We start from the raw sequence: 66,955 nt of genomic DNA, 5'->3' as shown, positions 1-66,955 counted from the left end.
GGGACCCTGGGGCTGTGTGCTCAGTCTCCACGCAGGATCCTCGGGGCGGGGACCCTGGGGCTGTGTGCTCAGTCTCCACGCAGGATCCTCGGGGCGGGGACCCTGGGGCTGTGTGCTCAGTCTCCATGCAGGATCCTCAGCGTGGTGACCCTGGGGCTGTGTGCTCAGTCTCCACGCAGGATCCTCAGCGTGGGGACCCTGGGGCTGTGTGCTCAGTCTCCATGCAGGATCCTCAGCGTGGTGACCCTGGGGCTGTGTGCTCAGTCTCCACGCAGGATCCTCAGCGTGGGGACCCTGGGGCTGTGTGCTCAGTCTCCACGCGGGATCTCAGTGTGGTGACCCTGGGGCTGTGTGCTCAGTCTCCACGCAGGATCCTCGGGGCGGGGACCCTGGGGCTGTGTGCTCAGTCTCCACGCAGGATCCTCGGCACAGGGCGTGGGGACCCTGGGGCTGTGTGCTCAGTCTCCACACAGGATCCTCAGTGTGGGGACCCTGGGGCTGTGTGCTCAGTCTCCACGCAGGATCCTCAGCGTGGGGACCCTGGGGCTGTGTGCTCAGTCTCCACGCAGGATCCTCAGTGTGGGGACCCTGGGGCTGTGTGCTCAGTCTCCACACCGGCTCCTCAGTGTGGGGTTCCACAGACACCACCCCTGCCCCATCTGAGAGCCTGCAGGAGGGGGCCCCATCTCCCGCATCCCTCCCACGCTGTAAGAGTCAGAATCTTGGGGGAGCTCAGCTACTTCCCTGGTCCCCGCCGTCTGAAGGGCAAGACCCCCACAGAGCTGCGGTGCCTGCCCAGCCTCGCCGGGAGCCCCTCCTCCTCTCCCTGACGTCATCCACGGACTCCTGGCTTTTCCCTGTGCAGGTGGAAAGGCTGCAGGGCCGGGGCTTTGAGCAACATCCTATCCTTGGCTTAAAATAGCTTCACCTTGAGGACCAGGGCTCCCGGAGTGTTTGGGCAGTGAGTGCACCTGTGTGTATACCGATGTGCAGGTGTAGACTCGTACGCACGTGTACACACGTGCATGTGCCCTGTGCATGCGTGTATGTATGCATGCACATGCGTGTGCATGCAGCTGCGCTCCTGTTGGTGCAGTTCGTGTGTGCGTGTGTATTCGTACACGTTGAGAAGCCCCCGGGCGTGTTGGCCGCTCCCTGCGGGACAGGTGCAGCAGGATGGAGGGTGTGCAGGACTTTCTAACATCACTTGCCAGCTGGTGTGCAAACCAAAGCTGAGTTCCACGTCTGCGCGGGGGCTGGCGGGTGCATGCTCACCAACCCGGGCCTCCCCCTGCTCTGTCGGGGGCCAGGTGGGGTCTGCAAGGCTGAGGGAAGTGAGATCACCTGGAAACAGAGCAGAACCAGGATTGGGCGAGCTGGCAGTGAGGGCGGAGCTGGCGTGGAGGGAGGCCGCGGGCCTCCCCGGGCCTGGGGAGCAGAGCCGCACCCAGGCTCCGGCCCTGTGAGCACTGCCCACGTGAGTCCCGTACAAGTGGCCTGTGTAATTCCAAGGGACGCCGGGGGTGTGCGCCCGCCGTGCCCTGGCCGGGACGGGCACACAGGCAGCCTTGTCTGCAGAGTGGCTGTGGGCCGGCCGGCAGGCTGCACCTCTGCCCGCATTAGCACCCCAAGCCAGAGACGCGGCAGGGGTGCCCGGGCCAGGCCTCCACCCGCGTTAGCTCCCGGAGCCAGAGACGCGGCAGGGGTGCCCGGGCCAGGCCTCCACCCGCGTTAGCTCCTGGAGCCAGAGGTACGGTGGGGGTGCCCGGCCAGGCCTCCACCCGCGTTAGCTCCCGGAGCCAGAGACGCGGCAGGGGTGCCCGGCCAGGCCTCCACCCGTGTTAGCTCCCGGAGCTGGAGACGCGGTGGGGGTGCCCGGGCCAGGCCTCCACCCGCGTTAGCTCCCGGAGCCGGAGACGCGGCGGAGGTGCCCGGCCAGGCCTCCACCCGCGTTAGCTCCCGGAGCCAGAGACGCGGCAGGGGTGCCCGGCCAGGCCTCCACCCGCGTTAGCTCCCGGAGCTGGAGATGCGGTGGGGGTGCCCGGGCCAGGCCTCCACCCGCGTTAGCTCCCGGAGCTGGAGGTGCGGCAGGGGTGCCCGGCCAGGCCTCCACCCGCGTTAGCTCCCGGAGCCAGAGGTACGGCAGGGGTGCCCGGCCAGGCCTCCACCCGCGTTAGCTCCCAGAGCCGGAGGTACGCAGGGGTGCCCGGCCAGGCCTCCACCCGCGTTAGCTCCCGGAGCCGGAGGTACGGCGGAGGTGCCCAGCCAGGCCTCCACCCGCGTTAGCTCCCGGAGCTGGAGGTACGGCGGAGGTGCCTGGGCCAGGCCTCCGCTGCCAGTGCATCAGACCACGAGGGCCTGGCGGGTGAGGGCAGACGTGTGGGTGCTCGGTGGAGCCAGATGGGTTGGCTCTCGGAGGGACCGGGGGCGCCGACCGCAGGATGCGACGGGCCGGGACACAGGCCAGCACACCCCTCCCCCCACCCCGTGTATGCAGGTCGCTATTCTCACAGGTGAACGTGCCACAGAATCACCCGGAAGGCTCGTGAATCACCTGGGAGCCCGCCCCTGTCTGGAGATCTGCGCCGGGGCCCACGTTTTTGTCTTTGTTGTTTTCTAACAGGTGCAGTTGCTGCTCCTGGCCAGAGAACCACTGAGTTGCCCGCTGAGCCGGCTCCCAGAGCCGGGAAGTGGACGGGGCACAGCGGTCCTGGGCTTTACGGGCAAACGGGGCTCCATAGTGTTGGGAGGCTCGGTTCCTTGCTAGCTGTGTGGCCTTGGGGAGGTTGCTTGGTTTTGCTGATCCAATCTGCAACTCTAGGACATGAAGCATATAGGAAGTAGGTGCTCACTGAACTCGAGTGGTGACTTTCTCAGCCTGGATCACTGGCAGGATTTGAGCAATGACAACGTTCCGTTCATTTTGTGGTACTGGGAACTGAATGCAGAGTTCCCCCCCCCCCCCCCCGCCCCACAGGTAACCGCTGCTCCACTGGAGCCACACCCCAGCCCTTTTCTGTTTTGTGTTGAGACAGTCTGGCTAAGTTGCCCAGGCTGGCCTTGAACTTGTGATCCTCCTACGTCAGTCTCCTGGATGTGCCTTCGGCTCTCTTGACCACTGTGTGCTTCCCAGGGAAGGAGGGCAGGCCTGGGCTGGGCCGGAGCCTGGCAGGGTCTGTGGCAGGGAAGGGCTCAGCCTCCTGGGTGTCCCCGAGGCCCAGCAGATGGTGGCTTGTGCTCAGCCGGGCTCGGGGCCCTGGCAGTCCTTCTTGGACCAGGCCCTGCACACGGCTTAGTCAGATGGCCCCGGTTGGGAGTCTGCTGGCAAATCTGCGCAGGCTGGGCGCACCGGCCAGTCCTGGCCCAGGGAGGTGGGAGGCGGTGCTGCAGGGCAGCACCTGTCATCAGAGCAGGTGACTGGAGAAAGAGCGTCCATCGCGCTCCTCTGCTGACCCAGCCCCGGCCCGGGCTCCTGTGCCAGGCTGCGGGCAGCACTGGAGAGAGAAGGTGGGCAGCTGGGCGTCCTGGGGCTGGGAAGGGAACACCGATGGGCGCGGGTGAGCGAGTGACCTTCGGGCTGCTGTTTGGCCCAGTGGTGGCTACCTGGGCCTCCTGTACCTCAGTGGGAGGTTCTCGGTGGCCAGAACCTCCCCCCTCCCATAGAGTGCCCCCCCGGGCACTTGGCACACACCCCTGTGCGGCCACACTGTGTGGTGGGGTGCAGGAGGAGGCAGCGTGGAGGTCGGGTGGGCAGCTGGGCTCTGCAGGGCTGAGCTGGTCACCAGTTGGGTGGGCAGTGGCGATCAGCAGGGCTGAGCTGGTCCCTGGTCGGGTGGGCAGTGGCCATCAGCAGGGCTGAGCTGGTCACTAGTCGGGTGGGCAGTGGCGATCAGCAGGGCTGAGCTGGTCCCTGGTCGGGTGGGCAGTGGCCATCAGCAGGGCTGAGCTGGTCACTAGTCGGGTGGGCAGTGGCGATCAGCAGGGCTGAGCTGGTCCCTGGTCGGGTGGGCAGTGGCGATCAGCAGGGCTGAGCTGGTCGCTAGTCGGGTGGGCAGTGGCGATCAGCAGGGCTGAGCTGGTCCCTGGTCGGGTGGGCAGTGGCCATCAGCAGGGCTGAGCTGGTCCCTGGTCGGGTGGGCAGTGGCCATCAGCAGGGCTGAGCTGGTCCCTGGTCGGGTGGGCAGTGGCCATCAGCAGGGCTGAGCTGGTCACTGGTCGGGTGGGCAGTGGCGATCAGCAGGGCTGAGCTGGTCGCTGGTCGGGTGGGCAGCGGGGCTCTGCAGGGATGTGGAAGGAGGAGGGAAAGAAAGGGGGGGAGGTGGAGGGGCAGAGGGCACACAAGGACTCACAAGGTGGCGGTCCTGCTGCCCGGCCAGGCCCTTCCTCTCCCAGGGGGCATCGTTTTTGATCCCTCAGCCTGGCAGCGCCCCACCCGCATACGCTAGGGTCCTGGGACTAATGCCTCCAAGAATTAAATAGGAGATAATGCATGCGGAATAAACAAAGAGCTCCGGAACTCTTTGAGTTCTGGATCTCTGTTGAATTAAAGCACGGCTATGTCAAACTTGACCAGGTTGCCACGGTGTCTGCCAGCAGCAGGGGGGAGGCTCCGGGCGGATGGGCGCTGTGTGCCCGGTGCAGGGGAGGCTCAGCCACAGGCTGGTGGCACAGGTGGACGCAGCTCACGGGTCTCCAGAGCCCCATCCAGCTCGGTGCCCTGAGCGACGCCATGACGGGGTCACGGGGCTTTCCGTGCCCGTCCCGCGTGCCCCGGGAGGCCCGCCCCAGCGCTTCGCGGTTGCTCTTCCTTCCGGACACTCTCTGCCCTCACGGGGTGCGTTTTGCTGAGGCAGGGCAGGGCTCCCCTCCGCCCTGGTGCACGTGGCCCACTTGCTCATGGGAGCCAGCTGTGGAAGCGGCCGCTCCCTCCAGGGTCTTGTTCCTGAAACTTGTCTGCACGCGGGGAATGGCAGGACTCCTCTTCCCCCTGGCTTCTCCAGCCGGGGAGGCGCAGCCCGGTGTCCTGCCTGCGGGGCCTTGGGTCTGCCCTGCGGCCACCGCTGTACCGTGTCCCGGCCGCTTTCCTCGCAGGACCAGTGACGGAGGGCGGGACAGGAAGTGGGCGCTGTGGTTCATGACCTCGGGAGACCGCAGCACGGCTTAGCAGTCGGGTAGGAGAGCTAGCACAGCGCAGAGGGACGGCTCAAACGCAACCGGGCGCGGAGGCTGCCCTGGACGTGGCACGGGATGAGAGCCAGATGGGATCCCCTGGGTCTCTGGAAGCCATTGTGCCCCATGCCTTGTGCCAGCAGCGCCAGGGTGGAGAGCCATTATGCAGGGAGGAGTGTTTTGTGATCTACTGGTTCGTATCACAGGATAGAAATCGCTAGAAACATCATCAAGCATGGCTGCGTCCAGCTGCAAGTGTGCAGCCCCTGGACTCAGCCCCCGGGTCTCTCTCTTCCTTCCTTGCACATCCCCCTCCCCGGCTAGCTTGCTCCCAGGCAGCCATTTTCACAAAGTGATGAGCAACAGCTCCAGGACCGAGGCTGGAGGGGGAGGAGGCCGGCTCTGGGGGGCAAAGGGAGGGGACAGGGAGAGAGAGGAGGAGTGCCGAGGAAGACGTGAGGAGAAGCGAGTGCGTTCCCAGCTAATGATAAAGAGAGCCAGGGGTCAGGGGTGAGAGGCCAGATGCCCAGCCGTGTACAGCTGCCCTCCAGGGCCTGGGTTCCGGACTCGGCCTGCACTGAGTCTACCTGTGTGGCCTTGGGAAACGAACTTAACCCCTCGGGACCTCACTGGTGTCTTCTGTAAGACCAGCAGTTGGGTGGAGTCTGACAGTAGAGGTTCAGAGGCTTCGACCCTCTGCTCCTCTGTTCTTGGTGGCTGGCGGCCGGCCATAGGCTGCTGGTGAGTGAATTGTTGGTAGAAGTGAGAGCAGATGCAGACATCGATGGAGGCGGCAGTGCAGGGGTGAGGGGAGGGGCTCTCCCCACCCTCCATGTTTATCCACGGCCTGGCCTGGCCTGGCTGCCCAGAGCAGTCCGCCCTGTGGATCTGGAAGCGGCTTCGTGCTGTGGCTTGGGCCCCAGTCAAAACTTCTCTAGAGGCTGCCACCTGCCTCATGGTGCCGCCAGAGGTGTCTCATGGGGAGGCCGGGCCGGGGACCAGGCTGGGCCGGGTGTGGGGAGGCCAGGGACCAGGCTGGGCCGGGTGTGGGGAGGCCGGGGACCAGGCTGGGCCGGGTGTAGGGCTGGGCTGAGGTCTGGGATGGAGGCCGGTGGGGGTGGGGGTGGGTCTGGGCTGGGGTCTGGGATGGAGGCCGGTGGGGTGGGTGTGGGTCTGGGCTGGGGTCTGGGATGGAGGCCGGTGGTGGTGGGGTTGGGGCTGGGCTGGGGTCTGGGATGGAGGCCAGTGGGGGTGGGTGTGGGTCTGGGCTGGGGTCTGGGATGGAGGCCGGTGGTGGTGGGGTTGGGGCTGGGCTGGGGTCTGGGATGGAGGCCGGTGGGGGTGGCTGTGGGGCTGGGCTGGGGTCTGGGATGGAGGCCAGTGGGGGTTGGGGTGGGTGTGGGGCTGGGGTCTGGGATGGAGGCCAGTGGGGGTTGGGGTGGGTGTGGGGCTGGGGTCTGGGATGGAGGCCGGTGGGGGTGGCTGTGGGTCTGGGCTGGGGTCTGGGATGGAGGCCAGTGGGGGTGGGGGTGGGTCTGGGCTGGGGTCTGGGATGGAGGCCGGTGGGGGTGGGTCTGGGCTGGGGTCTGGGATGGAGGCCGGTGGGGGTGGGGCTGGGGTCTGGGATGGAGGCCGGTGGGGGTGGGTCTGGGCTGGGGTCTGGGTGGGGGTGGGGGTGGGGGTGGGGCTGGGGTCTGGGCTGGGGTCTGGGTGGGGGTGGGGCTGGGCTGGGGTCTGGGATGGAGGCCGGTGGGGGTGGGGGTGGGTGTGGGGCTGGGGTCTGGGCTGGGGTCTGGGTGGGGGTGGGGGTGGGGGTGGGTCTGGGCTGGGGTCTGGGATGGAGGCCAGTGGGGGTGGGGGTGGCTGTGGGGCTGGGGTCTGGGATGGAGGCCGGTGGGGGTGGGTCTGGGCTGGGGTCTGGGTGGGGGTGGGGGTGGGGCTGGGGTCTGGGCTGGGGTCTGGGTGGGGGTGGAGCTGGGCTGGGGTCTGGGATGGAGGCCGGTGGGGGTGGGTGTGGGGCTGGGGTCTGGGATGGAGGCCGGTGGGGGTGGGGGTGGGTGTGGGGCTGGGGTCTGGGATGGAGGCCGGTGGGGGTGGGTGTGGGGCTGGGGTCTGGGATGGAGGCCGGTGGGGGTGGGGGTGGGGCTGGGCTGGGGTCTGGGATGGAGGCCGGTGGGGGTGGCTGTGGGGCTGGGCCCGGATGGAGGCTTCGGGTGTGAAAGCTCACGGCTCTGGTCCGCACGGTGCCCGCTCTCTCCTGACCGCCTTTGGCTCTTCTGCCTGCGGGTTGGAGCCTGGGACTGGGTCTCCGAGCCCGGAGGGGAGGTGTCCCACCGGACCGCGGCCCCTGCCGGGCCAGTGCCCCGGGTCAGCGAGGCCCGTTTCCTCCTCCCTGCAGCGCCGCGTGCTGGGGCTGCGAAGCGAGGCGCGGCCGCCTCCCTGAGGATGGAGCCCCGCGGCGGCCCTGGGAAGAGCCGCCCGTCCCTGAAGCTGCGGTCCATCTCCCGCTCCCTGCTGCTCTGCCACGGGAGGGCCAGCGAGGACGGCTCCGGCCCCGAGGAGAGGTTCCCCGACGCCGCCCCGGGGCCCCAGCCCTCGGCCACCCCGCTGGACGACACGGCGGAGCCCGGGCCTCCCGGCCTCGCGGCCCTCGCGCCGGCCCCGGAGGCCGCGGGAAGCGCGCACGGCCGGAGGACGTTCTTCCTGAAGGTAGGCCGGGCGCCGGGGGGCCTCGGCCACCACCGGAACCGCGCGCCCCACGGCAGCGAGGGTGACGCTTGGCAGAGACCCGGGGACGGGGTGTGGGTGCCAGAGCCCCAGCGCGGAGCCCCGCGTGACGGGGCCGTGCTCCTGCGGCGCCTGCGCGGCCCCCTCCTGCGGCGCGTGCGCGGCCCCCTCCTGCGGCGCGTGCGCGTCCCCCTCCTGCGGCGCGTGCGCGTCCCCCTCCTGCGGCGCGTGCGCGTCCCCCTCCTGCGGCGCGCGTCCCCCTCCTGCGGCGCGCGGCCCCCTCCTGCGGCCCCCTCCTGCGGCGCGCGGCCCCCTCCTGCGGCGCGCGGCCCCCTCCTGCGGCGCGCGGCCCCCTCCTGCGGCCCCCTCCTGCGGCGCGCATCCCCCTCCTGCGGCGCGTGCGCGTCCCCCTCCTGCGGCGCGTGCGCGTCCCCCTCCTGCGGCGCGTGCGCGGCCCCCTCCTGCGGCGCGTGCGCGTCCCCCTCCTGCGGCGCGTGCGCGGCCCCCTCCTGCGGCGCGTGCGCGGCCCCCTCCTGCGGCGCGTGCGCGGCCCCCTCCTGCGGCGCGTGCGCGGCCCCCTCCTGCGGCGCGTGCGCGGCCCCCTCCTGCGGCGCGCGTCCCCGAGGTCGGAGGAGGTTCCGTGGCAGGTGGTTCTGCAGACGTACAGAACAGACTCAGGCGCTGTCCTGGGGGCGGGTGCGGGCAGCCGGTGAGAACCTGAGTGCGTCATGCAGCGGGTAGCTGGGTGTGAGGGGCGGGGCCGGGGCGGAGGGGGCGGGGCGGAGGGGTGGGGCGGGGCCGGGGCGGAGGGGGCGGGGCGGAGGGGTGGGGCGGGGCCGGGGCGGAGGGGTGGGGCCGGGGGGCGGGGCGGAGGGGTGGGGCGGAGGGGGCGGGGCGGAGGGGGCGGGGCGGGGCGGATGGGCAGGGCCATGGCGGAGGGGCGGGGCCATGGCGGAGGGGCGTGGCGGAGGGGCGGTGCTGGGGGCGGGGCGGAGGGGCGGGGCCTGGCCTCCGGCCTCTGCCATTCTGAGGAGCTGCGCAGCCGCCCGCTCCGGGTCTCCCTCCAGCCCTCGGCGGAGGGCAGTGGCGGTCTGTCCTCACGGCCGCGGTCCCGGGGTGCGGGCCGGGGCGTCACCGTCACACGCGGTCTGTGCCAGCCCGGGCGGCTAACGTGGCCCCTGCGCATCCGTTGTGCGTCAGCGACGGCCTCTGGCTCAGGGTGAGGCGGCGCCGGTGCCAGAGAACTGACCGTGCCCGGGCCCGGCGGGTATGACGTCACGGCGTGGCCTGACGGGTATGACGTCACTTGTGCGTGCGGCAACGTTCATGGCGCGGCCTGGGTGCCCGGCCGAGCGGGAGCGGCTCCCCGGTGGAGGCGGGAGCTCCGCTGTCCGGTCTGTGTGGAAGTGTGGGGTGTGTGCGCGTGCGTGTATGTGTGCATGTGTATATGTGTATGCATGCGTGTGTGTATGTGCGTGTGTGTATGTGCGTGTGTGTATGTGTATGTGTGCATGTATATATATATGTGTGTGTGCATGTGTGTGGATGCATGTGTGTATGTGCGTGTGTGTATGTGTGCATGGTGCATGTGTATATATATGTGTGTGCATGTGTGTGCATGCATACATGTGTGTATGTGTGGTGCATATGTATATATGTGCGTGCATGCATGCGTGTGCATGCATGTGTATGCATGTGCATGTGTGTGCATGCATGTTTATGTGCATGTATGTGTATGTGCATGTGTGTGTGTGTGTGTGTGTGTGTTGTCCACCTCCAGATGGAGGTGTAAGTAGCCTCCCACCGCGCGCTGGGTGCTGGGGAGCGTGGGCAGGAGAGGGGGGGTCTGCACAGACCGGTCAAGTCTTGGTCCAGGACGAGTCGGGCCGGCAGGGAGGGGCAGAGCCCGGCTCAGACCTGGGGCCTCACATTCGTCCCGAGGAGCCCAGGCGATACTGTTAGTCTGAGGAGCCGGCCTCCGCGGTCTGTGTGGGGCTCTCAGTCAGGAGCCGGTGGCAGAAGCCAAGGGACGCGGCATCCCTATCCTCTCTGGAGGTGCCCCGAGGACTGCACAGCACCTCTGCTCCTCCCCAGGGCCACTGCGGTCCCTGCCCTCCCCTGCCCTCCCCTGCCCTCCCCTGCCCTCCCCTCCCGGCACAGCCCTGCTCGGGGGTGACTCAGTTGGCCTGCACAGCCTCCAGCAATGCCATGGCTACAGGGATTTCAAAACAGCATCTGGAGGGCCCTCCACAGTCACGCTGACAGAAAAGCCTCCTCAGAGGGGTGGAGATGCACGCGGCCCAGGGCCCGCCAGCTCCCCCCGAGGCTGTGCGGGGTGTGGGGTCCAAAGCCGGCCCTGGAGCCCAGGACGCCCAGCGGCACCCGGGCCGGGGTCCGGTGGCAGAATGCTATGCGGTGCCAGGCTCCAGGGGCTGGAGGAGCCCAGGACGCCCAGCGGCACCCGGGCCGGGGTCCGGTGGCAGAATGCTATGCGGTGCCAGGCTCCAGGGGCCGGCGGGAGAAGCAGGGTGAAGACAGCGTCTGTCCCGAGCCCATCCCCCCAACACATGCCACGGCCTGCAGCATTCTCTCTTCTTTTCTTTTTGTGCTGGTCTTAGGGCTTGAGCTCAGGCTCTGGGTGCTGTCCTTGAACCTTCTTTGCTCAAAGCTAGCACTCTACCACCTGAGACACAGCTGCACGTCCAGCTTTTTGCTGATTGATTGGACATAAGAGCTTCACAGACTTTCCTGCCCTAGCTGGTTTCCAAACCGTGATCTTTAGATCTCAGTCCAGGAAAGCTGGGATTGCAGGCATGAGCACCCAGGCCCGGCTTCTGGTTTTGCTGTGTTAGGGGAAGGCCCCGTGCTGAGCACAAGTTCCAAGCCGTCCAGTCAGGCTTGCGCTGCTGTAGCGATGCCCCAGCCAGGGGACCAAGTGCGCAGGAGCTGGGCCTGCGGTGCTTACCAACTCAGGCCTCCCCCGAGCTGGATGTGCAGACTGAAGCAGGAGGCACACACCTGCAGTCAAATAGATGGGAGGAGAGAAGGAAGGAAGCAAGCTTGCACAGAGACCAGGCACACTCACACAGGACTTTTCTGTGAAGTGTTTGTGTATCAGTTTCCCCTTTTCCTCTCCTTTTACCTCCAATCTGTGTTCACCTACTCCAAGTATAGCTTATGTAAGTTCTTCTTCTTCCATCTTAACAACTTATTTGGTAGTTATGGGTTTGGCACGATACTTCATGTGGTTTCCGAAGCGTTTGGATCTGTATGCAGGTTCTTATTTGCGCTTGTGAATTATCCCAAGTACTCTATATGCTGTCTTCCTGCCTCCATCAGGCTAACGCACCCTTTACAAGTCCACTGCTCTTTCTGTTATCTCGTTAGGCATATGTCTTCTTTGATTTTGTTATCATTAAAATATAAACATACTTTCTGGATACATCCGTCTCCTACAACCTCTGCTAAGAGCAGAGAATTCCACAAGGTGGCAGAGGTGGGCTGGCTGCCGGGCTCGCGGATGTCCAGGCGTGGTGCTGGATCTGCTGTCCCCTCCTGTGCGTCTTCACCAGGCCCTACATGCCAGCCCGTGGACGCCTGCAACGTCCAGCCACAGGCCGAGGTGACAGGCACCGCCCTTCCGAGGCCATCTTCCACCCCCATCTGCACGCGTGCCTTGGCGTCACCCGGCTGTGCTCACTCGCCGGGCCGGGCCTCCGCGTGGCTCACAGCGCGGGTCCCTGCAAATCCTTGCAGGGAGGGATTTGCATGGGGGTCGTCCATACAGACATGGCCCAGGCTGGTGTCCATTCTCCTGAGACAACCCGGGTTTATGGAGCTCGGGTCTGGCCGCGGTCTGGAGCCCCGGGGATTACAGAGCTCGGGTCCAGCCGGGGTCCAGAGCCCCTGGGGTTTATGGGAGCTGGGGTCTGGCCGGGCTCCAGAGCCCTGAGGTTTACGGAGCTCGGGTCTGGCCGCGGTCTGGAGCCCCGGGGATTACAGAGCTCGGGTCCGGCCGGAGTCCGGAGCCCCTGCCCTCCGCCAGCTCAGGCAGCGTTGCCAAGCATAGAGGCGGCTTGGGTGGTGAGTTCGGGTCAGCTGTCGCATCTCTGTGTGTGCCATGTGTGGACACTTGTCTCCCTGCCGGTGGGCGGCTCGGCCTGCGGCGTGGTGGCCTAGGCTTCCCTGGCGAGTGGGAAATCAAGTCCCTGGGCCGCAGACCTCTTCCTGCCACAGAGGAGCAGCTGTGGGTGCTGACCACAGCCGGGGGGGGGGGGAATACAGGACTCCCGTGGAGCTGCCGTGTCCCTGTGTGTGTGCACACGCGTGTGCACACGTGTGTGCATGCGTGCGTACGGGAGGCGAGGAGGGCCCCCGAGGAGTGAGTGTGTGACTTCCAGTCCGTGTGCAGGCGCCTGGGCTCCTCTAGGAGCTGCTGTTGGTCTTGGTATTTTGAGAGCGTGGTGGGAAGGGGGAAGAAAGCGTGGGAGAAGGTAAAGCGTCCATCTTCCCGTCTGCTCTCGAAGCTGCCCCTCCTACAGCGCGGCCCAGCCCGGCCTCCCCCCTGATCGCCTGGCCACGGGCCTCCGCCGGTGGGCCTCTGCCCCACCCCGCCATGCCGCCGCCTCCACCCGAAGCCCCATCCCCACCCTCTATGCAGACAAACCCTGGCCCTCCCGATCCTCAGGCCCGGCGGGTACCAGAGATAATCAACTCAGAGGAGAGAAGGCTTGGTTTGGCTATGACAGAGAGATTGGGGGGATTGAAATTGGCTCATTCTCCCCCTCACATGAAAGCCGAGTCCTTTGCTGCCTTGCAGGAATCTTCCACGGCCCCCTCCAGAGAAAAGCCGGGTGGAGCCGAGGCCCAGCGTGGTCACTTCCTGTTTCCTAAGGCCTGCCACCAGCGGACACGCAGCAACTCCACCAGTAAGTGTGTCCTCCATGCCTGGACGTGCCGGGGCCGGGGCCGGGGCCTGGGCAGGGCCGGGGCAGGGCCAGCCGGCCTCATCCAAACTCAATCTCCTTCCTGCCCATTTGGACTACACCCAGCGGGTGTGGCCGGCCTCGCCCGGGCACTCTTCAGGGCCTCCACCCCCGGCCGGCCTCCTGTACCGGGCTCCACACACCGTCCCGGGTTTCCTCAGCCCTGCACGCCCCACAGCCGTCTGCACAGGCCTCTCCTGGCCTCCGGCTGCAGGGGTGCGAGGAGACACCCGTCCCTCTGAGGGTTTGAACCGGGCGCCCCCCGGTGGAGAAGGTGGGAGGTGCGGAAGCTGCGGCTCTGAAGCCGGTGCTGGGTGGTGGGAAGGACAGGGGTCGCTAATACACGCTTTCCGGAGCCTCACTGGTTTTACCTCGCGTTGCCCGTGTGGCTGGCGTGGTGTGTCAGCGGCTTGAGCTGGAGGATGCTGTATAAGTTGCTTTCTGAGACGCTGAGGGCTGTCCCTGTGGGAGTGGCTCCTGCGGGGGTCTGCGGGGTCTCCCCGAGGGGCCCTGCTCAGTTCTGCCGGCTGGGGATGGGGGAGAGGCGTCTGTGGGGTCTGCAGGGTCTCCCCGATGGGGCCCTGCTCGGTTCTGCCGGCTGGGGATGGGGGCGTCTGTGGGGTCTGCGGGGTCACCCTGATGGGGCCCTCGCTTGGTTCTGCCGGGTGGGGATGGGGGCGTCTGTGGGGTCTGCCGGGGTCTCCCCGACGGGGCCCTGCTGGGTTCTGCCGGGTGGGGATGGGGGAGGGGCGTCTGTGGGGTCTGCGGGGTCTGCGGGGTCTCCCTGACGGGGCCCTCGCTCGGTTCTGCCGGCTGGGGATGGGGGGGGGTCTGTGGGGTCTGCGGGGTCTCCCTGACGGGGCCCTGGCTTGGTTCTGCCGGCTGGGGATGGGGGCGTCTGTGGGGTCTGCCGGGGTCTCCCCGACGGGGCCCTGCTTGGTTCTGCCGGCTGGGGATGGGGGCGTCTGTGGGGTCTGCCGGGGTCTCCCCGACGGGGCCCTGGCTTGGTTCTGCCGGCTGGGGATGGGGGCGTCTGTGGGGTCTGCCGGGGTCTCCCCGACGGGGCCCTGGCTTGGTTCTGCCGGGTGGGGATGGGGGCGTCTGTGGGGTCTGCGGGGTCTGCGGGGTCTCCCTGATGGGGCCCTGCTGGGTTCTGCTGGCTGGGGATGGGGGCGTCTGCGGGGTCTGCGGGGTCACCCTGATGGGGTCCTCGCTTGGTTCTGCCGGGTGGGGATGGGGGGTGTCCTCTGCTTCCACCCCCTTCTTGTTGAGACTGGAACGTGCTGGCAGGTGGACGGGCTGGATGTGGTTGTGGTTTCCCGGGGCCTCGCGCTGGGGTTGGCGTGTGGAGATGTCTGCCGTCAGCCTGCCAGCCTGAGGAAGGGCCGCCTGCCCCCCAGGGCAGGGCTGGTGCATGGGAGGGACGCTCTGCCCGCGCCTGTGCCGGTGCCCCTCCCCCCGTGCCTGGCTCGGGCACCGCGCGAACCCCAGCTGGTGAGGATCCGGCAGGGGCAGAGGCTGGCCCGCCCTCCTCCAGCTGTGGTTTCCCCCTCCCCACCCAGGTGTTAATCCATACTGCTCGGGAGATGACTTCCCAGTGACAAAGAAGCCTGCGGCCGCTGCTGACCCGCAGCCGCACCCTCTCTGCAGCACCAGGAAGTCGCTCTCTCAGCAGCTGGACTGTCCAGGAGCACAGACTGCGGTGAGGGCGGAGGGAGGGCGGGCGGGCGGGCGGAGGGCAGCCTCAGCCGGGCTGACCACAGACCAGCGGTGCTGGACTCACAGGCAAAACAGAGAGCAGATTTAGAAATCCCTGCGGGAGGAGCCGTCTGCTGAGCTCCACGCGCACCAGGCACGGCAGCAGCCGGGCTGCCTCTCTCCTGCCCGGGTCTGAGGACGCAGGCCTGGCGTGGGCTCCACCAGGCCCACGAAACCCTGGTTCTCCTCACAGGGACCCTGGAGGCCCACGCGGTCGCTGAGCACGGTGCAGCTGGGGCAGCCCTGGGGGCCACAGGCCTCCGTCATCTCCAACATCGTGCTCATGAAGGGCCAGGCCAAGGTAAGCGGGGCCATGGCCACCGGCTCCTCTCCCCACGTGCTCTCGGCCAGCCTGGGGCCCCGCCAGGCGGCATTGAACCCTTGGAGCTGGCTCCCTCTTTCCTTCCTGGAATCCAAGCCCACATCGTTGGCAGAGATGTAGGGGAAGACACGTTACCTCTCCTCTCCAGAGGATGGGAGACGAACGCTAGATACACAGATGGGTGAGCTCTGTGTTACCTGCTCCACCGGGGTGACTCAAGGATGTGTGGGTTCGGCCATCAGCTGCAGCGTCCTCCAATTCCTGGGGATGACAGGGCCTCGGGCCGACCTCTGTGTCCAACTGGAGTCTGTGTCCAGGCTGCAGTGCAGTGCATCAACCTGGCCTGCAGTATGATGCAGGTCACCGGTTGTGGTATGATGCAGGTCACGGGCTGTGGTATGATGCAGGTCACGGGCTGTGGTATGGTGCGGGTGACGGGCTGTGGTATGGGGCAGGTCACGGGCTGTGGTATGATGCAGGTCACGGGCTGTGGTATGATGCAGGTCACGGGCTGTGGTATGGGGCAGGTCACGGGCTGTGGTATGGGGCAGGTCACGGGCTGTAGTATGGGGCAGGTCACGGGCTGTGGTATGATGCAGGTCACGGGCTGTGGTATGGGGCAGGTCACGGGCTGTGGTATGGGGCAGGTCACGGGCTGTGGTATGGGGCAGGTCACGGGCTGTGGTATGGGGCAGGTCACGGGCTGTGGTATGGGGCAGGTCACGGGCTGTGGTATGATGCAGGTCACGGGCTGTGGTATGGGGCAGGTCACGGGCTGTGGTATGGGGCAGGTCACGGGCTGTGGTATGGGGCAGGTCACGGGCTGTGGTATGATGCAGGTCACGGGCTGTGGTATGATGCAGGTCACGGGCTGTGGTATGGGGCAGGTCACGGGCTGTGGTATGATGCAGGTCACGGGCTGTGGTATGATGCAGGTCACGGGCTGTGGTATGGGGCAGGTCACGGGCTGTGGTATGGGGCAGGTCACGGGCTGTGGTATGATGCAGGTCACGGGCTGTGGTATGGGGCAGGTCACGGGCTGTGGTATGATGCAGGTCACGGGCTGTGGTATGGGGCAGGTCACGGGCTGTGGTATGATGCAGTCACGGGCTGTGGTATGATGCAGGTCACGGGCTGTGGTATGGGGCAGGTCACGGGCTGCGGTATGATGCAGGTCACGGGCTGTGGTATGGGGCAGGTCACGGGCTGTGGTATGATGCAGGTCACGGGCTGTGGTATGGGGCAGGTCACGGGCTGTGGTATGGTGCAGGTCACGGGCTGTGGTATGATGCAGGTCATGGGCTGTGGTATGATGCAGGTCACGGGCTGTGGTATGGTGCAGGTCACGGGCTGTGGTATGATGCAGGTCACAGGCTGTGGTATGGTGCAGGTCACGGGCTGTGGTATGGTGCAGGTCACGGGCTGTGGTATGATGCAGGTCACGGGCTGTGGTATGATGCAGGTCACGGGCTGTGGTATGATGCAGGTCACGGGCTGTGGTATGATGCAGGTCACGGGCTGTGGTATGGGGCAGGTCACGGGCTGTGGTTTGATGCAGGTCACGGGCTGTGGTATGATGCAGGTCACGGGCTGTGGTATGGGGCAGGTCACAGGCTGTGGTATGGGGCAGGTCACAGGCTGTGGTATGGGGCAGGTCACGGGCTGTGGTATGATGCAGGTCACGGGCTGTGGTTTGATGCAGGTCACAGGCTGTGGTATGGTGCTGCAACCCTAGTTGCAGAACATGCAGCACCCATCTTCAGTATAATTCAACAGCCCAGGCTGTGTGCTTCTGCTCCTCCCATCCCCGTGTGTGCCCCTGTGGCCCAGTCCCTCTGATTCCGTGTTCTGTGGCCGTGTCCCTGTCATCCCGTGTGATCCCCTGTGGCCGTGTCCCTGTCATCCCGTGTGATCCCCTGTGGCCGTTTCCCTCTCATCCCGTGTGATCCCCTGTGGCCGTGTCCCTCTCATCCCGTGTGATCCCCTGTGGCCGTGTCCCTCTCATCCCGTGTTCTGTGGCCGTGTCCCTCTCATCCCGTGTGATCCCCTGTGGCCGTGTCCCTCTCATCCCGTGTGATCCCCTGTGGCCGTGTCCCTGTCATCCCGTGTGATCCCCTGTGGCCGTGTCCCTCTCATCCCGTGTGATCCCCTGTGGCCGTGTCCCTGTCATCCCGTGTGATCCCCTGTGGCCGTGTTCCTCTCATCCCGTGTTCTGTGGCCGTGTCCCTGTCATCCCGTGTGATCCCCTGTGGCCGTGTCCCTCTCATCCCGTGTGATCCCCTGTGGCCGTGTCCCTGTCATCCCGTGTGATCCCCTGTGGCCGTTTCCCTCTCATCCCGTGTGATCCCCTGTGGCCGTGTCCCTCTCATCCCGTGTGATCCCCTGTGGCCGTGTCCCTGTCATCCCGTGTGATCCCCTGTGGCCGTGTCCCTCTCATCCCGTGTTCTGTGGCCGTGTCCCTCTCATCCCGTGTGATCCCCTGTGGCCGTGTCCCTGTCATCCCGTGTGATCCCCTGTGGCCGTGTCCCTGTCATCCCGTGTGATCCCCTGTGGCCGTGTCCCTGTCATCCCGTGTGATCCCCTGTGGCCGTGTCCCTGTCATCCCGTGTGATCCCCTGTGGCCGTGTCCCTGTCATCCCGTGTGATCCCCTGTGGCCGTGTCCCTGTCATCCCGTGTGATCCCCTGTGGCCGTGTCCCTGTCATCCCGTGTGATCCCCTGTGGCCGTGTCCCTGTCATCCCGTGTGATCCCCTGTGGCCGTGTCCCTGTCATCCCGTGTGATCCCCTGTGGCCGTGTCCCTGTCATCCCGTGTGATCCCCTGTGGCCGTGTCCCTGTCATCCCGTGTGATCCCCTGTGGCCGTGTCCCTCGGGCCCTGCCCCCTCCCTCGTCCAGGGGTCAGGCGGGTGCTCAGGAGGTGCACTTCTACCCCAGCCTCTCTCCCTCCCAGGGCCTGGGCTTCAGCATCGTCGGGGGAGAGGACAGCATTTATGGCCCCATTGGGATTTACGTCAAAACCATCTTTGCAGGGGGAGCTGCGGCGGCGGACGGAAGGCTGCAAGAAGGTAGGCTGTCCGCCCCTTGCCAGGGAGTAGCCGAGAAACCAAAGGCAGGGCCCAGGATCATTTGGCCATACACAACCTGGGGTCTGCAGGTGTGTGTGAGGGGTCTTCTCCCTGAGCTCCCCACCATCGCTGGTCCAGGGGCCTTCACCAGCCTGGACTGTCCCTCCCCCCGCCCCTCCCCTCCCTCCCAGTGCTCCGGCCAGGGCCAGCGTTCCCTGAGGCCCGCTCTCCTCCCCACCCCTGCCCACCTTCACCCGGCCATGGGAACCAAGCCCAGTGGTTTCAGCAGAGGAGGGAGAAGCCATTCTTTGAAGGCCCTAGGAACATAGAGAAGAGTCAGAGGCCACCCATCTGCTGGACTCGCGCCCCGCGGCCCCTCCCCAGCTCCGTCCTCTCAGCGCTTGGGGTCTCCGTAGAATGGAAGCCCCGAGACCTCCTGGGAAACGGAGGCACTTCCTGTGGGTGCTAGGGGTCAGGGCCCCACCTTCAAGTCTACCCTGACGTTAGGTTAGATTGTCGGGCGGCCGCTTGGTCTGCAGAGGTCTCTGGAGTTGAGCGGGGCGGCCAAGTTCACGGGCAGGTTGCAGGAGTCAGGCAGGCTGAGGGTGGGTATGGAGAGTTCACGCACGCTGCCGACTGGCCGGTAGAGATGACGTTTGCCAAACCGGCACAGCGCCCCCCGGCGGCTGGCTTCGACGTGGGCAGCCCACGGGCCAGCTCCGGGCCAGCACACCTGGGTTTATACTGCTCACGAATAAAGCCAGGCTCGCTCCTCTCAGGGGCTGGAACTTCCACACCGTTCTTTTATTAGTGACGTGGGAATCGGCATGAAGGTCTGCTTCCGGCGCCACAGGGGAGGGCCAGGCTGCCCCTGGGCGCGCTGCGGGCGGCCTCCTTGGCTTTGACGCGGGCGCTGGGCGGTGAGATGGCCTGGCTCCACGGGAACTGGGGCGTTCGGCTCTTACAGGAAGCTTGCTAGCTCTCACGAGCACGCGGCGGTATCCCGTGGCTGGGAGGCGGCCGCTGCAGACAGAGAGTGGGGGTGTGGAGGGCTGGGGGGCTGGTGAGCCGGGGTGCCCGCTACCAGGAGCTGCGCCCGCAGGGGCACGAAAGACGGAGCCAGAGCCCAGACAAGGAGGCCGGGCGGGCGGGGCAGGCCGGAGGTGGAGGGAGAGGGGGAGGCGGGAAGGAAGAAGGGACGCTGGGGTGGACGGACGGCCGAGGGGAGGCCATGGGTCCCGGCGGACACCAGGGGCCGCTGTTCACCAGCCAGCAGTGACCAGGCAGCCGTGGCGGAGTGCAGACTCCAGGGCCCTCAGCACTGGGGAAAGAAGGGGGGGAGGACAGTGCGGGGGGGGGGGGGGGAGGGGAGGGCAGTGTGGGGGAGGGGAGGGCAGTGCGGAGGGAGGACAGTGGGGGGGCAATATGGGGGGAGGGGAGGGCAGTGTGGGGGAGGGGAGGGCAGTGTGTGTGTGGGGAGGACAGTGGGGGGGCAGTATGGGGGGAGGGGAGGGCAGTGGGGTCATCTGCGGACAGGCGGAGGGAGAGGGGAGCGGAGCAGGGAAGGGAGCAGCCGCGGGGACTGGAACTACTGCCCTGTGAGCGCAGAAAGGCAGAGTGGCGTGTCCTGTGTTCCCGCCCAAGTGAGGCTTCATTACTGTTTTCTGATGGACTCTAGTTCACAGCAATCCTGGGAAGGGAATTTCAACCTCGAGGAGATGCCGTGCTAGCAGCCGTTCATTCTAATTAATTAACTGGGCCCTCAGGCTGTCTTTGTAAAGGGAGTTCTCATCCATTCTGTGGTTTCTGCAGGAGTACAAGAACGTTCTAGATCAAAGCTGCCGATGCTCTGACTGATGATCTAAAGTGTATTTGGCAGAGCTCAGGCCCAGCCGTTTTGACCAGGGCAGAAGCACAGGGCTGGACCGCGGGGCCCCCTGGGGCAGATGCGCTCTTCCTTGGGGACGGGAGGGCCGCTCCCGGGCCTCTCGTCGGCCTCTTCTCACCGCGCCCGTGGTTACGTAGAGCCAGGCCTGTGCGGACTGAGACGCAGCCACAGGGAGCCGTGCGCAGCGCTGTCCTCGGCTATTGCTCTTCACTCTCCTGACAACAGGTGACGAGATTCTGGAGCTCAACGGGGAGTCGATGGCTGGGCTAACACATCAGGCTGCTCTGCAGAAGTTCAAGGTGACTATTTCTTCCCGCACGCGGCCACGACACCCAAGGATTAGGAACGCAGCCCCTTTGCGTGGAGCACAGTCAGTTCGGCTCAGGGCTGTCTGGAGTGTCTGTTTACATGCAGTACATGTTGCATCGTTTACCCAGTGTGTGATAGTATCACACCTGCACGCGTGTATTGCACTGGATGTGTCGTCTGCCTGTGTGGGAATGACGTGTGCGGCATGGAGCACGTGGTGTGCACACGTTTGTGTGGCCACAGGTGACATGTAGTACTGTGTTGTATGGTGTATGCCGTATGAAATCTGTAGGTGTGAATCTCACAGAATACACCGCACGTGTACCGTGACCATGCGCTCGTGTGGAATGGGATGCTCCACGTGTAACGGTGTGTACACACGTGTACCATGTAGTAGTTATGTGTAACGCACAGTGTGTGTCCCGCGCCGTGCGTGCGTATGAAGCTCACGGGTCCATGCGCTGCGTGTGCGCGGCCGCGGCCGGTTTTGTTGTCTTCTGCGTCGGTCCTGAGTGGCTGATGGTGGACCCCTGTCCCCCCGCAGCTCGCCAAGAAGGGGCTGCTCACCCTCACCGTGCGGACCCGCCTGACGGCGCCGCCCGGGCCCGGCCGCCGCCCCTCGCCCCCCCTCTGCCGCTCCCTCAGCTCCAGCTCCTGTGCGGCCAGCGACGGGCCCCCCTTCCCCCCAGAGAGCCCCGCCAGGCCCAACTACAGAGTCATGGTGGAGGTTTCGCTGAAGAAAGGTTAGCGTGTGGCCACGGGAGGGCCCGGGCCTCCCTGGCTTCCCCCAGCCCCTTCCCCCCTCCAGCCTCCTCCTCAGCCTCCTCCCCCCAGCCTCCTCCTCAGCCTCCTCCCCCCTCCAGCCTCCTCCTCAGCCTCCTCCCCCCTCCAGCCTCCTCCTCCCCCTCCAGCCTCCTCAGCCCCCTCCCCCCTCCAGCCTCCTCCTCAGCCTCCTCCCCCTCCAGCCTCCTCAGCCTCCTCCCCCCTCCAGCCTCCTCCTCAGCCTCCTCCCCCCTCCAGCCTCCTCCCCCGCCTCCTCCCCCCAGCCTCCTCCCTCCTCCAGCCTCCTCCTCAGCCCCCTCCCCCCTCCAGCCTCCTCCTCAGCCTCCTCCCCCCTCCAGCCTCCTCCTCAGCCTCCTCCCCCCTCCAGCCTCCTCCTCAGCCTCCTCCTCAGCCTCCTCCCCCGCCTCCTCCCCCCAGCCTCCTCCCTCCTCCAGCCTCCTCCTCAGCCTCCTCCCCCCTCCAGCCTCCTCCTCAGCCCCCTCCCCCCTCCAGCCTCCTCCTCAGCCTCCTCCCCCCTCCAGCCTCCTCCTCAGCCCCCTCCCCCCTCCAGCCTCCTCCCCCTCCAGCCTCCTCCTCAGCCCCCTCCCCCCTCCAGCCTCCTCCTCAGCCTCCTCCCCCCTCCAGCCTCCTCCTCAGCCTCCTCCCCCCTCCAGCCTCCTCCTCAGCCTCCTCCCCCTCCAGCCTCCTCCTCAGCCTCCTCCCCCCTCCAGCCTCCTCCTCAGCCTCCTCCCCCCTCCAGCCTCCTCCTCAGCCTCCTCCCCCTCCAGCCTCCTCCTTAGCCTCCTCCCCCTCCAGCCTCCTCCTCAGCCCCCTCCCCCTCCAGCCTCCTCCTCCCCCTCCAGCCTCCTCCTCAGCCTCCTCCCCCTCCAGCCTCCTCCTCAGCCTCCTCCCCCTCCAGCCTCCTCCTTAGCTTCCTCCCCCTCCAGCCTCCTCCCCTCCAGCCTCCTCCCCCCTCCAGCCTCCTCCTTAGCCTCCTCCCCCTCCAGCCTCCTCCTCAGCCTCCTCCCCCTCCAGCCTCCTCCTCAGCCTCCTCCCCCTCCAGCCTCCTCCTTAGCTTCCTCCCCCTCCAGCCTCCTCCCCTCCAGCCTCCTCCCCCCTCCAGCCTCCTCCTTAGCCTCCTCCCCCTCCAGCCTCCTCCTCAGCCTCCTCCCCCCTCCAGCCTCCTCCTTAGCCTTCTCCCCCCTCCAGCCTCCTCCTCAGCCTCCTCCCCCCTCCAGCCTCCCCTCCAGCCTCCTCCTCAGCCTCCCCCACCCCTCCAGCCTCCTCAGCCTCCCCCACCCCTCCACCTCCTCCTCAGCTCCCTCCACCCCATAGCCCCCTCCCCATCCTCCCCCCTCCATCTCTTCCCCTCAGGGCCAGTCCCTCTGGCTGAGCTGGCCAGGCTTTCCTCTTTGCAATCAGCCCAAGGACACTTTGAATCTCCCGGCTCTTTGTCACCTTAGTCTAAATGTGGTCTCCTCTGAGGCTTGAACTGGCATCTGTCACCTGCTAGAACATTGCCCTTATGTCTCCCCTTCCTTCCGCCTTCCTGGTCTTTCTCCCACATCAACTCATTGCCCTTCCTGCCTGACCCGAGCAGCAGCTGTTCTTGGTGGATGGTGGGGCGGGCAGGTGATGGGTGGGGCGGGGTCACTGCAGGTGATGGGTGGGGGTCCCTGGGGATGATGGGCGGGGTCACTGCAGGTGATAGGTGGGAGGTCACTTGGGTGAAGGGCGGGGTCACTGGGTGGTGGCAGGGCCAGGCCGGGCCGGGCCGGGCTGGGCTCTGAGCTGTCGGCCAGGCCGCCATCGGGCGCGGCCGGCACGGCGCACCCGGGAAAGCCCTCCCTTGTTGTCCTCAGAGGCCGGCGTGGGCCTGGGCGTCGGCCTGTGCAGCATCCCCTACTTCCAGTGCATCTCCGGCATCTTCATCCACACGCTCTCGCCGGGATCCGTGGCTCACCTGGATGGACGGCTGCGGTATGTCCGTGTCCGTGTCTGTGTCCCGCAGGCCCGGCCTCGGCCCCGGCCGCGCCCTCCCTCACGCGTGATCCGGAGCCCGTGATTGGCTGGGCCCCGGCCGCGCCCTCCCTCACGCGTGATCCGGAGCCCGTGATTGGCTCGGTGAAGCACTGCCTCGGGCGCGTCTCCAAACCCTCGGGTGCGGCCTGGGCGGGAGGAGCTGGGTCCGGGGCTGCTCGGAGGCTGCGGCCGCTCTCCCGGTCACCTCCCGCGGCCCCCCCGTCCGACCCCCCCCCCCCCGCGGGAGGCCAAGGCCGGGGGCGGGCGGGCTGCGGGAGGCTGGGCGGCCCGGGGCCACCCGCGTCCGGCCGGCGCTCCACGGCCGTGCGCGTGACCGCAGGTGTGGCGATGAGATCGTGGAGATCCGCGAGGCCCCCGCGCGCTGCATGACCCTCAGCGAGGTCCACGCCGTCCTGAGCCGCTGCGGCCCCGGCCCCGTCCCCATCGTGGTCAGCCGGCACCCGGACCCGCAGGTGAGCGCCGCCGCTTCCTCCCGTGACTTCTCGAGGCGGCCTGCAGGTTGCGCACCCCTCACAGGCCTGACGGGCGCCATGACGGCCGGGGACCACGCGGTGCCAACCATGTCACCGTGGACGGCAGAGCCGGGCGAGGGGTGATGGCGCTTGACGCATGCAGGGCGCTGGGGGGCGCGGAGAGGGGCCCAGGCACCTACGATGACGACGCTGGGGGGCATGGAGAGGGGCCCGGGCACCTACGATGACGACGCTGGGGAGGGTGCGGAGAGGGGCCCGGGCACCTACGATGACGACGCTGGGGAGGGTGCGGAGAGGGGCCCGGGCACCTCCTGATAGCGATGCTGGGGGGGCATGGAGAGGGGCCCGGGCACCTCCTGATAGCGATGCTGGGGGGCATGGAGAGGGGCCCGGGCACCTCCTGATAGCGATGCTGGGGGGCGTGGAGAGGGGCCCAGGCACCTACGATGACGACGCTGGGGGGCATGGAGAGGGGCCCGGGCACCTACGATGACGACGCTGGGGGGCATGGAGAGGGGCCCGGGCACCTACGATGACGACGCTGGGGGGCATGGAGAGGGGCCCGGGCACCTACGATGACAGACGCTGGGGAGGGTGCGGAGAGGGGCCCGGGCACCTCCTGATAGCGATGCTGGGGGGCATGGAGAGGGGCCCGGGCACCTCCTGATAGCGATGCTGGGGGGCATGGAGAGGGGCCCGGGCACCTCCTGATAGCGATGCTGGGGGGCATGGAGAGGGGCCCGGGCACCTCCTGATAGCGATGCTGGGGTGCATGGAGAGGGGCCCGGGCACCTCCTGATAGCGATGCTGGGGGGTGCATGGAGAGGGGCCCGGGCACCTCCTGATAGCGATGCTGGGGGGTGCATGGAGAGGGGCCCGGGCACCTCCTGATAGCGATGCTGGGGGGTGCATGGAGAGGGGCCTGGGCACCTCCTGATGACGATGCTGGGGGCGCATGGAGAGGGGCCCGGGCACCTCCTGAGGACGGACACTGGGTGTTGTCTGGAGACTGCGGGGCCAGCGACGCCCAGAGTGCCTCTGGAAGTCGAGCTGTGGCTGTCGGCAGCGCCGGGAGGGAGGAGGTGGAATCTAGGCGCAGGCCGGGCGCTGGCCAGGTCGGGAGTCTGCATCTGCGTCTCAGAGGGCCATGATGTTTCCTAGGTTTCCGAGCAGCAACTCAAAGAAGCTGTGATGCAGGCCGGGGAGAGCCTCAGGCTGGGGAAGGAGCGGCCGCCGTGGGTCCTGGAGGGTAAGGACTTGCGTGCCTCTGGCCAGAAGCCCGGGCTGCAGACATGAGCCTGAGGTGCAGGGCGCGTGGATTCAGATGGATCCGCTCGGTTCCCTCTCCGCATGCAGCTCTGTGGGACAAACCCCAGGCGATGCCAGCCGGCGGGCCGGAGCTCAGCCGGGGACACCCTGTCCACTTGTGTCCCATGTCCCACGCAGGAGGGAAGAGGCTGGAGAGCAGCTGGCGCGGGCGGCCCACGGTGGAGAAGACCTCGGCGGCCGCACAGCGCCGGGCACAGGCCATGGTCCGCTCCAGCAGCGACTGCAGCTGCATGGCGGGGTCCCCCGGGGGAAGCCCCTGCAGCGGGGGCTCGGAGCCCCCGTCCTCGGGCCGGGGCAGGGAGCCCGGGCTGCCCCCGGACGGCCCCCCGCTCCCCGGCGGCCTGCACACCCACCCTCCCCTGAGACTGAAGAAATCCTCCGAGATTTTGGTGAGGAAGCCAACGGCCTCTAAGCCCAAGCCTCCTCCCAGAAAGTACTTCAAGAGCGACACCACGCCTCAGAAGAGTCTGAAAGAGAGAGAGAGCCCACCATGTGCTTCCTGGCACACCCTGCCCACCTGCCGCCAGGTAAGGGGCTGTGCCCAGGTCCCGCCAGGTAAGGGGCTGTGCCCAGGGCGGGGCTGTGTGCAGGGCGGGGCTGTGTGCAGGGGCGGGGCTGTGTGCAGGGGCGGGGCTGTGTGCAGGGGTGGGGCTGTTCCTCTGTGCCCAGGGCGGGGCTGTGTGCAGGGTAGGGCTGTGTGCAGGGGCGGGGCTGTGTGCAGGGGTGGGGCTGTTCCTCTGTGCCCAGGGCGGGGCTGTGTGCAGGGTAGGGCTGTGTGCAGGGCGGGGCTGTGCCCAGGGTAGGGCTGTATGCAGGGGCGGGGCTGTGTGCAGGGTAGGGCTGTGTGCAGGGCGGGGCTGTGTGCAGGGTAGGGCTGTGTGCAGGGCGGGGCTGTGCCCAGGGTAGGGCTGTATGCAGGGGCGGGGCTGTGCCCAGGGTGGGGCTGCGTGCAGGGCGGGGCTGTGTGCAGGGGTGCTGTTCCTCTGTGCCCAGGGTAGGGCTGTGTGCAGGGCGGGTCTGTGTGCAGGGATGGGGCTGTTCCTCTGTGCCCAGGGCGGGGCTGTGTGCAGGCTCCCTGTGCCATGCACAGCTGTGCCACACAGACTTGCCATCCCCTGGCTCTGCGGAGCAAAGCCAGTACACAGGACCACGTGGAGAGGAGCAGTACAACAGCAGAAGCCTGGCCAGCTCACGGGCTTCCAGCTGTCCATCATAGACAGGCTGACCACACACCGATGCCACACCAAAACCTACCGACACACTGACCCACGGCACACCGACACACAGTGCACACACACACGGCACACAGTGCACACACACACGGCACACAGTGCACACACACGGCACACCAACACACAGTGCACACCGACACACAGTGCACACTGACACACAGTGCACACACACACGGCACACAGTGCACACACACATGGCACACAGTGCACACACACACGGCACACAGTGCACACACACACGGCACACAGTGCACACACACGGCACACCAACACACAGTGCACACCGACACACAGTGCACACCGACACAGTGCACACACACAGACACACAGTGCACACACACGGCACACCAACACACAGTGCACACCGACACACAGTGCACACACACACGGCACACAGTGCACACACATATGGCACACAGTGCACACACATGGCACACCAACACACAGTGCACACCGACACACAGTGCACACACACACAGTGCACACACACAGACACAGTGCACACACAGATGGCACACCGACACACAGTGCACACACACACGGCACACACACACGGCACACTGACACACGGCACACACACACAGCACACCGACACAGTGCACACTGACACACGGCACACACACACGGCACACCGACACGGCACACACATACACCCATGGCACGCCAACACAGTGCACACCAACACACACACCAACACACAGCACACACACACACGGCACACAGACACACAGTGCACACACGGCACACCGACACAGTGCACACCCACACACATGGCACACTGACACATGGCACACACACACACGGCACACTGACACATGGCACACACACACACGGCACACTGACACACGGCACACACACACACGGCACACCGACACGGCACACACATACACCCATGGCACGCCAACACAGTGCACACCAACACACACACCAACACACAGCACACACACACACACGGCACACACATACACCCATGGCACGCCAACACAGTGCACACCAACACACACCAACACACAGCACACACACACACACAGCACACAGACACACGGCACACGCACACACACACGACACACAGACACGGCACACACATACACCCATGGCACACCAACACAGTGCACACCAACACACACAGGCACACTGACACACAGCACACACACAGTACACAGACACACGGCACACACACTCGGCACACCGACACGAACGAAGGTGCTCCTGTGTGGGCCTTTGCCGTGCACACTGATGGAGACAGCAGAGGACAGAGATGTCCGTGCTCAGGTCCTCGAGAGCCGTCTGCTCCCCTCCTCCGTCCGTGGGCAGGCCCGGGGGTGCTCCCGCATCTGTTCCTTGGGGCTGTGTGGTGGGGGCAGGGGCACACACCCTTGGGGCCCGCGGGACCCGTCCTGGGCCTCCGCGAGGCCCACTCGGCGCACAGAGGCGGGAAGGCCGCGCTCTGTGAGGTGCCGTGACGCCGCCGTCCGCGCTCCGTGTCCCTCCTTCCGCCCCAGCGAAGGCCCCTCACCTTCCCGCGGGGCTGCCGCTCTGACGCTTCCTGTTTACACCACAGGAAGCCGGGGAGCCGCTGCCTGCACCACCTCAGCAGGAAGACACGGTGGGGAGAGGCCCTGGGGCCACGGCCTGCGGCCCAGGACCTGAACTCGGCCCACAGACTGCGCCCCCCACGGAGGGCAAGCCAGGGAGAAGGGCCGGCCCAGGTAAGCGCCAGCCCCTCCCCAGGAGGAAGGCCGGGCAGAGATGGCTCCACTGGGAAAGTAGGGGAGCACCTTGGGCTGGAGACCACATGCTGCGCTGGCCTGCCGACCACTGGGGCTGATGGACGGCGCTGGCCTGCCGACCACTGGGGCTGATGGACGGCGCTGGCCTGCCGACCACTGGGGCTGATGGACGGGGGGCCCCAGCGTTGGGCAGTGGGGGTGCTGCCCACAGTGGAGCCGGCCTAGAAACGCAGCGGTAGGCCCGTGTGCTCACACCTGGTACCTGAGTGCCCTGCCGGAAAGCACGTGAGATGTCTCTGAGACAAGGAGCTGGGGACGGAGTGTGCTCCCACACCACACCCGGAGCAGGCCCCGACACGGCGGCCCCCCCTGACACGGCGGCCCCCCCCCGACACGGCGGCCCCCTGCCCCCGACACGGCGGCCCCCCCTGACACGGCGGCCCCCCCCACACGGCGGCCCCCCCCCTGACACGGCGGCCCCCCCTGACACGGCGGCCCCCCCTGACACGGCGGCCCCCCCTGACACGGCGGACCCCCCCCGACATGGCAGCCCCCCCTGACACGGCAGCCCCCCCCCAACATGGCGGCCCCCTGCCCCGTTCCCTCAGTCACCCTGACTGAAGAACAGCCGGAGAACGCGGTGTCCTGCCTGTCTGCGCAGGACACGCGTGGGTGGCCGTTCGCTCGAGGTCCCAGCAAAGGGCTCCTTCCCGCTCGCAGCTCTTCAGTCAGAGCAGGGGGGCGGGCCGGACTTCATCCCTACGTCCTGGGTCCTGGAGCCCTGCCAGGTCCTGGAGGGGTGGGGAGGCAGGGTCTCCCCTCCCCTCCCCCACACCCAAGAGGGTCAGAGGTCAGCCAGTCCCCCGGGTCCTTCCAGTCCCTCCGGTCTCTCTGATGGTGGGATGCTGTGCGGTCTGCTTCCTGGAGGGCTGGCGTCCGGGCCCGGGAGAGGAGGGCCTGGGCTCCTCACCCTGGGGTGCGAGCGGGCGCTCCGTGTTCTCCACAGACCCCGGTGGCCTCCTCGTGGCCACGGAAAGGCGGCCTGCGGCAAACGCTGAAGGCCGCGCAGGGTGACCTTGCCTCTTGGCTGCCAGGGTGCAGGGGCGACCCCCGGCACGTGGGAGGAGTCCGGCAGTCTCATCGGAGGCGGATGGATGCTGGCTCGATGCCCGCTGCTGAGGAGAGCCCTGTGGGGGGTGGCACACGCCGGCGGGCAGCGGGAGCCCCGGGCCCCGGCTCCGCCCTGGGCTCGTCCAGTCAGATCTCAAGGGTGGAGTCTTCAGGCTCCAGGGTGCTGTCACCAATCGGTGCACGGGTTTTGTCTTCCTGGGCCTTGGGGTTGAGCCAGGGGATCGCCATCTGATCACAGGCCTGTCCACACATGTGAGCCGCACACGAGCTTGCTGGCCGAGAGGCAGGCGGCTGCTGATGGGTGGAGAGCTGGGTCAGGCAGCCGGCCCCGTCTGCTGCTTGCTCACTGCTGGGTGGTGGTTGTGTTGTTTTGTTTTGTCCTGGGGCTGCAACTCAGGGTCTGGGTACTGTCCTTAAGCTTTTGTGTTCAAGGCTAGCATGCTACCACTTTGAGCCACGCTTCTACTGGCTTTTAGGTAGTTAACTGGACGTAAGAGTCTTACATGCTCTCCTGCCCCGGCTGATTTTGAACCGAGATCCTCAGATCTCCACCTCCCGATTAGCTAGGATTACAGGTGTGAGCCACCGGTGCCTGGCTTACTTTGCTTTGGAATGGCCTGGCAATCCATAACAAATATGGCAGCCAACCGGTGGCCCCCAGCTGAACAGCTTTGGAAGGTAAACTAATTGCTTTGGCTTTTGCATCAGGTATGACTTGTATCTACTTGGCCTCGGGGGCCCTCCCAGGCTCTGTTCAGAGGGCCTCCTGCCTTATTGAGCACTGGAGTCCTCCGTGACACACCGAGATGGGCCGTCCCAGGGCCAGCGGTAGCACGCTAGCAAATAACTCCTCCTCTGATCCTGGATCCTGTCCGTGGGCACCGGGGCCGGGTGATGGGGCCCGGGCCGCCCTTTCAGCCAGCAAGGGCTCACTGCCGTGTCTGCGGCCTCCATGTCTCTTCCATGGTCCTTACCGCGTCGCTTTGCAGCTAGAATTTAGGAAGGAAGCAAGCACACATAGCCCTGGCTTTGTCTCTGCTCGCGTGTGTAACGCTCGGCCCTGGCTTTGTCTCTGTTCCCATGTGTAATGCTCGGCCCTGGCTTTGTCTCTGCTGGTGTGTGTAAGGCTCGGCCCTGGCTTTGTCTCTGCTGGTGTGTGTAAGGCTCGGCCCTGGCTTTGTCTCTGCTCGCGTGTGTAACGCTGGGCCCTGGCTTTGTCTCTGCTCGCGTGTGTAACGCTCGGCCCTGGCTTTGTCTCTGCTCCCGTGTGTAAGGCTCGGCCCTGGCTTTGTCTCTGCTCGCGTGTGTAACGCTCGGCCCTGGCTTTGTCTCTGCTGGTGTGTGTAAGGCTCGGCCCTGGCTTTGTCTCTGCTCACGTGTGTAACGCTCTGCCCTGGCTTTGTCTCTGCTCCCGTGTGTAAGGCTCGGCCCTGGCTTTGTCTCTGCTGGTGTGTGTAAGGCTCGGCCCTGGCTTTGTCTCTGCTTGCGTGTGTAAGGCTCGGCCCTGGCTTTGTCTCTGCTTGCGTGTGTAAGGCTCGGCCCTGGCTTTGTCTCTGCTGGTGTGTGTAAGGCTCGGCCCTGGCTTTGTCTCTGCTCGCGTGTGTAACGCTCGGCCCTGGCTTTGTCTCTGCTGGTGTGTGTAACGCTCGGCCCTGGCTTTGTCTCTGCTCCCGTGTGTAACGCTCGGCCCTGGCTTTGTCTCTGCTCGCGTGTGTAACGCTCGGCCCTGGCTTTGTCTCTGCTGGTGTGTGTAAGGCTCGGCCCTGGCTTTGTCTCTGCTCACGTGTGTAACGCTCTGCCCTGGCTTTGTCTCTGCTCCCGTGTGTAAGGCTCGGCCCTGGCTTTGTCTCTGCTGGTGTGTGTAACGCTCGGCCCTGGCTTTGTCTCTGCTCCCGTGTGTAAGGCTCGGCCCTGGCTTTGTCTCTGCTGGTGTGTGTAAGGCTCGGCCCTGGCTTTGTCTCTGCTCGCGTGTGTAAGGCTCGGCCCTGGCTTTGTCTCTGCTCACAGTGGCTGGCGCGTCTCCACTAAAGAACCGGGTGCTGAGGCGGCAGGTGCGGGTGGACCACGGCTTTGAGCCCACAGCCGAAGACCCGTGGGTGAGGATTTCCGACTGCATCAAGAACTTATTTAACCCCGTCATGAGCAGCAGCCACAGCCGCGTGCCACGGCAGCCCAGCGACGGGCTGGGCGGAGAGGACGGGACGCGGGGCCACCCTGGCGAGGCCCTGCCGAAGGCGGACACCGCCAACGGCGTGCCCAAGGTCCGCACGCCAGCGGACAGCGGCGGTGTGAAGAGAGGGCCCCCCGTGGCCCCCAAGCCAGCCTGGTTCCACCAGGGCCTGAGCGGCCTGCGGAGGCGGCAGGAGGTCCCCCCGGCCGGCCGGCCAGCGCCCACCCCCCCTCCCCAGGAGACTCCTGCCCCAGCCCCCACCACCTCCATCAAGCAGAGGATCAGCTCCTTTGAAAACCTGGCCTCCTCTCAGACACCTGACAGAGCTCAGAGACTGAGCCTCCACCCCTCCTCCGGGGAGGCCCCCAGCCCTTCCGGGAAGCCCGAGGACGGGCGGCCGCCTGGGCTTTGGGGGCCAGGAGCCCCGCTCTCTGCCACGCACAAGCCGCCAGAGCCGCTGCCCCAGGGCCTCCCGGAAGCCTCACCATCTGGTGACCCAGCCGTGCCTGCGTCCCCGACCCCGGCTCGGCCGCCTGGCCGGGAAACCCGGGACTCCGGCTCCCGCCCAAGGCCGCTGTCCTCAGAGGCCGAGGACGCCCGAGGCCCAGCCCTCAAGATGCCAAGCCAGCGGGCACGGAGCTTCCCCCTGGCCAGGACCAAGTCTTGTGAGACCACGGCAGGGGACGGGAGGTCCGGGAAGCTCTACGCCATCAGCAGCCAGGTGTCTTCCGCCGTCATGAAGTCCCTGCTGTGCGTGGCCACCCCCGCCCCGGGCAGCCAGGCCGCCCGCCTGCCCCTGGGAGGAGCAGCCCCCCCGCCGGCCTCCAGCCAAGACGCCCCTGCAGACGGGCCTGCCAACGCCGCCGCGCCGGACACCAGCTTCTCCCTCAAGTGAGGTCCCGCATCCTGGGTCTTCTGTCTCGTCTTTCCTTTCTCCTTGTTATAGGTTATAATCCTATGTGTCAGTTTAAGGTTTGCTCGGCTCTACTAGCCCAAAGGTGGTTCTTTTCTGGTGTGTGTGTGTGTGTGTGTGTGTGTGTGTGTGTGTGTGTGTGTGTGTGTGTGTGTGTGTGTGTGTGTGTGTGTGTGTGTGTGTGTGTGTGTGTGTGTGTGTGTGTGTGTGCGCACGCGCGTATAGTACACCTGTGTTCACTCCTGGCCTCCAGAGGGATGGCAGGTGGTGGACAGGGCCAGGGAGGCAGGGAGATCTGGAAGGGGAGGTCCTGGGGCAAGGCCCTGACCTCTGGAGGAGCAGGCTTCCTGGGGAGGCCTTCCCCAGCAGGGCTCAGCCCTGGGCCGGGCCTGAGGCCGTCTGCCTCGGTTCCAGCCCCAGGCCAGTGCCAGCTCTGACCATGGGTTCCCGCCAGTAGGCGCAGTGCCGGGCCGGAGCCCTGGGGCTCTGGCCGCGGGCCTGGGCTGCCATCTCATTTATTTTTATGCAGAAGCCTTTGTAGCCTGAGGGTGCTCCATGGTGACATTCCCCCTCCCCACACCCTTCCCCACCCCAGACTCCTTCCTCTCATCCCATTCCCTCACCCAAATCCTCCTTTCCCGTGCCTGTCCCCCGTGCAGAGTTCCAAACTCTTGGTCTCCCTCCTTGACCCACCATCTCTGCCCTGTTAAGTTCTCTCTGTTGTTATTGTGCCGCCGAGAACAGATTTGTTGTCTGAATAAAATGCGCAGAGCGTTTGGCCCTGCGTCCGTGCGGGCGCGGTGCTGATGCCAGCAGAGCGTTTGGCCCTGCGTCCGTGCGGGCGCGGTGCTGATGCCAGCAGAGCGTTTGGCCCTGCGTCCGTGCGGGCGCGGTGCTGATGCCAGCAGAGCGTTTGGCCCTGCGTCCGTGCGGGCGCGGTGCGGATGCCAGCAGAGCGTTTGGCCCTGCGTCCGTGCGGGCGCGGTGCTGATGCCAGCTTTACAGACTTGTTATTGACGCGGTGCACTGCTTCCTCCCGTCAAGCCTTTCTGAGCTGAGAGGATACACGGAGGGGCTGGCCGGGCCCGAGGAGGCCCGCTGCGCCTCCCAGCGCTCCCAGCGCTCCCAGCCCGGCCAGTCGGTCATCGCCCTGCTCAGCCCGGAGGAACTGAGACAGCTCAAGGAGGAAGTGAGCGCCCTGGACGAGGCCTCGCTGAAAGTAGGTTTACCCGGGGGCACCGAGGGGGGGCGTGGCCGCCCGGGGCCGGCAGGGATGGGCCTGAGGGTTGAGAGCGTAGCCCCAGGCCGGGCCGAGGAGGCGTCCTGTCCTGTAGTGAAGAGGGAGATGGCCACGTCCTCACGGTCAGCGTCCCGTTTGGAGGAAGCGTTACAGCCTGTGCCCAGGCAGGGGAGCGCAGGCGTGGGAGCCCCCGTGCTGGCCGGGGAGTGTGCACTCTTGCGGGCATGGGATTGTTACGGGTGTTCTTGTCTACAGAAACTAGACGGCATCCGAGTCACGGTTCTGCACAAGGAGGAAGGAGTCGGCCTTGGGTTCAGCCTGGCAGGGGGTGTGGACCTGGAGAACAAGGTGATCACGGTGAGTGGGCCATTGGTGAGGGCCGGCCAGGCCGGAACGGTGGGGAACTGAGGGAGAGGCGGGGCTCTGGGGAGGGAGGGAGGGAGGCGGAGCTCCAGGGAGGGAGGGAGGCGAGGCTCCGGGGAGGGAGGGAGGGAGGCGGGACTCCAGGGAGGGAAGGAGGCGGGGCTCTGGGGAGGGAGGGAGGGAGGCGGGGCTCTGGGGAGGGAGGGAGGGAGGGGGCGGGGCTCTGGGGAGGGAGGGAGGGAGAGGGGCGGGGCTCTGGGGAGGGAGGGAGGCAGAGCCCTGGGGAGGGAGGGAGGGAGGCGGGGCTCTGGGGAGGGAGGCGGAGCTTGGGGGAGGGAGGGAGGGAGGCGGGGCTCTGGGGAGGGAGGGAGGGAGGGGGGCAGGGCTCTGGGGAGGGAGGCGGGGCTCCGGGGAGGGACCGAGGGAGGTGGAACTTGGTGAAGAAGGTAGACGTGAACTTTGGTGGGGAAGGAAGTTAGGGGGAACTCTGGTCAGGGCCGGTCTGCCCCTGAGCTCTGCCCTGGGGCTGGAGGGAAGGAGGGAAGGAACGCTGGCCTGCCAGCAGCCCTGTCCTGGGATCCAGAGACCCCAAGTCTGCGCCTCCTTCCTCTGGGCTGGTTACTGGCAGTCAGGTCTGGTCTGGGGGCAAGCCTGCTGGGCGGCTTCCACACCCACTGCTGGGCCGGCAGGTTCACAGAGTCTTCCCTGGGGGCCTGGCCGCCCGGGAGGGCACGATCCGGAAGGACGACGAGGTTCTGTCCATCAACGGCAAGTCCCTCAAAGAGGCCACGCACAGCGACGCCCTGGCCGTGCTCCGCCAGGCTCGGGACCCGCGGCAGGCCGTGATCGTCACCAGGCCGGCGGAGGGGCCCACGCCGGACCTGCACAGCCCAGGCTCGGCGGCCGGCCAGGCTTCTGCAGAACCCGGTAAGCTCTCCCTGGTCAGAGGAGCCGGCCTCGTCGCCCCACACTGGGTGAGCTCCACACGGGCGATCACAGCGCAGCCGTGCGGGCCGCCGGGTCCACCCGGTGAGTGGCCGCGTGTGTGAGCGGCCGGGCGTGGGCACGCGTGGACCTCCAGCCAGGCCTGCGGTTTCCCCCACAGCAGGGGCCACCGTCCTCACCGTGACCCTGGAGAAGACCTCTGCGGGGCTGGGCTTCAGCCTGGAAGGCGGGAGGGCCTCCCTGCTCGGGGACAGGCCCCTCACTGTCAACAGGATTTTCAAAGGTGGGTGCTGGTCTTGCTGTTCCTTGCTGGCTAGTTGTGTGTCCAGGTGTGGGTGTGTCCAGACATGGGTGTGTGTCCAGGTGTGGGTGTGTGTCCAGGTGTGGGTGTGTGTCCAGGTGTGGGTGTGTCCAGGTGTGGGTGTGTGTCCAGGTGTGGGTGTGTCCAGGTGTGGGTGTGTCCAGGTGTGGGTGTGTCCAGGTGTGGGTATGTGTCCAGGCGTGGGTGTGTGTCCAGGTGTGGGTGTGTGGCTAGGCGTGTGTGTGCAGGTGTGTGTGTGTGTCCAGGTGTGGGTGTGTGTCCAGGTGTGGGTGTGTGTCCAGGTGTGGGCATGTGTCCAGGCGTGGGTGTGTCCGCGTGGGTGTGTGGCTAGGCGTGTGTGTGTAGCCGGTGGGCTCGTGGCCAGGTGCGGTGTCTGCACCACGCACAGTCTGCCTGTGGCGCCTGCGGCCTTGCCCCTTGAGCTTCTCTCCGGCGTCTCCTGACCTCTCTTTGGCCGGGTCCCTTTATGGGACCGAAGTCAGTGTGGGTTCAATTTTGCAGAGGCAACGTATCGGCCTTGAGGCACAAAACTGAAGGGGTCCCCAAATATGTAGAGATCAAGCCAGTAATATTCCAATCTAAAACCCCAAATGAATGTTTAAAAAGGCCCATGGTGAACAAAATGCCAGGGTAAATTCGGGGGCCGTCCCACACGGCCTCCTGCCTGTGACCCGGGTAAAGCCGCAGGCCGGCGCTGTGCCTCCTGCCTGTGACCCGGGTAAAGCCGCAGGCCAGCGCTGTGCCTCCTGCCTGTGACCCGGGTAAAGCCGCAGGCCAGCGCTGTGCCTCCTGCCTGTGACCCGGGTAAAGCTGCAGGCCGGCTCTGTGCCCGTCCCACATGGCCACCTGCCCTCCTGCGTCCTGAACCCCTCGCTGCTAGTGCCTCTATAATTCTGGCGCCTTACCTGTCATGAACTGGGATACAAGACAGTAAAATGAGGGGGGGTCACCTAGATTTGGGGTTTCCTGTGACACCTCTGGGGATGGCCTGTGAGGCCCCCTACCCCACCCTGACTTCCTGCTGCTCACGCTGGAAGCCCTGGGCCACGGGGCAGGGCCACGGGGCAGGCCCATGGGTCTCCCGCGGGGGCTCAGGGCCTTCCTCATGAAAGGAGGTGTCTGGGGTGCTCACGGACCCCGAAGCACCCCGGCCCTGCCTCAGCCCTGTGGCCCTGGCCCTGTGGGAGTTCACACGCTCAGGGCAGGCAGTGCCCTCACCTCAGTTTGGAGAGGGGCCCGTCCCCCCTCCAGAGGCGGGTCTGGAGTCAGCAGCAGCTCTAACATCAGGGACGCGGGGCCCAGTGTCCGCGCTGCCATTCACACAGCATGGCGCGGCATCCGCTTACGGAGGGCCCGCTGCAGGGACACAGCATCCCCGGTGGGAGGCCCCACCAGGTCCTGGGCACAGCGCAGCCTGTGGCTTTTTAGGGGCCACAGAGTGCGGAAGCCCAGCACCTGCCTCGGGAGCCACCGCTTACAGACGCCGCCTTTTAGACATGCCAGGCTTGTGGGAGCAGGGCGGAGGCCGGCCTGGCCCTCAGAGCCCACGGGCTTGTGGGAGCAGGGCGGAGGCCGGCCTGGCCCTCAGAGCCCAGGTCACCTTTTCATCTCAGGGACCACCTCAGAGCAGAGGGACACAGTCCAGCCTGGAGATGAAGTCTTGCACGTGGCTGGCACTGCCACGCAGGGCCTCACGCGGTACGAGGTCTGGAGCGTCATCAAGGCCTTGCCGGAGGGGCCTGTCTCCGTGGTCATCAAGAGGAGGAGGCTTCCGTCCAAGGCTGCTGTGGCTGCTGAAGATGCCTAGGCAGAGGAGCTGAAGATGCCTAGGCAGAGGACTGCTCGTGGGGGCGAAGCCATGCTGATTCCCAGGCCCCCCCCGCAGCGTGGGCCCCATGGCTGCTCCCCCCCCGCAGTGTGCGCCCCAAGGCTGCTCCCCTCCTCCTGCAGTGTGGGCCCCATGGCTGCTCCCCCCCCGCAGTGTGCGCCCCAAGGCTGCTCCCCTCCTCCTGCAGTGTGGGCCCCATGGCTGCTCCCCTCCTCCTGCAGTGTGGGCCCCATGGCTGCTCCCCTCCTCCTGCAGTGTGGGCCCCATGGCTGCTCCCCCCCCCGCAGTGTGCGCCCCATGGCTCCCCCTCCCCCCCCCCGGACAGCACTGAAGCAGACGGCTACCCTGACAGTGACGGAGGAGCTGGGATGGCAGGAAGGCCGGCCGTGCTGTGTATGAGTGGCGGATAATGTCGCCGTCACAGAATACAACCTTCAGACCCAGCTTGTTACCAATGCATAGCGCACTTTGCAAACAACCTCAGCGGTATGGTAACCATTTAGCCTGTAACAGCAACTTTGTTTTCTCGGCAGCGGATGAGGCAGGGTGGGCAGGGTGGGGGTGGAGGGGAGTGGAGGGGGAGCCGGCCCCTGACAGCCCTGGAGCAGCTCCATGCTGGGGCTGCCCGGGGGCTGAGGCTAGCTGATGGCGGGAGCTCTGCTGACCCGGGCCTGGCCACCTGCGGGAGGTTCTGTGGAAGGCTCCTGAGGGCAGGGTGTCCGGCAGACTTCCATACGGAGCAGCTGGCACATAGGAGGGACCCAGAGACAAGGGGCAGAGCAGCACCACCCAGAGACGAAGGGCGGGGCAGAGCATCACCACCCAGAGACGAGGGGTGGGGCTGAGCACCACCACCCAGAGACGAGGGGCAGAGCATCACCACCCAGAGACGAAGGGCGGGGCAGAGCATCACCCAGAGACGAGGGGTGGGGCTGAGCATCACCAACCAGAGACGAGGGGCGGGGCTGAGCAGCACCACCCAGAGACGAAGGGCGGGGCAGAGCATCACCACCCAGAGACGAGGGGCGGGGCTGAGCATCACCACCCAGAGACAAGGGGCAGAGCATCACCAACCAGAGATGAGGGGCGGGGCTGAGCATCACCACCCAGAGACGAGGGGCGGGGCTGAGCATCACCAACCAGAGACAAGGGGCAGAGCATCACCAACCAGAGATGAGGGGCGGGGCTGAGCATCACCACCCAGACGAGGGGCGGGGCTGAGCAGTACCAACCAGAGACGAGGGGTGGGACTGAGCATCACCAACCAGAGACAAGGGGCGGGGCTGAGCATCACCCAGAGACAAGGGGCGGGGCTGAGTAGCACCACCCAAAGTATCAGTACATCAGGAGACATGGAAGGAGCCTTCCACCGGCCTGACACCAGGCTGTCATGACAGAAAGCTTGCTCCCCTCCTGGTTCTCAGGAAAGGGAGGGACCAGGGCTCTGACACCCCCATGGAAACTAGCATCACCCAAGAGAAGTACTTTCCAGAGCCAGGAAGGATGGAAATAGTGCACACCTACAGTGCTGTCATGTGAGAAGTACTGGCCAGAACACAGGAGGAGTAGGTAGAGGAGCTCGGTGTGATCACAGGAGACAGTGGGTAGAGGAGGTCTGTGTGTGATCACAGGAGACAGTGGGTAGAGGAGGTCTGTGTGTGATCACAGGACACAGTGGGTAGAGGAGGTCTGTGTGTGATCACAGGACACAGTGGGTAGAGGAGGTCTGTGTGTGATCACAGGAGACAGTGGGTAGAGGAGGTCTGTGTGTGATCACAGGACACAGTGGGTAGAGGAGGTCTGTGTGATCACAGAACACAGTGGGTAGAGGAGGTCTGTGTGTGAACACAGGAGACAGTGGGTAGAGGAGGTCTGTGTGTGATCACAGGACACAGTGGGTAGAGGAGGTCTGTGTGATCACAGGAGACAGTGGGTAGAGGAGGTCTGTGTGATCACAGGACACAGTGGGTAGAGGAGGTCTGTGTGTGATCACAGCAGACAGTGGGTAGAGGAGGTCTGTGTGATCACAGGAGGAGTAGGTAGAGGAGGTCTGTGTGATCACAGGACACAGTGGGTAGAGGAGGTCTGTGTGTGAACACAGGAGACAGTGGGTAGAGGAGGTCTGTGTGTGATCACAGGACACAGTGGGTAGAGGAGGTCTGTGTGTGATCACAGGACACAGTGGGTAGAGGAGGTCTGTGTGTGATCACAGGACACAGTGGGTAGAGGAGGTCTGTGTGATCACAGGACACAGTGGGTAGAGGAGGTCCGTGTGAACACAGGAGACAGTTGCATAGTTTATATCCCCTGAACACAAGCAGAGGCAATTGTGCCCACTCCCTTTTCAGCTCTTCCAGGCAATATGGTCACGCTCCCTGGCACAGGCCAGTGTGTGCTGGTTGTCCCAGCCTCTGTGGTGAAGGACCAAGGGAAGCAGACACAAATCTTCTCCCCAGGGACAAATGGGACTAGTGTGCTCAGCTTAGAGTCACCCCCAAATAGCATTCACCCCATGGTGCAGATCAAAACCCCGACTTCCAGGGACCAAGAAGGTCACTCACAGCAGGGAAGAAGATGCAAGAACACAGATCACAGTGTGGAATCCAAGAAGACATATTTTCCTGTTTGTTTTTGGTCAGTCGTGGGTCTTGAACTCTGGGCCTGGGCGCTGTCCCTCAGCTCTTCAGCTCAAGGCTAGCCCTCTACCACTTGAGCCACAGCGCCACTCCTGGTTTTTCTGAGTGGTTTATTGGAGATAACAGTCTCATAGACTTTCCTGCCTGGGCTGGCTTTGGACTGTGACCCTCAGATCTCAGCCTCCTGAGTAGCTGGGATGACAGGCGTGAGCCACTGGCGCCAGCCTGGCTTTTTCTTGTTCTTATCCGATGGTTTACATTCTCATTTCTCTGAATTGTGGGCCCGAGTCTTAGGCAGTATAGAAGCCATGGATGGGGCGTGGGGGAGGGTGTGTCAGGACGCAGCAGGTGTGCAGTGCTCCAGGTGACGAGAACAGGGGACATGGTCGCGGGGACAGCGTCTCCCTCGGTGCCCGCGCGCCGTCAGTGTGGGATGGCTGGAGCCTGGTCCACCTGGCTGCCCGTCCCCATTGCCAGGCCAGCCCTGAGTGGCAGTGGCGGTGGCCAGCTGTGCTCCGAGGAGGGCCGGGCAGCTCCCGGGGTCCGTGCTGGCTCCGGGCGCTCCAGGCGCTCCCTACCAGCAGCAGAGGGTCAGCTACAGAATTTCCTCACCGCTTTCTGAAGGTTGGGGTAAAACTCGGCCATGCTGCGTGGGAAGAAGGCATCCACCACGCTCTGTGGGAGGAAGCCGCTTAGGTCGGACTGGAAGAAGGAGACCAGGTTGGTCTTGTTGGGCTCCCTGGGAAAGCAACGGCAAGGTGGTGAGACAGAGCAGCGGTGAGATGTGTCCCCAGCAGAGGGGCTGGGCACAAGCACGTGTGTGTGTGTGTGTGTGTGTGTGTGAGACAGAGAGAGAGACAGAGAGACAGACATACAGGGAGGGAGGGAGGGAGGGGGAGAGAGCAACACTGTGTGTCCCCAGCAGAGGGGCTGGGCACAAGCACGTGTGTGTGTGTGTGTGTGTGTGTGTGTGTGTGTGTGTGTGTGTGTGTGTGTGTGTGTGTGTGTGTGTGAGAGAGAGACAGAGAGACAGAGAGACAGAGAGACAGAGAGGACAGACAGACAGACAGACAGGGAGGGGGAGAGAGCAGCACTGCGTGTCCCCAGCAGAGGGGCTGGGCACAAGCACGTGTGTGTGTGTGTGTGTGTGTGTGTGTGTGTGTGTGTGTGTGTGTGTGTGTGTGAGAGAGAGAGAGAGAGAGAGACAGAGAGACAGAGAGGACAGACAGACAGACAGACAGGGAGGGGGAGAGAGCAGCACTGCGTGTCCCCAGCAGAGGGGCTGGGCACAAGCACGTGTGTGTGTGTGTGTGTGTGTGTGTGTGTGTGAGAGAGAGAGAGAGAGAGAGAGAGAGAGAGAGAGAGAGAGAGAGAGAGACAGAGACAGAGAGACAGAGAGACAGAGAGGAAAGACAGACAGACAGGGAGGGGGAGAGAGCAGCACTGCGTGTCCCCAGCAGAGGGGCTGGGCTCAAGCATGTGTGTGTGTGTGTGAGACAGAGAGAGACAGACAGACAGACGGGGAGGGGGAGGGGGAGGAGGTCTGCAGCAGTGAGCCCACCGCTGCGGCAGGTTAGTCTGGCACAGCGGAGTATTCAGTCAGCCTCCCGTCCACTCTAGGGTCTGGCCAAGCGGCCACAGTCCTTACCCCGGCACGGGCTCGATAAAGCAGCCGCAGGGATGGTTAAATCCTCTCACAAAGCCCGGCTTCGGGGGGCACAGCGGGTGCTCGATGTGCGTGGCTGGAAGACAGTTCATGGTCAGGGCGCCGGCGCCCGGCAGCAGGCCAGCGCCTCCCCGGAGCCTGGCCCCCGCGGACCAGGCCCCCGGGCCCCCGGGGTGCTGTCGAGGCCTGACACTCAAGCAGCGCTCACACATACACACGCGTGTGTCCCACATCCTCGGACCCACCCGCAGGGGCACAGCTCTCCAGTCCCCCAGGACTGTAACGAAACGGAAGGCAGGGCGTTTGGAGGCAGGAGGGAGAGGGCCCTCGGCTCACAGCGGCCGTGTGTGCGCTCGGCCTCCCAACCCCACGCTCGAAGGAACGGCAGGGCTGTGCGGTGGCACTGGGCAGCAGGGGGACACTGCCACCCCCAGGATAGGAGCCGGGACAGGGCCCAGCACAGCACAAAAGGGGGTCTCCACAGCAACTGAGGGGTGCACTCCAAACGCGAGGCCCCGACACACGGGCCACTGTCACTCACCGTTGGTGCCGATGGTCCCATCCTCGTATTTCTTGACTAACACCACATCCACAAAGTCCCTGGGAGAAATGAGCTTCATGGCAGCAGAAGGCGTTGTGGTTCTGGTTATGTTGAGTGCCTGCCAAGGTAATGAGACACCGCGTGTCTACGTCCAGACGAGTCTTCCTGTCCTGCTTGCTACCCGTGGCCTGCCGGAGCGAGGCACTGGTGCGGACACAGGGAGCGGGCAGCAGAGGACAAGGGGATGGGGCAGCATCTTCTGACGGACGCACCCAGGGCCAGTCTCCAAACGACTGCGCTTCCTCGACTGCCCCGCCCAAACTGCCCTGCAGCCGGGACATCTGCACGCAGCTTCCTCCCCGTCATCCAGAACCAACCACACACAGCTTCCCCCATCATCTAGAACCAACCACACACAGCTTCCCCCGTCACCTAGAACCAACCACACACAGCTTCCCTCATCATCTAGAACCAACCGCACACAGCTTCCATCATCCAGAACCAACCACACGCATCTTCCCCCATCATCCAGAACCAACCACACACAGCTTCCCCTGACATCTAGAACCAACTGCACACAGCTTCCCCTGTCACCTAGAACCAGCCACACGCAGCTTCCTGTCATCTAGAACCAACCACACGCAGCTTCCGCTGTCATCTAGAACCAGCCGCACGCAGCTTCCCCCGTCACCTAGAACCAACCACACACAGCTTCTTCCCCCATCATCTAGAACCAACTGCACACAGCTTCCCCCATCATCTAGAACCAACTGCACACAACTTCCTCCCCTACTCTCTAGAACAAACTGCATACAAGCCTTCCTCCCTCCCCTCCAACTGCACACAGGTCTTCCTGTCTAGAACCAATGTCATGCAGCCTCCTTCCCACCACCTAGAACCAATCACACAAGGCTTTCCTGCCCCACCATCTAGAACCAATTGCAGGCAGGCCTTCCTCTCACTGTCTAGAACCAACTGCACAGTTTCCTCCCCAACCATCTGTAACCAACTGAATGTAGCTTCCTCTCCCACTGTCTAGAACCAACAGCACACAGCTTACTCCCTCACCATCCACCACAAACTGCATGCAAGCCTCCACCATCTAGAACCAACTGCACATAGGCCTTCCTCCCCCATTATCTAGAACCAATGGCACGCAAGCCTTCCTCCCCCACTGTCTCAAACCAACTGCATGCATCTTCTCCCACCACCTAGAACCAACTGCATGCAGCTTCCTCTCCCACCATCTAGAACTGCATGCAAGCCTTCCTCCCCACTGTCTCAAACCAACTGCATGCATCTTCTCCCACCACCTAGAACCAGCCACATACAGCTTCCTCCCCCACTGTTTAGAACCACCTGCACACAGCTTCCTCCCCCACCATCGAAAGGCAACCGCACAACTGCCTTTCATCCCACTGTCTAGAACTAACGGCCCACAGGGTACATGCCAAAGCTTGGCATTAGGAACAAGGCATTTAGCCATTTGTGAATTCTGGGGCTTGGCATCAGGAATGGCAGCTTTTTCAATGGTTATACTGCTTCCACCCTGATTATTGCTCCTGTAAACTTGATTCCCGAGGGGTGGCAGAGAGCCAGGCTGGGATGCACTGGACGCAGGGCACACGTGCAGCAGAGATGCCGGCACGGCTCCGTGCACTGGGCACAGGGCACACGTGCAGCAGAGATGCCCGGCACGGCTCTGTGCCCAGTCGTCCATCCGCTTACTCGACATCTGCTTATTTTATAACCTGGGTATCTGAGGTTTTCCAAAACCACGCTGAGAACTGCCAGTAAGAGCTCCCCCTGTTGGCTGCTTCTCCACTTTTTAGTAAAAAGCCTGTGCAAACCAGCAGCCTCACCTTCTGTCCTTCCTGCCTTTAACAGCTACCGAGGCTGGATCTCTCTGGCAGAAGCACTACAGTTCTACAGACACATGAATTAATTAGGACAAAGTTCCCAACATCTACACAGAGATGCAAAATAATTTTGTCTTCGTGTTTCATAATGCTTCATCAGAATTTCCAAGCTATTGTAATAAATTACATCCATACTTGAACCCAGATGCTTGATTAAAAACAGTTCTATGCTCAAAGGAAATGAACAGTTTTTAAAAGAATAATCTCAATACCTACAACAAAAGATGATGATCTCCAAGTCTAAACAAGCATTATGTTATAGTAAAATCCAGTGGGCTCAGTGGAGTTCAATTACACAAATTCCTACTCCACAACAACGTGTTTGCATGCTTTTAAGATGGATGGCAGCATGTTATTTAGATGCAATTAGAAGAATGTCCAACAAAAATGCCATGCTTTGCAGTTTACGGAAACGTAGCTGTCAACTAGGATGGAATTTCTCAACAATGCCGCACCAGGGCACTAGCTGGAGCCCAAGGACCCAAAGGTCCAAGGTCCAGCCTTCAGGAGGTGCTGGCTGGGCCAGACTAGGTACACCAGCCAGCCTTCAGGAGGTGCTGGCTGGGCCAGACTAGGTACACCAGCCAGCCTTCAGGAGGTGCTGGCTGGGCCAGACTAGGTACACCAGCCAGCCTTCAGGCAGTGCTGGCTGTGTCTGACGGGGCTTCATTTCTTCCCCAGCTGATGCCGTCTGTGTTCCCAGGGCTGAGGCTTCTCTGCCTCTCTGAGACAGCATTTCCCACGTGTAGCCGGGCCCAGGCTGGGCCTGAGAACTGATCATGTCAACCTCACTCACCACGTCGCAGCACCTCCCTCCCCAGTGGTCTGGGTGCTGCAGCGGGGAGGGTGCTTGGGAGAACTCACATCTGAGAAGCTCTGGATAATTTCAACGCTGCTCACGTTCTCATCCCACTTCTCCCGCAGGCCCCCCTCGCCGGGCTTCAGGCACTGCCACACCTGCTGCGGTGACCCGGACAGAACCCCCTCTCCTCGGTACCTGCAGGGCAAAAGGGAATTTGGTGCCCCAGGCACCCATCAAACCGGTTTACCTGGGGTTCTGTCTGAACTGTGCAGCTTAGAGCAGGGGCCGCCATACCCGAGCCCACCTCCCTGGCTGCAGACACAGAGTGCCATAAGCTTTGACATTATGCTTTCTGGAAGTGATTTTAAACCAGAAGATCATGGCCAGTTGATCACAGGGGCCAGAGCTGAATCTTTGAAGAGCAAACCCAGAGTTCCCAGCGGGAGGCAGCAGCTCCGCCAGGCTCTGGAGGAGGCATGAACTTACAGGTGCCCTGGGAACTCCACAGATGGCCTCCAGGACACTGTCACTGCATTCTGTCAAAAGGCACAGAACCGCAGCATTTCAGGTCTGGCAGGGCTCGGGGGACACCTGGCCCAGGACTCGTGCCTCAGGACAGGACCCAGGGTCTCAGGCCCGTGTCTGTCTAGGGGTCGGGGGTCTCAGGCCTGTGTCTGTCTAGGGGCTGGGGGTCTCAGGCCTGTGTTTGTCTAGGGGCTGGGGGTCTCAGGCCTGTGTCTGTCTAGGGGCTGGGGGGGTCTCAGGCCCGTGTCTGTCTAGGGGCTGGGGGTATCAGGCCTGTGTCTGTCTAGGGGCTGGGGGTCTCAGGCCTGTGTCTGTCTAGGGGCTGGGGGTCTCAGGCCTGTGTCTGTCTAGGGGCTGGGGGGGTCTCAGGCCCGTGTCTGTCTAGGGGCTGGGGGTCTCAGGCCCGTGTCTGTCTAGGGGCTGGGGGGTCTCAGGCCTGTGTCTGTCTAGGGGCTGGGGGGGGTCTCAGGCCCGTGTCTGTCTAGGGGCTGGGGGGTCTCAGGCCCGTGTCTGTCTAGGGGCTGGGGGTCTCAGGCCTGTGTCTGTCTAGGGGCTGGGAGGGTCTCAGGCCTGTGTCTGTCTAGGGGCTGGGGGGGTCTCAGGCAGGCCTGTGTCTGTCTAGGGGCTGGGGGGGTCTCAGGCCTGTGTCTGTCTAGGGGCTGGGGGGGTCTCAGGCCCGTGTCTGTCTAGGGGCTGGGGGTCTCAGGCCTGGGTCTGTCTAGGGGGCTCAGGGTCTCGGGTCCGTGTCTGTTTAGGGGCTGGGGGTCTCGGGGCCGTGTCTGTCTAGGGGTCGGGGGTCTCAGGCCTGTGTCTGTCTGGGGAACCCAGGGTTTCGGGTCTGTGTCTGTCTAGGGGCTGGGGGTCTCAGGCCCATGTCTGTCTAGGAGGCCCAGGGTTTCGGGTCTGTGTCTGTCTAGGGGCTGGGGGTCTCGGGACCGTGTGTCTAGGGGTTTGGGGTGTCTGGGCTGTGTCTTTCTCGGGGCTGTGTCTGTTACGGGGTCGGGGGTCTCGGGGCCGTGTCTGTTACCGGGTCAGGGGTCTCGGGGCCATGTGTCTAGGGGTTGGGGGTCTCTGGCCCATGTCTGTCTAGGGGTTGGGGGTCTCTGGACTGTCTGCCTAGGGGTTGGGGGTCTCAGGGCCATGTCTGCCTAGGGGTTGGGGGTCTCTGGCCCATGTCTGTCTAGGGGTTGGGGGTCTCAGGGCCATGTCTGCCTAGGGGTTGGGGGTCTCTGGACTGTCTGTCTAGGGGTCGGGGGTCTCAGGCCTGTGTCTGTCTGGGGAACCCAGTGTCTCAGGCCTGTGTCTGTCTAGGGGCTGGGGGTCTCAGGCCCGTGTCTGTCTAGGAGGCCCAGGGTTTCGGGTCTGTGTCTGTCTAGGGGCTGGGGGTCTCGGGACCGTGTGTCTAGGGGTTTGGGGTGTCTGGGCTGTGTCTTTCTCGGGGCTGTGTCTGTTACGGGGTCGGGGGTCTCGGGGCCGTGTCTGTTACCGGGTCAGGGGTCTCGGGGCCATGTGTCTAGGGGTTGGGGGTCTCTGGCCCATGTCTGTCTAGGGGTTGGGGGTCTCTGGACTGTCTGCCTAGGGGTTGGGGGTCTCAGGGCCATGTCTGCCTAGGGGTTGGGGGTCTCTGGCCCATGTCTGTCTAGGGGTTGGGGGTCTCAGGGCCATGTCTGCCTAGGGGTTGGGGGTCTCTGGACTGTCTGTCTAGGGGTCGGGGGTCTCAGGCCTGTGTCTGTCTGGGGAACCCAGTGTCTCAGGCCTGTGTCTGTCTAGGGGCTGGGGGTCTCAGGCCCGTGTCTGTCTAGGAGGCCCAGGGTTTCGGGTCTGTGTCTGTCTAGGGGCTGGGGGTCTCAGGCCCGTGTCTGTCTAGGAGGCCCAGGGTTTCGGGTCTGTGTCTGTCTAGGGGCTGGGGGTCTCGGGACCGTGTGTCTAGGGGTTTGGGGTGTCTGGGCTGTGTCTTTCTCGGGGCTGTGTCTGTTACGGGGTCGGGGGTCTCGGGGCCGTGTCTGTTACCGGGTCAGGGGTCTCGGGGCCATGTGTCTAGGGGTTGGGGGTCTCTGGCCCATGTCTGTCTAGGGGTTGGGGGTCTCTGGACTGTCTGCCTAGGGGTTGGGGGTCTCAGGGCCATGTCTGCCTAGGGGTTGGGGGTCTCAGGGCCATGTCTGTCTAGGGGTTGGGGGTCTCAGGGCCATGTCTGTCTAGGGGTTGGGGGTCTCAGGGCCATGTCTGTCTAGGGGTCGGGGGTCTCAGGGCCATGTCTGCCTAGGGGCCAGGGGTCTTGGTGCTGTGTCTGTCTAGGAGCCAGGGGTCTTGGTGCTGTGTCTGTCTAGAGGCCTGGCCTTTCCAAGGCTGTGCCCGGCCCACTGGGGTCTGGTCCCCACTCCCCCTTGCTTGATGGCTGCGGTCTGGGGGTCCCTCGGGTGGTCTCTGGCAGGGATGGCTCTAATGGCTGCGGTCTGGGGGTCCCTCGGGTGGTCTCTGGCAGGGGTGGCTCTGCGGGTGCGGTCTGGGAGCCCCTCCCGTCCCTTCCGGTCGTCTCTAGCAGGGCGGGGACTCAGCTCCGCCCTCCAGGAAGCGCACGGGAGAGAAGTCGCCCGCGCGTGCGGTGCCCCCGCCCCGGAGTCGCGCTGGGGACCCCGTGGGGAGGCAGCCCGGCCGGAGGGGGCGCACACGGCCGGGCCTACTCACGCCTTCCCGGCAGGTCTTCCAGCCCGCCGGGTCCCGCCGGTACCGGAGCAGCTTCTCCGCCACCTGCTCGCCGGCCTGCTCGGCCTGCGCCGGGTCCATGGCGCCGCGGGGCTGCGGGGCTGCGGGGCCGCGGGGCTGCGGGGCGCGGGGCTGCGGTGCGTGGGGAGCGGAAGGCGGGTCGCCGGCGGCCGGGCGCGGAGCTGCGGGGCTGCGGGCGCGGGGCTGCGGTGCGCGGGGCTGCGGGGCTGCGGGCGCGGGGCTGCGGGGCGCGGACGGCCGGGCACGGGGCTGCGGTGCGCGGAGCTGCGGGGCTGCGGGCGCGGGGCTGCGGTGCGCGGGGCTGCGGGGCTGCGGGCGCGGGGCTGCGGGGCGCGGACGGCCGGGCACGGGGCTGCGGTGCGCGGGGCTGCGGGGCTGCGGGCGCGGGGCTGCGGGGCGCGGACGGCCGGGCACGGGGCTGCGGTGCGCGGGGCTGCGGGGCTGCGGTGCGCGGGGCTGCGGTGCGCGGACGGCCGGGCACGGGGCTGCGGTGCACGGGGCTGCGGGGCTGCGGTGCGCTGGGCTGCGGTGCGCGGGGCTGCGGTGCGCGGGGCTGCGGTGCGCGGGGCTGCGGGACGCGGGGCTGCGGGACGCGGGGCCAGGACGCGGGGCCAGGACGCGGGCGGCTCGCAGAGGTGGCGGCGGCGCCCAGAGCCCGGAGCCTAGGCGGAGGGGGCGGAGCCTGGAGCCGGGGCCACGCCCCGCGCCAGGATTGGCCCGGGCCCGGGTCCCGCCCAGGCCTCCGCTCGGCAGGGGTCCCGGGATTGCAGGGAGGCGCCGACGTCAGGCGGTGACGTAAGGCGGCGACGTAAGGCGCGGCTCGGCCCGGTCAGACCCGGGACCCACGGGGACGCGCACTGGCGTCCGGCACCTGCGCTGCGGCCCGGCGCTCGGCACCGCGGCCCGGGGCTGCCCCGCCCGGCAGGCAGCGGGGCGCGGGCGCGGCCCTGAGTGCGGGCAGGCGGGCCCTGATGAGTGCGGGCGGGCGGGCGGGGCCTGATGAGTGCGGGCGGGCGGGCCCTGATGAGTGCGGGCGGGCGGGGCCTGATGAGTGCGGGCGGGCGGGGCCTGATGAGTGCGGGCGGGCGGGGCCTGATGAGTGCGGGCGGGCCCTGATGAGTGCGGGCGGGCCCTGATGAGTGCGGGCGGGCGGGCCCTGATGAGTGCGGGCGGGCGGGCCCTGATGAGTGCGGGCGGGCCCTGATGAGTGCGGGCGGGCCCTGATGAGTGCGGGCGGGCGCAGCCCACGCACCCAGTCCGCTCCGTCCCGGTACAGGTGCGGCCGCTGAGGCGGAGCCCAGCTTGTGCGGCCGGGGGCCGCAGCTCGGGACCCAAGGAAGGACGGGGCTGCGGCCTGGCGGGCAGGCGACCCGGAGGGCGGGGCCTGGAGGGCAGGCGACCCGGAGGGCGGGGCCTGGAGGGCAGGAGACCCCCCGGAGGGCGGGGCCTGGAGGGCAGGGGACCCCCCGGAGGGCGGGGCCTGGAGGGCAGGGGACCCCCCGGAGGGCGGGGCCTGGAGGCCTGGCGGGCAGGCGACCCGGCCGTCGGGAATCGGCCCATAGTCACGCCCATAATCACGATGCTGGCTGCACACAGGGAAAAGCCAGAGGAGGCGGACGGGGGAGCCCACACAGGAGCGCGGAGTTGCCGCAGCTGAAGCCCGGCCTGCTGCGCAGAAGGCCGGCCTCTCACCCCGAGGAGGCCGCGCTCAGGCAGGGACTGCCCCACGGTGAGGTAAACAGAGAAGGCGCCGGGCCCACCACTGCAGTTAGTAGCGAGGAGACGCGATTTCACGGCCACGTGTATTTTGTATAGTCTGCACACACAGACAATGTATTTTGCATGTATTGTTGACTCAACAGGATAAAATAGCAGGTCACAATCATCCTGAGCCTGATGTACACATTTCCTTTACGGACCCTGAAAACAAATTTCTAACAACGCGTGTAGGGTAATCGCGTGTACTAGGTACACAGGTGACAACTGTACACGTATGTTCACACACAGGTGACATTTGAGCCTGTTTCCACCTCTGTTGGTCACTAAACTATGAAAACTGCCAGGCTCTAAATGGGAGTCCAGGAGTCAGGCGGGAACAGGAAGAAGATCACGCTGGGCAGTTGTGCAATAGGGAATTTCATGCACGATAACAAGAACAATTGCAAAACACCAGAACCACACCCTGGCTCAGCCAGCACTCCGCTCCGGCCTGGCAGCAGGCTGCCCAGCCCTGGGCTGCTGCCAGCTTTGTCCTTTGTCCTGCATCCCTGCCATAAGGACAGAGTTGATTCAGACCACTTACGTAGCCTCATCCCAATTTTAAAACTTTCTTCTGGTCCCAGAGTCTCTGAATGCGCTCTCGGTTTACTAGGCCACTCCTCCCACTGCAATGCGTATTTTTGCATCCTGTTATATGGAGTGGCAATGGAAAACAAGTATAGTATCCATAAGCCACCATTCCAAACACAGAGGATACAGTGGAGGAGACAGGAGCATTGGGAAGATGGTCTGGCGTGACAGTTACAGGGAGGACACAGTCCCTGCGACCACGGCGCGTGGAACCCACGTGTGTCAAGCTCTGCCCAGGGGCAGGCAGTCTTGGAAGGGGGTCTGCCATGCAGGGAAAGGCGGTGTGAGGCTGGTGGGCTGCTCCAAGGGCCCCTGCCCTGGCCAGTGGAGCGTGTGAGTCTGGAAATTCTGGGTTGACATGCTCCCACCATCGAATGCCTAGAGGAAGTCTGCAAACTTCTCGAGGTGCAAGTGAGATCAGCAAGCAGAAGTAGACAGAGAGAGGCAGACAGTTACTCCTGAATAGTCCCAGACCCAACTGAGCCTTAATTTCCATCTTTTCCAATGAACCACAGGATAATCCTGCATTACATGCAGGCCAGGTCTCCTGGCTAAGGAGTACAGATTCACAGTCCAGAAAACAGGGTGAGGACTAGCGCTCAACGCATGCGTCCCTCTTCTAGTGCTGAACTGATTAAGCCTTGTGAAATCTCAAGGACAGTCAGTAGTTTCTGGGTGTGTTTTATGGGGCACTGATGCTAGATCACAGCACACACGCCTCTCAGGTGTCTGTGGGCGTTGTGAGATGTCTGTCTGGCATATGATCTCCAGTCGCCCTGCATGGAAGGGAGCAAAGGACTAAGGTTCTCTCAGAATGACGGCCTGATGCTTCGGGGTGGTGGCGGGCACTGGCCACACAGCCTGCGTGAGGCTGTGGTAGGAAGCGAGTTGCATTCTGAGGGTCCTGGCGGCGAAGGCCGTGTCCAAACACACACATCTCTGGCACCCAGGGGCGTGAGACCAAGCACCAGCCCCACACTTCCCTGAAAGCAGGGCCCTAGACATTTGAGCAGACCAGGTCATTCAGACCCACCACCAGCACCTGCCCACACTTGGCCTTGCTTCTGCCCAGCTGGCCAGCAGGCCTCCGGAACTTTCCCTGGTCGTGGGTGGCTTGAAGGTACTGGTCAGCGCTGCTGTGCTGCTGGTCGCTGCTGGATGCTGCCGACATGGAGTCAGACTCTGTGAAGGCCGGCTTGACCAGGGCCTTCAGAGGGGGCTGCGGGTACTGGCCGTTTCGGGAACGTGGCTTTCTGTACACAGATGCGGGCTGGTCGGATTGGCACTCAAAGCCAAAATCCCCCGGCCTGCAGTATGTATTCCTCTGGTACCCAGGATTGAAAATGCCACTTTCTGACCTTTTGCCAATATAAACGTGAGGAGCCCCAGGGAGGTCAGTCAGAGAGCGGGTGGGGAGTGGCCACGGGACCAAGCCTCTCCTCAGCATGGCCTCCTCCTCTTCCTCACTCAGCTGTGGAGAGGGAGGCCGGTGGGGTACCCAGGACACGTGCTGGCACATGCCCCTGGGGTGCCGCTCCAAGTCACCAGAAGCATCTATCCTGAAATGCCTCCCTGGCCGGAACGGTGGCTGTGCTTTTCTGTGAGAGTTGTGTTCGTCCATGATGAGGTATTTGGGGGTCTGGGGTCTACGACCATGTGCCGTGGGGGCCGGGACCCTGGGCCCACAGCCAGGGGTGCTGACTGGCTCCTGCGTGTGCTGCGCACACGTCACGGGGGCGCAGGGTCTGCTCTGGTACAGGTCACCCGTGCTCGCACACAGCCCGCGTCGCCACCTGCAAACCAGGGTCGTTACCGATCTTAAGGTGCTCCGAGGTGTTCTGCGGCTGCACACACATGCGCACACACACACGTCTGTGGGAAACTGCACGGAATAGGTTTGTTCCGGAAGGCTCCGGGCCCTGGGACAAGGCAGCACCAACCTCCTTGTGGGGTTAGGGGAAGGGCCTTCTGCTCACACGTCTTACGATGGAGCCCTCGGCCTTGGACACGTGTGGGGAGCCAGCCTGAGGGGGCACACGTAGGAACGCTGCTACCTCCAAGCCCGTCCCAGAACCCCGGGCTAGCCCTCAGCTGCTCACTGGGGGGCGGGGGCTGCACCTGCTCCCAGGCTCCTCCCTGTGAGGGTGGGGGCGGGGGAGGGGAGCTGCACCTGCTCCCAGGCTCCTCCCTGTGAGGGTGGGGGAGGGGAGCTGCACCTGCTCCCAGGCTCCTCCCTGTGAGGGCGGGGGAGGGGAGCTGCACCTGCTCCCAGGCTCCTCCCTGTGAGGGCGGGGGAGGGGAGCTGCACCTGCTCCCAGGCTCCTCCCTGTGGGGGTGGGGGAGGGGAGCTGCTCCCAGGCTCCTCCCTGTGAGGGCGGGGGGGGAGAGGGGAGCTGCACCTGCTCCCAGGCTCCTCCCTGTGAGGGCGGGGGGGGAGGGGAGCTGCACCTGCTCCCAGGCTCCTCCCTGTGGGGGTGGGGGGGGAGGGGAGCTGCACCTGCTCCCAGGCTCCTCCCTGTGGGGGTGGGGGAGGGGGGGAGCTGCACCTGCTCCCAGGCTCCTCCCTGTGGGGGTGGAGGGGGAGGGGGAGCTGCACCTGCTCCCAGGCTCCTCCCTGTGAGGGCGGGGGGGGGGAGGGGGGAGCTGCACCTGCTCCCAGGCTCCTCCCTGTGGGGGTGGGGGGGGAGGGGGGAGCTGCACCTGCTCCCAGGCTCCTCCCTGTGAGGGTGGGGGAGGGGAGCTGCACCTGCTCCCAGGCTCCTCCCTGTGGGGGTGGGGGAGGGGAGCTGCACCTGCTCCCAGGCTCCTCCCTGTAGGGGTGGGGGAGGGGAGCTGCACCTGCTCCCAGGCTCCTCCCTGTGGGGGCGAGGGGGAGGGGAGCTGCACCTGCTCCCAGGCTCCTCCCTGTAGGGGTGGGGGAGGGGAGCTGCACCTGCTCCCAGGCTCCTCCCTGTGGGGGTGGGGGAGGGGAGCTGCACCTGCTCCCAGGCTCCTCCCTGTGGGGGAGGGGGGGAGGGGAGCTGCACCTGCTCCCAGGCTCCTCCCTGTGGGGGTGGGGGAGGGGAGCTGCTCCCAGGCTCCTCCCTGTGGGGGCGAGGGGGAGGGGGGAGCTGCACCTGCTCCCAGGCTCCTCCCTGTGGGGGCGGGGGAGGGGAGGGGAGCTGCACCTGCTCCCAGGCTCCTCCCTGTGGGGGTGGGGGAGGGGAGCTGCACCTGCTCCCAGGCTCCTCCCTGTGGGGGTGGGGGAGGGGAGCTGCACCTGCTCCCAGGCTCCTCCCTGTGAGGGCGGGGGGGGAGGGGGGAGCTGCACCTGCTCCCAGGCTCCTCCCTGTGGGGGTGGGGGAGGGGAGCTGCACCTGCTCCCAGGCTCCTCCCTGTGGGGGTGGGGGAGGGGAGCTGCACCTGCTCCCAGGCTCCTCCCTGTGGGGGTGGGGGGGAGGGGGGAGCTGCACCTGCTCCCAGGCTCCTCCCTGTGAGGGTGGGGGAGGGGAGCTGCACCTGCTCCCAGGCTCCTCCCTGTGGGGGTGGGGGAGGGGAGCTGCTCCCAGGCTCCTCCCTGTGAAGATGGAATGACCCGGAAGCCTGGCTGGGAATATTTGAAGCCCCCTTGTCAGCCCCCCACAGATAAGAGCACAGCTCATCATACAGTGAGACCTCTATCTCCAAATCTAGTCACAGGCTTCAAAAAAGAACAAGAGGGGGGGGCTGGGAAGGTGGCTCAGTGGTAGAGCGCTTGCCTCGCATGCATGAGGCCCTGGGTTCGATTCCTCAGCACCACGTAAGCAGAAAAAGCCGGAAGTGGCGCTGTGGCTTAAGTGGTAGAGCGCTGGCCTTGAGTTGAAGAGCTGAGGGACAGCGCCCAGGGCCTGAGTTCAGGCCCCACGACTGACAAACAAAAAAAAAAAAAGAAAAAAGAAAAGGAGTAAAGAGATGACCTTGATATTTATGTGTATTGCTACCACTGCGGCACGTGCAGTCAGGGCTAGGGAGATCTGTCACCCTGGGCATGTCCTATGTCCATGGAAGAGTCAGAGCTCCATGGCCACGCTGGTGGCCTCTCCACGGAGGAGACCACACCCAGGCACCAGCTGAAATACAGATCTTTCCGATAACACAGCCAGTCTTGGGCTAATGCAACCCCAAAACCCCAATGCACTCCCTAGACCACGGCAATGCACCCCTAGGTCACAGCAATGCACCCCTAGACCATGGCAATGCACCCCTAGATCACAGCAATGCACCCCTAGACCACGGCAATGCACCCCTAGGTCACAGCAATGCACCCCTAGACCTCGGCAATGCACCCCTAGACCACAGCAATGCACCCCTAGGTCACAGCAATGCACCCCTAGACCATGGCAATGCACCCCTAGACCACGGCAATGCACCCCTAGATGGTCACGGCAATGCACCCCTAGACCACGGCAATGCACCCCTAGATGGTTACGACAATGCACCCCGAGACCACGGCAATGCACCCCTAGACCATGGCAATGCACCCCGAGACCACGGCAATGCACCCCTAGACCATGGCAATGCACCCCTAGATCACGGCAATGCACCCCTAGACCATGGCAATGCACCCCGAGACCACGGCAATGCACCCCTAGATCACGGCAATGCACCCCTAGATGGTCACGGCAATGCACCCCTAGACCATGGCAATACACCCCCTAGGCTGCCAGGAAGGGTTGATTGAGGTACATAGAAGATGCGGGGGGAGGGGTCCAGTTCACAGTTCACAGTTCACGCCCCCCGCTCCCCAGCTCTCCTCTGAGATCTTAGGCCAGGGCACCACCCTTCTCAACCCACGGCCGGTCTGCTGACAACCGGAGCATCATGGTTCTGGCTGATGACTTAGGACACTGGGGCCACCTCAACTTCCTGCCCTGTCTGGGCCCACGCAGGGAGCTGGCTTCCCGTGCCACGGAAGGCTCACCTGTTGGTATGGTGTTCTGGCCTCCGTTTGGAGCCATCAGGCAGAGGTGAGCAGCGACCACCATGCCCCAGCCCAGGACTCGGGGGCACAGGGTGGGCGATTGTCTCTACTTTGCCACTTTTGCTGCTCAGGGAGTCAAAACGGGCCACGATCCCACTGTCGTGGGCGGAGGCCAGCTGGCTGGGGCCGTCCCGGGGAAGCCGCTTGCTGCTCTCCTCCTGCGTCTGGATTCTCACTGCAGGCACAAGAAGGGCCAGGGGAAGGGACTCAGGAGGGACGGGCCCGGATGCGCCTCCTGGCGGGGTGTGAAGGAACACCACTGGCACTTGGGGATTCAGCCGGTGGTGGGCCTGGAACCATGTCCTGCTCTATTTTGAGACACTGGATTCTGGCATTTTCAAAAGATACTCACCCTCTATCATTTGGGCAGCCTTTTTCTTATCTTCAGATCTTGCCTAAAATGTAAATGAATGTCAGGGTTGTTTTGGATTTAGCGGGAAGCAGTAAAAAAAAAATCATGTTATGGGGAGTAAAAGATCTGTGAATCATGGTTTGTACCTTGGGCTGTGCCAAACTACTACCGTTGGTGAGAGCAGAGCACGTTGGTCTAAGGCCTCTTGATTGAGGAAATGGGCACAGACACGGGGCCTCACACTCAGCTGGTTTCATTTAGGGCTGGCTACTCAGCCGCCACCTTAGATTCTCCCAGCCCAGGCCGAGAGCCCTCACCGGTGCCGGCCAGGAGCGGAAAGGTTTGATGTTCAGATCTTTACGCTTGGACACAATATATAAACACAGAATTCGTTTTCCCTTTGGATGTACTCACAAGCTTTGAAGGTAATTTTACGCGTGAGATGAAGTGCCACCGTGTGGAATGTCCACTTGTGGCCTTGTGCTGGTGCTCCTCGGGTTTCTGGAGCATTTCAACTTTGGGATTTTTTTTTTTAGATTAGAGGTGTCTGACCTGCACGGCTGGCCTGAGTCACGACGGGAAATGTATGGATCAACCATGGAGTTTCGCAGCACAGAACCTCTCTGCGACTCCAAATGCATTTCCAATTGGACCTTTCACAAGACTAGCTCCTGTTTCTTTGCATGAACTGATATTTATAGGGATTTTTTTTTGTCAGTCATGGGTCTTGAACTCAGGGCCTGGGTGCTGTCCCTCAGCTCTTCAGCGCCTCAAGACTAGCGCTTTACCACTGGAGCCACAGCGCTACTTCTGGTTTTCTGGTGGTTCATTGGAGATAAAGAGTCTCACGGACATTCCTGCCCAGGCTGGCTTTGAACCGTGATCCTCAGAGCTCAGCCTCCTGAGTGGCTAGGATGGCAGGCGTGAGCTGCCAGCACTGGGGGCGGGGGGATTTTTTTTTTTTTTAACTGTAAAGAGTGGAAGGCCCTTTCTGCACAAGGCCAGGGAGCAAAGGGAGGCTGAGACACCTGTCACCTTGACAGAGGATGGGGAGGGGCCTCTTCTCCTCTTTCCCAGCCGGCTGGGACCCACGGAGGAGCTTGGCATAGGAGGGCTCTGTGTGACCGGCACAGGTGTGGGCATGTTCAAGGCACCAGCCCCTCACAGAGCAGAGGGAAGATGAGTAGGCTTGTCTCTGGAAAATGTGGGCTGCCGCTCATACTCCCAGAGAGCGCCACCTGGAGGTCTGAGGGACCCAGACCTCCCAGGGCCCGGTCAATGCAATACTTGCATTTTGTATCTGCATCCGGAGCTGTTGGTTGCTGAGCCTGAGTGACCGGGCAATGCTCTGCAGGTAGTAGATGAGCATGCTAGGAGAGACGGCCAGAAGTTGAGTGCCACACAGCCTGGGGCTCCCGGGCCCAGTGCCCTGCCCACGCAGCCCGGGGGCTCCCAGCCCAGCGCCCTGCCCATGCAGCCTGGGGGCTCCCAGCCCAGCGCCCTGCCCACGCAGCCCGGGGGATCCCAGCCCAGCGCCCTGCCCACGCAGCCCGGGGCTCCCGGGCCCAGCGCCCTGCCCACACAGCCCCGGGGGCTCCCGGGCCCAGCGCCCTGCCCACACAGCCCGGGGGCTCCCAGCCCAGCGCCCTGCCCACACAGCCCGGGGGATCCCAGCCCAGCGCCCTGCCCACGCAGCCCGGGGGCTCCCGGGCCCAGCGCCCTGCCCACGCAGCCCGGGGCTCCCAGCCCAGCGCCCTGCCCACGCAGCCCGGGGCTCCCAGCCCAGCGCCCTGCCCACACAGGCGGCGGAAAGCAAGCCGGGGCCCCACGTGGGAGCCCCACCCCACCATGGTGAGCCAGGCACGCCCACGCCCAGGAGCCCTGGGGAGGAGCCTGGGCTGCGTCTGCCTTCTCAGCCTCCCTCAGGGCCTGGGCTCTGCACACACTCTGCCCGTGACACGCAGGACCTGGGCTCTGCACACGCTCTGCCCGTGACACGCAGGCAACAGGGCAGCGAGAACCAGCTGGGCTTTAAGCCACAGCAGCCGAGCTGGGAAGCTCCCCTCTGAGACTGCATCCCTGGGGAGTACTAAGTGCTCAGTCCCACTGGCTCCTACGGCGGGCACCCAGATGCCACTGGTGCCCCCCACGGGAGCCCAGATGCCACTGACGGATCCGCAGCTACCCCGTGCAGTGGCGTCCCCTTGCTGTGCTGGGGCTCAGAGGCTCCCCCCCAGCGGCGGTGCCTGACTCAGAATCCCTGCATGGACCCCCCGGCTCAGCCCCTCATTCCATGCATAGCCGTCTCGTGACCAATGCGTGTCTGTCCCAGAGGTGGGCAGGGTGGCACTCACAAGAGAAGCAGCACCGCTGGCAGGATGACCACGGGGCTGGTGACGTGGCCCGCCGCGGAGCGGAGCCACACCGGGAAGTCGCTCTCCATCGTCTCCGACAGGATGTCGTAAATCTTCTCTTGTCCGCTGTGAGGGAGGAAGCGGTCCAGATTTTATTGCTTTCGGCAGCGGGAAGCAGCAAGCCATCAAAATGTCTGGAAGCTGAACCTCAAGATCAGCTACAAAAGGCAGAGGTAGACATGTAAAGGGAAGAACCCCATGGTATTCCCAAATACGTCTGCAAGGCAGACATCTATGGGCTGGAAGAGGTGGAAATCAGCAGCAGTGTGCTTGTGTGTTACCGGCACACAAAGACGGATGGATTAGTTTTATGACGTGTTGGCTGTGAGGATTGAGCCCGAGCCTGGTCTTGCACTTTGCCACTTCACCTCACCAGAGGGGAGACTGCCTGTCGCCGAGGACGGAGGCTGTGCTGGGTTCAGGAGAGGCAGGGCTGACCTCTCTGCACCCAGCTTTCTGGCTCGAGGCGGGAGGGGAAGTCAAAGCAACGCCCCGGACAGTTTCCTGGCCACTGGCAGCCAGCCGCACCCACCTGAACGGCCCACAGTTCTGAGACGGCTTGTAGCGGGCAATGGCGAAGATGGTGGGCAGCATGCACAGGAAGAGCATGAAGAGGAGCATCGCCAGGTAGAAGTTGTTGGACCTGCGGGAGATCGGATGCCGTGAGATGAGTTCAGAGGCAGATGCCCAAAGGGCCCAGGAAGCCACAGTCACCCCAACTGGATGCAGGCAGGAAGGTCCTCTTCTCAGTGCCCCCTGGCAGCGGATGTGACACAGTCTCACACAGCTCAGGCTTCCAGAAATCAATGTTCAAGGCAACCCGGGGCCCCTCCAGCCCACCCCGGCCATCTCATAAACACGCTGAGCACCTGCACACACGCCTTGGGAGCAGCCCCAGGTGACCTTGTCCTGCAGGTTGAAATGTTTGAGAGTCACGGATATGGATGGGCACACAATTAAATGAGACACCAAAGCAAGGTAGCCGAGCCTTCCATGTGGCATTGGAAATGATGTTATAAACCCAACACAACTCAGGAGAAGGGACACTGTGTGGAACGCATTCCCACAGGGGCGCGGGGAACCGGAGCCGTTGCTGGTTCTGGGGCACAAAATGGCCCCAGGGCCGGTGGCCTGCAGCTCCGCGGCCCGGCTGGGCAGAAGCAGAGCGAGCCACAGCCCTCGGCTGCAGCGCAGATGGACAGGGATGCGTTCTCTGTGAGATGAGGCTCAGAGACAGGACACGAGTGAACACAGCTGACACAAAGCCACACACACACATGCACACGCACACACATGCACGCACACACATGCACGCACACACATGCACGCACACACATGCACATGCACGCACACACATGCACGCACACACATGCACGCACACATGCACATGCACGCACACACATGCACACACACACATGCACGCGCGCACACACACACACACACACTGCCCAGAGGAGAGACCCCGCACACCCAGCCCCGCCCCGCGGCACCCACACTCTGTTTCTTTGTCCTGGGTGTGAAGTGCATGTTGGTGTCAAGCTACTTAACACTTACAATGCTGTAGTTTTCCTACCTAATCATTAAATGTCATTAAAAAGTCTTAAAAACAGGTGGGTGCTGGTGGCTCACGCCTGTAATCCTAGCTACTCAGGGTCATGGTTCAAAGCCAGCCTGGGCAGGAAAGTCCATGAGACTCTTATCTCCAATAAACTACTCAGAAGACCAGAAGTGGCGCTGTGGCTCAAGTGGTGGAGCGCTCGCCTTGAGCTGAAGAGCTGAGGGACAGCGCCCAGGCCCAGAGTTCAGGCCCCACAGACATGTCTTGAGTTTCAGCCAGTGCCGGGGGTGAGTGGTGGGCAGTGCTTTGTGGAGGGAAGAGGAGAGGACAGGACGGGTTGGGGGCCCCTGGCGGGGGCCAGGCACAGGGTGGCCCCACCCCATCCGCCCTCCTCGCAGACCGCGTTCCCGCTGACCTGGACGCCCGGAACACCTGCTGGTGGGGCACATTGCAGGTGAGCACAGCCCAGCTCCGCAGGTACATGAGGCCGATGAGCTTGAGCACGTTGAACGCTGGCAGGCACGGGGAGAAGAAGGCCCCCATCCTGAGGCACAGGAAGGTCAGCTGGCGCGGCCTCCCTGGCCAGGCTCAGGAGGAGCCGGGCTGGGGCTCTGAGACCCACACCCTCGGCCTGAGGACATGGGAAAGTCCCTGCAAGGTCTGAGACCTCAACTTCCACTTTTGGGGAACAGGACAGGTGAGCAAGAAGGGGAGGGTGGTTCAGGGGTGGAGCGCCCAAACCCCGGACCCTCAAAAAGTGAGCGAGTGAAACCGCTCAGGTTTTATGCCTTACGGAGGGGAGACAGAAGTGCCATTGTTTAGGGCAGGGGAGGCCCGGCTCCCCGGCCTCTGTGTCCTCGGCCCGGGCCGGGCCTGCACTGTTCACACTGGTCAGGTCCCTTCAGACCGACCAGCGTTCCAGCCGCATCGCGTGTGAGCAGCCATGGGCGGCCGGTGCTCACCAGATCATCCCTTGGTTGTACACGAGGTGCAGCACGTTCTCAGCTATTTTGAACTCCCCGTATTCAGGCTAGAAGAGGGCAAGAGACTCCGTATGACGAAGGGGCTCACCGCCGCGTGGGGGCGGTGGGGCGCGTCGCCCAGCTGGGCCGGCCGCTTCCTGGGGAGCCCGCAGCCCCCCATGCAGCAGGGGACTCACAAACTTGCTCTCCAGGTCCCAGCACCAGTAGTCGCTTAAGTAGCGAACGAAAAGCCCCCGGAAGAAGTCGATGAGCAGGATACTTGCCACGGTGAAGAGCATGTCGATGACAGATAGCTTCAGCATCTCCTGTGACACAGGAATGGGCTGCAGGGCTGCCCTCCCTCCCGCTGCCCTCCCTCCCGCAGCTGCCCAGCCTCCAGCTGCTCCTCCCAGCCTTCCCCCCCGCCCTCCTCGCTCGGTCCCTTCTCAGGGCTGACCAGGGGCCACTGGGGTGGTCTTTGTTTCCCACCTTTACACAGCAGGGTAGCTGGAGGGAGGAACTTCCCAACTGAGGGGTTGTTAGTTCAAATTTGGATGTTGATAGCTGAGGCCACCTTAGGTGAAACTAGGAAGTAACCTGAGACGGGGCCGGGCTCTGAGTGCAGGGCTCAGCCACGGAGCTGCCCCGGGTGGGGACCGCCAGGCCAGGGCCGGGCTCTGAGTGCAGGGCTCAGCCACAGAGCTGCCCCGGGTGGGGACCGCCAGGCCAGGGCCGGGCTCTGAGTGCAGGGCTCAGCCACGGAGCTGCCCCGGGTGGGGACTGCCAGGTGAAGCCTGGAGGCAGAGTCTGTGGGGACAGACTTTGGAGAGGTGTCTCCGCTGAGTCTTTATTCTGCTCTTCGCTCTCATGCTCTCACGACAGTTACCACCGCTTCAGTTTCCACGTGGCCAGAAGGACCCCAGGGACCCTGCCTGGCCCACACAAGCCACCGCGCCACGCTCCGCCTGACTGTCGCATTGATGGAAACCCCACCGAACTATGCTCGCTTCGTTATGAAGCAGGTGGCAACCCCTCAGAGAGGCCTGGGGCTGTGATGATGCAGAGGTGAGGGCCCCCGTAGGGGTGAGGGGGTGAGGGGGTGAGGGCCCCCGTAGGGGTGAGGGGGTGAGGGCCCCCGTAGGGGTGAGGGGGTGAGGGCCCTGTCGGGTGAGGGGGTGAGGTCTCCCGTAGGGGTGAGGGGGTGAGGGCCCCCGTAGGGGTGAGGGGGTGAGGGGGTGAGGGCCCCCGTAGGGGTGAGGGGGTGAGGGCCCCCGTAGGGGTGAGGGGGTGAGGGGGTGAGGGCCCCCGTAGGGGTGAGGGGGTGAGGGCCCCCGTAGGGGTGAGGGGGTGAGGGCCCCCGTAGGGGTGAGGGGGTGAGGGCCCTGTCGGGTGAGGGGGTGAGGTCTCCCGTAGGGGTGAGGGGGTGAGGGCCCCCGTAGGGGTGAGGGGGTGAGGGGGTGAGGGCCCCCGTAGGGGTGAGGGGGTGAGGGCCCCCGTAGGGGTGAGGGGGTGAGGGCCCCCGTAGGGGTGAGGGGGTGAGGGCCCTGTGGGGTGAGGGGGTGAGGGCCCCCGCAGGGGTGAGGGGGTGAGGGCCCCCGTAGGGGTGAGGGGGTGAGGGCCCCCGTAGGGGTGAGGGGGTGAGGGCCCTGTCGGGTGAGGGGGTGAGGTCTCCCGTAGGGGTGAGGGGGTGAGGGCCCCCGTAGGGGTGAGGGGGTGAGGGGGTGAGGGGGTGAGGGCCCTGTGGGGTGAGGGGGTGAGGGCCCTGTGGGGTGAGGGGGTGAGGGCCCTGTGGGGTGAGGGCCCCCGCAGGGGTGAGGGGGTGAGGGCCCCCGCAGGGGTGAGGGGGTGAGGGCCCCCGTAGGGGTGAGGGGGTGAGGGGGTGAGGGCCCCCGCAGGGGTGAGGGGGTGAGAGGGCCCCCGCAGGGGTGAGGCACCCACCTGGCCGACGTAGGTCTCCCAGCACTGGTCCTGGGGGCTCTGGGGGGACAGTGCGGTGCCGTTGGGCCCGGGGAGGGATGTGGGGTAAGCCGGCACTAGCGTCTGTTCCAGGCCCCAGGTGCTGTTCCTCCCGAGTCCTGCCCCTGGCCTCGCGGGTGGTGTGGACCATGTTCCATCCTCGTAGGTCGCCCTGGTCGCGAAGAAGGCGGTGGGATCCACCCGGGGACGCGTGCCGTTCCCCGCAGAAGCGTCCTGGGGAGAGACGCACTGCTCAGGAGTCATCTCCCAGCCCTCCCTCCCCTTCCCCGTCCTAGAGACGCAGACGCTGCCTGTGGTGCCGATAAGGGTCGGAGGCCCCCGGGAGTCCCCGGTGAGGCTGGCACTCAAGCGGGTGGAGACCATTCGCAGATGCTGCTCCGGGGCCCACCCAGGTCTGGGCCTCAAAGCCTTGATGCAGAAAAATGGCTCCCCACAGCCCTGTCAGCCTCCACCTCACGGCCCGGCTAGCACCCGGGCGAGGGGCCTCAGGAAGCCGCTCCGCTGCGGTCTGGGTGGCCGGCCTGGCCGGTGGGCCCACGGACACTCATGGAGAGGCCTGCTGGACCTCTCGCCCTGCGCTGGCCGTGGGATTCGTCTCCTGGATGGTCCGTGGAGTCCCGCAGCCGCTGCTGTGCCTGTGGCCATTTGTGAGGGCTGCCCTCAGCGTTCCCCAGGGCACCCAGCGGGCCAGCCGAGCAAAGGCACAGACGCGTCAGCGCCCCGACCTCAGCTCCGCCACTTACCAGCCAGGAGCCTGCCCCAGGGACTCGCCCGGGGTGTGGGCCGATCTCCCCGCCCTTACCCGCTGCCTGGCCCTGGACACGGCTTGTGGCCAAGTGTTAGCTGTGGACCTGACTTCCACTCACCCCAGTGCTCATGCTGTTCACCTTGTCCAGGAGGGCGATGATCAGGCTGTAGAGGTTCCCCAGGTACAGCACGAGGACCCTGGAGACAGAGCCCCTCAGGAACAAGCCTGCCCCACGCAGGCCCCCACGCCCAGGCCCCCGACCAGCCCCGTCCTTGATGCACCGGACAGCCTTTAAATCACCCAGCTGCTGTAAAACCAGTTCACCACGGGCCCCGGGTGGTCTGTGAGCCCCTCTGCATCTGCCACCCCAGCTCAGAGTGTCAGGGATCCCAGCGTCGTTGGCTGGTGGCTCACACTTATAATCCCGGGTACTCTAGAAGCAGAGACTGGGAGGGTTGTGCTTTGAGGCCAGACTGGACAGAAAGTTAGTGAGACCCTCTCTCCACCAGTCATTTGATGTTCTACATTAGAAAGCCACTGCAGGGGAGGCTGGGATAGGAGGATTGCTGTCTGAGGCAGCCCCAGGCAAAAACCATGACTCTATCTGAAAAATAACTAAAGAGACAAGGCTGGCGGGGTGGGCAAGCAGCAGAATATCAGAGAAAAAAGAACAAAAAGGAAGGAAGGGAGGGAAGAGGAGGGGAGGGGAGGGCAGGGGAGGGGAGGGCAGGGGAGAAGACAGCCTAGTGCCACAGAAGGTGTGGAGGCCGGCGGTGGGAAGGGCGTGTGTGCCGTGCGTGTGTGTGCCGTGCGTTCTGGCTGAAGCGTGTCCCCTCGCACCACAGCACGGATCCTCACACTGCTACAATCTCCATCCAAGGGGCAGTGCGCCGGATCGCAGAGGCCGCTGGCTGAAACCAGCCTCCCGAGGGAGCGCGGGTCCCGTCTCTGCCCTGCCTGGGGTCAGAGCTAAGGCCGCCGCCGCCCTCTGCCGAGGAGTTAACGGAACGGAAGCGGCGTCTTGCTCTTAGCATCAGAATCATCCCTGATTCGTCTGGGCCGGGTCTCTCTGCGTCTCTGTTTCTCTAGTTTTAAGCATGACTGAAGAGGCCAATCTGTGTAATAGGATTGCGTTTAGACTAAATGCAATCACGGAATCGATTCTCTCCATGGCTGCCGGGGAGGAGCAGGGGAGGGCGCCGCTCGCCCAGGTCAGGGAGGGCACCCAGGGCCGGGAGTCTGGGCCCAGCCTCATTTCCGGTTGACCCTGGGTGCTGAGGTTTTGCCCAACCTCTTGCTCTGCACCTCTGAAATGGCTGTTGGTGGATTGCGCCCTTCAAATGAGATCTGTTGGAACAAGAGCCAGCTTTGGCCAGTGCTCCTGGCTGAGACTCACACCTGGCCTGGACACATCCTCTCCTCCGAGATGCTGGCTGACTCCTGTGGGAGCAAGTGTGGGGGCAGTGGGAGGAGGGAGGGCCGGCCCGTCCCAGCTCTGGAAGTGTGCGGGGCTTGCTCTGACAGCGCGGCTCCCGCCGCTGACCACCCAGAGCCCCAGCGGCTCCAGGCAAACCTGGAAGAATCTCTGATCTGACCTTGTGGGAGCTATTAGCAGAGCAGTCTGTTCCTCTGTTGTCTGGAAAATTCCTTCCCAGCAGAGGACAATAGTGAGGAAAACCAGACCTGCCTTCCACCACCTTGCGCTTCCTTTTTGTTTGTTCCCTGCCTACTTTTCTGCTTCTCCTCCTCTTCCTCCTCCTGCTCCTCCTCCCCTCTCCTGTCCCTTCTTCTGCTCCTTCTCCTGTTCCTCTTCTTCCTCCTGCTTCTCCTCCTCCTCCTCCCTTGCCCCCATTTCCTCTTCCTCATTATCTATGTGTCTAGTCACGTACCCAGTTTTCCCTCCGTGTCATTCTGGCCCCCTTCCCCGCCTCCTCTCCTCTCTCTCCTGTCCTGTGCACCAAAGGTACAGATGTGTGTGCACAGGCGTGTGGCGGTGCCAGGGAGAAGCCAGCCCTGCCCTTGCTCCAGGGACATGCTCGCCAGCTGGGATGGCCGATGGCTGACCGTGGAGGGGCCTTTGTCCGGGGCTGCTGTACCTCGCCAGCTGGAAACGCAGTGTGGTCCGAGGGTGGTACATCTCCAGAGCGGCGATGAGGTCAAAGGCAGAGGGTGCTAGCATGGTGACGAGAGAGACCACCACACTCACCTGCGGAGAGAAGGCGTGCCAAGCCTGCGCCCAGGGGTCCCCGTGCCGGCTGGGCCTGTGCCCAGGGGTCCCCGTGCCGGCCGGGCCTGTGCCCAGGGGTCCCCGTGCCTGCCGGGCCTGTGCCCCCCGCAAGCCCCCATGCCCGCTAGGCCTGTGCCCCCGCCAGCCCCGTGCCTGCCGGGCCTGTGCCCCCCGCAAGCCCCCGTGCCCGCCGGGCCTGTGGCCCCCACAAACCCGTGCCGGCTCCTCAAGGGCCTGTGCCAGCCTCTCCTGCCTTCATGTGGTCTCCAAGCCCACAGCTGGGCAGAGGAGATCTGTCGTGGGCGCGGAGTTCCTACACAGAAAGCCCCCCAGTCTGCACTGGCCATCCTTCTCCAAACCCTCCGCTGTGACTCTGCCCCCTCTGCGTCTCTCCCTGGGTTCCGAGTGCGCCCTGCGAGCCATGGGCTGCCCAGCAGCATTTTGGCCACACTTTCCAATTACCACCTTATTTATTTATACTTTCTTATCCTAGGATGGAAGATGGAAGTAACTGTGATCATTACAAATAGAAAAGGGAAGGCAGAGAGGTAATTTAATATTCTTTCTGTACATGGAAGATTAATTATCTAGAGAATTATGTCTGGCTCTTGTTTCTCCATTCTTATGGCAAAAGGAAGGAGAGTTCTGGCTGCTACACATGGTGTTTGAACTAAATTCAATAATTTCTTCACTATATCTGTCCATAAAAGCATCTGTCCATAAAAATGCACACATCTACATAATGCACTTGACTGATAAGACAGAAAGGTGTGGTATCAGGTTTGATCAATTATTGTACCTTGGTGAATACATTTAGGCTAAATTAATAATCACTTCATTGCTTGCATGTATTTTTTGTACAATGCTCACTGTTACCTAGTGGCTGCTGTGTTATCTCAGGAAGTGCTCACGGTCAACCTTTCTGACAACCGCCTTCTAACAGATGTCAAGAATTCTACTTGTGTAATTTCCCACTTGTGGATTGGCAGGAAGGGCTGGCCCAGGCCACCTGTGCGGGGCCAGATCTGGAGGCCTAGGGACGTCTCTGCCCGTGGACGGTGTGCAGCCCTTGATGCATGTCAGGGGCAGGCATGCAAGTCTGCAGGCAGGGCTGGTTTCTGAGTGCGGAGGCGGGAAGGACGGGAGGAGCGAGAGGGACGGGGGGGGGAGAGGGGGAGAGGAGAGGGGAGGAGGGACGGGGAGAGGGGAGGGGAGGGGAGGAGGGATGGGGAGGGGGGAGAGGGGAGGGGAGGAGGGACAGGGAGGGGTGGAGAGGGGAGGGGAGGGGGAGAGGGGAGGGGAGGAGGGACGGGGAGGGGGGAGAGGGGGAGAGGAGAGGGGAGGAGGGACGGGGAGAGGGGAGGGGAGGAGGGACAGGGAGGGGTGGAGAGGGGAGGGGAGGGGGAGAGGGGAGGGGAGGAGGGGCGGGGAGGGGGGAGAGGGGAGGGGAGGAGGGGCGGGGAGCAGGGGAGAGGGGAGGGGGGAGAGGGGAGGGGAGGAGGGACAGGGAGGGGTGGAGAGGGGAGGGGAGGGGGAGAGGGGAGGGGAGGAGGGGCGGGGAGGGGGGAGAGGGGAGGGGAGGAGGGGCGGGGAGCAGGGGAGGAGAGGGGGGAGGGGGGGGGAGGGGAGGGGACCCCTGCAAAGCACCAACAGCGAAGCTCAAAGCCCAAAGGTGTTCTGACACACAGACCGGCAGATGGCGTAGCGCTTCGCAGCCCTTGTGGCCTGCGCTGAGTCCCTGGAGCTTGTGTCTAGGATGTCCTGAGCAGTCTAGGGACAGGTCCCGACAGGCTCCAGCAGTTACCTCATTCCTTTCCCAAAGTGTCAGCTCCTTCTTTGACCGCTCCAGCCT

General features: G+C 64.6%; 4 protein-coding genes across 5 annotated transcripts; 1 reads left to right on the top strand and 3 right to left on the bottom strand.

The window, feature by feature from the left end:
- Positions 1-12,672: 12,672 nt before the first annotated feature.
- Positions 12,673-37,202, top strand: Il16 (interleukin 16). Its single transcript, XM_070011507.1, has 17 exons — positions 12,673-12,824; positions 14,444-14,583; positions 14,833-14,940; positions 17,912-18,026; positions 20,140-20,213; positions 20,768-20,966; positions 22,848-22,965; positions 23,348-23,480; positions 24,663-24,750; positions 24,948-25,357; positions 27,624-27,771; positions 30,931-31,984; positions 33,051-33,225; positions 33,502-33,603; positions 34,299-34,536; positions 34,715-34,837; positions 36,490-37,202. Exons 1-17 carry the CDS (start codon positions 12,686-12,688, stop codon positions 36,681-36,683), a joined length of 3,558 nt encoding a protein of 1,185 aa, XP_069867608.1. The 5' UTR covers positions 12,673-12,685; the 3' UTR covers positions 36,684-37,202.
- Positions 37,203-39,301: 2,099 nt separating this feature from the next.
- On the bottom strand, positions 39,302-47,639 carry Stard5 (StAR related lipid transfer domain containing 5). 2 transcript variants are annotated; one of them, XM_070011514.1, is made up of 6 exons: positions 47,479-47,639; positions 44,755-44,804; positions 44,331-44,463; positions 41,548-41,665; positions 40,989-41,082; positions 39,302-40,015 (listed from the first exon to the last, which is right to left on the bottom strand). In XM_070011514.1, exons 1-6 carry the CDS (start codon positions 47,575-47,577, stop codon positions 39,949-39,951), a joined length of 561 nt encoding a protein of 186 aa, XP_069867615.1. In that variant the 5' UTR covers positions 47,578-47,639; the 3' UTR covers positions 39,302-39,948. The 2 variants fall into 2 exon arrangements, with proteins under 2 accessions (XP_069867615.1, XP_069867614.1); XM_070011513.1 differs by having other exon boundaries at positions 39,302-40,079; positions 47,479-47,632.
- Positions 47,640-48,300: 661 nt separating this feature from the next.
- On the bottom strand, positions 48,301-49,089 carry LOC138819909 (proline-rich protein 2-like). Its single transcript, XM_070011495.1, has one exon. It carries the CDS (start codon positions 49,087-49,089, stop codon positions 48,301-48,303), a length of 789 nt encoding a protein of 262 aa, XP_069867596.1.
- A 283-nt stretch (positions 49,090-49,372) lies between these two features.
- On the bottom strand, positions 49,373-66,952 carry Tmc3 (transmembrane channel like 3; the record flags this gene model as incomplete). The annotated part of the gene is made up of 13 exons (XM_070011506.1): positions 49,373-51,659; positions 54,806-55,040; positions 55,218-55,260; positions 56,509-56,587; positions 57,572-57,697; positions 58,164-58,274; positions 59,605-59,733; positions 60,152-60,219; positions 60,349-60,477; positions 62,090-62,341; positions 62,995-63,073; positions 64,973-65,082; positions 66,908-66,952. Coding segments are annotated over 13 exons (2,202 nt in total), but the record flags the coding sequence as incomplete, so codon positions are not given.
- Positions 66,953-66,955: the final 3 nt, after the last annotated feature.

This window comes from Dipodomys merriami, unplaced genomic scaffold, assembly GCF_024711535.1.
Source record: "Dipodomys merriami isolate MVZ:Mamm:240054 unplaced genomic scaffold, mDipMer1.0.p SCAF_823, whole genome shotgun sequence".
NCBI lineage: Eukaryota > Metazoa > Chordata > Mammalia > Rodentia > Heteromyidae > Dipodomys > Dipodomys merriami.
Note: the sequence above shows the minus strand (reverse complement) of the source record. Positions and strands in the feature narration are given on the sequence as shown.

Bases quoted from the DNA above. Each gene is read 5' to 3' on its own strand.
- Il16 (XM_070011507.1), top strand. From the start codon at position 12,686: ATGAAAGCCGAGTCCTTTGCTGCCTTGCAGGAATCTTCCACGGCCCCC. The intron at 12,825-14,443 runs GTAAGTGTGTCC...CTCCCCACCCAG, and splicing joins GACACGCAGCAACTCCACCA to GTGTTAATCCATACTGCTCG. The intron at 34,838-36,489 runs GTGGGTGCTGGT...TTTTCATCTCAG, and splicing joins TGTCAACAGGATTTTCAAAG to GGACCACCTCAGAGCAGAGG.
- LOC138819909 (XM_070011495.1), bottom strand. From the start codon at position 49,089: ATGGGCGTGACTATGGGCCGATTCCCGACGGCCGGGTCGCCTGCCCGC.
- Stard5 (XM_070011513.1), bottom strand. From the start codon at position 47,577: ATGGACCCGGCGCAGGCCGAGCAGGCCGGCGAGCAGGTGGCGGAGAAG. The intron at 44,805-47,478 runs GTGAGTAGGCCC...GCCTTTTGACAG, and splicing joins GGAAGACCTGCCGGGAAGGC to AATGCAGTGACAGTGTCCTG. The intron at 41,083-41,547 runs GTGAGTGACAGT...ACTGTCTTCCAG, and splicing joins TGGGACCATCGGCACCAACG to CCACGCACATCGAGCACCCG.